Genomic DNA, 72,089 nt, shown 5'->3' on the forward strand with positions numbered 1-72,089 from the left:
TCGGAGTCGTTTTGCATTTTTTGCAGTTTCCTTATTAGTAGCATTTGATTCATGTTCCCATCAAACAAAGGAAGTTCTGAAAGTTTGTTCAAATACTTAATCATCAATCGCAAGAGTCATTCCTTATCAAATTATGTTGTTGTACTAATGATAAAGGAAAATTTCATTTAATGCGATCTATCTTGATAAATTCAAATTGCTGACTTGTAACCAACTCTAACGAAAAACATTACCTTTTGAAGAAAATGTCTGAATATCTAGTGAAAGCAGTCGAAACTAAATCAAATGGCTGAAATAGGCCATAGTTCAGAACCGTTCAACAAACAATCACCAAACATGTTCAACCTACAACCAACCACTAGATATTTGGAAGCATTTTAAAGGAAAACGCCGAATATTATTTTTGTGGACCCGTGACGGCACTCAATAGCATCGGCATCATCTCCAAACAAGATTCTGTAGGTAATGTTTTAAAAACATTTTGTGAACCTCCATTTGATGATGTGCTTATAAAGTCATTGGTCGATCCTCACGTCCTTAGGTGGTCAAATTAATAGTCATATAGAGAGAATGATAGTGGATAAAAGCAACATATGGTCTACCTCATGTTCGTAGCTGGCGATGGTCTCAATTAAACGTTACTCGATACTCCACAATCATGCTCGGACCCACGAGGTGGATAATGTCAATGGTAATGTTTCAGTTTCACATTCGCTGCTTTTGATGTTTATAAAACAACTTTATCAGGAAATCAGTTCTTTGATGGATGTACATGAGCATGAGCATGAGCATGAGCATTATGACCGCACAATTCGTAGTTGCTACTCCGTGATTGACTGAACTTGCGAAATTGTACAGAGAACACAATGAATGGGGCTTGGGATTAGCTACCCATTCTCAATGTACACGTTTCGGGAGCTCAAATATTTAAAGTCAATAACGGCGCCGGCCACGTCCTTACGGTCATATAGGAATGGAAGGATTGTTAGTCCGACTCTCGTTGCTACTAGAGACCGAGTATACCTCTGCATCTCCACGATTGTCTTGGGATAGGATATCGCCTTAGTTACAAAGGATAATTTATCTGGATTCACTTTGGTAAACGATGCGATCTATGGGATGGGAAATGACACTAATACGAGTTGAAAGTTAAAAAACATGCACGCCCGGTGACATATGAAAGTAAGGAAATTCGCGTTTTGGACGACCACACGGAAGCGCAGCACTCTGTACTCACTTGTTCGATGGCTACAGCAAACTATTGAAGAACTTGCTTTTTTCGACCGCGCGCGACATGCGTATGAGCCACCGAACACAAGATAGATACTTTATTTCTTTCCCGACGACTAAAACACGCATTGCACTTACTTGTTCGATAGCTACTCTTATTACCGGCCGCGCAATGCAGAACAAATATTTCGGCCGATCGCGTCATCGTTCTGCAGTCCGAAACAAGAGAAATCACGCACTGAACTGATTTTTATTACCGGCCGCGCAATGCAGAACAAATATTTCGGCCGATCGCGTCATCGTTCTGCAGTCCGAAACAAGAGAAATCACGCACTGAACTCTATCAGGAAATCAGTTCTTTGATGGATGTACAGTAGATTTTTTTAAAAACTCCGCATCAAAAACTTGGTAGATTGTATCGTGTTTACTCAAATTTAAATTGAATGTCTTCGTGAAGGGATTCATATAAAAAATATACCAAGGAATCTTAAAACATTTTTCCAAGAGTTCTTCAAAAAACTATTAGATGTTCCTTATTAAGTTTAATTGCTTGTTGCAGTTGTCTGACTTTCTATAAATAAAACAATACTGAAACTCCAAGACCATTTTTGAAAAACAACTAAAATCGATAAAATAAATGGAGTAGGTGTAGCTCCTCTTAGCATTTGAGACTAGTTATGTCACTTCTTCATAAACGCGACCTAATATGGGACCATTACTTCACGACCTACGATTCAGATCAAAATATTTAAAGTATTTCAGTGGTAAGAATGTTTTGTTGGGCTTACTGTTGGTACTATTGGTCCGTAACTATTTTTGGAAGTCCATAAACTCCACTTGAGAGCCAATGGAGGTTTCTCGATGCCCTCGAAAATACCTAATTCGTAAGATTTTTTAACGGCATTAGAAGGATTTCTAGAAGCTTCCACGACTTTTTGGAAAGTTTTCAGAAGTCGTGTCAAAAGATTTCACACAAATTTACAGAAAGATAATAAAAACTTCAACGATTTGAAGCAGGCCGTCAATAGTCTTGGAGGTCTATTGCGACTCCAGGGAGTCCGTGAGAATTCCCAATGGTGGATGAAGGCACCAGAAAACTTCTAGGAATTAAAAAAAAACATTCCTCATACCTTGATTTTTTAGAGGAATGGTATGGAAAGTCAGGGAATTTTATTCTTTATATTTGAGTCGACACCCTGTAAAACATTACCTGTATGAGATAAAATTAATATTATTCTGGTTAAAATGCTTATAATTAAATTTTCTACAACTTTCTAAAACAGTACAACCCCTTAATTTGAAAGATTTATAAAACACATTTTACAAAATTTGTCACAAAAGGGCCATCCTAATGACAGCTTTCACCAAAAATAGATCTTTTATTGTAGATAATTTCGTCTGAAGACGAAAAAACTCTAGCACTGATGGTTTTCAAGCTATCGAAATATGTCGTGAAATTTAACGAATCCGACCATTGTACGCTGTCGTCACCGACGATTTCCGGACCGACACACACTTCTACTGCCGTTCAAAGCATAATTGCCCCATGTACATAGGAAATCTTATTAAACATGGGACAAATATGCGTAGTCTAGGACAATTGTGATTTAAATATTTGCTCAGAACCACAGGATACCACTTGGTGCAAGAACGCTGCCTACTAGAACAATAGCGTGCATGCGACAATGGGTAGAACCGGTTTCACGGATTTTACGGAAACGGCCATATCTCAGGTTTTTGTTGTCCGATCTGTGACATCAATATACTGCCGCGATTCGCATAAGAGTCCCATGTCGATTTTTGACGATTTTGATTTTCTTTCAGAAATAAGCTTATAATGAACTCTTCTTTAAGAAAAACTGATAAAGAAATAGGCTTTGTTCTATAAATTTGAAAATCAAAACCCACTTGTGTGGTCCCATCTTGCTATTTATTCGCATAACAGTTACATTCCACATTTTGTTTTGCGCAAAACATCAATGTAATTCTGGTCCATTTAATAGTTCCATAGCAATGTATACAGATGAAGATTATTATGCCAAATTTTCAGAAAGATCGCTGGTTTTATCGATTTATTAGATTCTTTTAAGTTTCTCCATGTAAAACGATTTGAAAAATTCAACGGCATATTTCTCAAGTTGAAGAAAACTGACATGGGACGCTTATGCAAATAGGGGCAGTATAGGTATCAATCAACTCAGGTAGAGCTCTAGTTTATGTAAAAAAATATAAAAAGACTCAACATTTCACCAAAGCAAAAAATACAAGCACTCAAAAAATAGCATTTTTGACATGCCCTCAAATAATCCGGATTATTTTCGATGTCCAGCGGTCTGATCATGGATTTGAAACAGTTTCCCATAACTTGATTAATTTAGCAGTCGAACACTGTGAGAATCAAAAATCGGTTGATTTTTTACAGAGTTATGGTCATTTGAATTTCGATAAAATTTTGCCTGTCCCGATCATTCTGTCCAACCCCTGTATGTGCACGCACTTTGAAGAGCAATTATGGACCACTGCTTGCAGTCTTCGTCCTGGAAGTGCATCAGGGTGCTGAGTTTTGCCCCCTGTTAAACCTAGTAATAGCCAGGTTGCATACCTGCAAAACCCGCATGGACTAGATCTCTGGGCATGTTTATTATCAAGAACGGATGCTAGAGGATTGAGCTAATGAACGGATGCCAGTGCGCTCTTCCTGGCCATTTTATTAAATCATGCCGAAATTTTTCAAAATGTGTTCACAATTTCCAAGGAAAATTCTTCGGAATTTCCACTTCATAGCTTTTCAGAATTTCGGCTTGATGAGTTTCAGTGTAATGGTTTATATGGCCAAATGACATATTCGGCTTAACAACTTTCGGTCTTATGGCCTTCTGCCATATCAATGGTTTTTAGCCAAACGGTCCTTCCTAACGTTTGGCCGAAAGTTGGTCAAATAACATTGTCGGTCAAATGGCCGTTTCTGCCAAACGACCATTTCTTCCAAACAACATTTTTCGCCATTTTTGACCTATTCGGCCGAACGACATTTTTGGCCGTTTATTCATTTCGGTCAAATGACATTCAGTATAATGGTGTGTTCGGCCAACCGCACTTCCCCGTTCAAAAATTTGATTTCTACGAGAAATTATTTGGATTTCAACGGGAAATCCATTAAAATTTCAACGGAATTTTTTTTCGGAATTTCTTTTAAAAAAATCTTTAGATTTGTGCACATAAACTCTTGAGAATTTCCACGAAAACTTCCTTTAAAATTTTTAGGCAAACTTACTCGAGATTTCAACTAGAATGTTGTTGGAGCTTTGAAGAAAATTCTTTGCATTTCAGCGGAAAATTCTTTGGTACTTCAACTGGAAGTACTTGGTTTTTACGGGAAACTTTTTAAAACTTTTTAAAGGAATTCATTGGTATTTTTACGAACAATTCTGTTGAGATTCAACGACATGCTTCGGAGATATCAATCGGTAAATTCTACGGAAATTTCACTAGTTTTTCGGAATTTCTATGGAAATATTTCGGACGTCAAATCTGGAACGGCGACAACTATAAATCATCAGCGGCGTAACAGATTTTAAACGGCGGCGCGCCAATGCGAAAATGTCGTGATGCCGAAAACTGTCGGCGGTAGCGGCGTAGCGCAAGGGCGCACACCTTTAGCGGCAGATAATGTCTGAACATGGTTTTCCGGCGGAACTGATTAGGTTGATACGCGCAACGGTTGATGGCTTGAAATCAAGTATTTGGATTGCGGGCAAAGTGTCAACCTCGCTTGTGACCTTAGATGAATTGAAGAAATATGACAAGCTTTCAAATTAGTTGTTCGAAATTGCACTCGAGAGGGCGATTAGGGCGATCAGGCTTGCAGAGGAACGGCACTATCATCTCATGGCCGCTTATGCTCCTGGGCTTCGCGGATGACATCGATCTCGTTAGAATCGATCGCAGGGCAGTAGTGGAAGCTCTTTACCCACTGATGAGGGAAAGACATGTCTGCGGGTAGACACGACACGGTGGTGTTGGTGCTGAGGTTCTTCCAATGTTTGTTGTGACTCCAAATTACAATACAACACATAGATTTTCCATTTTTTCGTTAAAGAGTACGATGAACAGCCTTCCTTAACACTAATATTAAAATTTAGACGTATAATTGCTACTTTGACAGATTATGGCTCAAGAATAATTGGATTGCCCTCAACGATGGAGCAGAGATCAAATAAATAAAAATAATAATTTAAAATGATCAGTTCGGAGCAAATACAAGACATTGCTGAATATTGCACATAACAAATCTGTATATTATAATAATGCACTCCTGATGGGTAAACCAATTTGTGTCTTACAATCATGTGCTAAAATATATCGGCTTACTACATACTTTAGTCTTAATTGTGTTTAGATAATACTGACTTAAATGGAAATGTAACACTTCATTCACTTGTAACGTATTTAGGGACGCCAATTTAAAATTATACCAATGGTAAAATAGGCTTAAAAATAGAAGTTATTTAAAACATAATGACGTTACCTTAAATTCGTTACAAGCTAAGTGTTAAGAAGCAAACAAAGAACTGCACGCTATTCTATCAATTTTTCATTCGACAAAAATTTCAATAACGTTGAATGATCCGACGATCCACCAGCTAACGTGTTCTCTTTCGCCGTATGCTTCTCCACATTCGCTATGCTCAACGTCGAATCGTTCCCTTTTTTGTTGGTGACACTTTTCTGTTCGATCTTCTGACTCTTTTCAATCGCCTTTGGTAAATTTTCGTTCGGTTCCCCAAATGGAAACTTTCGGCTGGTGTCATAAAAAATCAAACCATCGGATCCTCGTCGATCGCGCAATCGGTCATTTTTCACCACCGAGAGCGGCGTTTTTGCTTTCACGTCTTCTGCGCTGCCCAATTCATGGAGCTTAGTAATATCCTCGAACAATTCGGCCGATTGCGAGTCGTGACGCTTTCTCCCAGAACCAAAGGGATACTGCCGGGTCGTATCGTACCCCAGTAGCCCGTCCGAACCTCTACGCTGTCTGCGAACCCCGATTATCTGATCGTCGTGGTGACTGGCCTGGTTATGATGTTGGAACCAATTGTCAACGTCTTCGATGCTCTCGCGGCGACCCATTCGAGGTGCACCGCCCTTCACTGTGACCATGGTGCCCAGCTTGTCCGACCCTTCGATTACAGATCCGGCATCGGAATTGTTCTCGAACCAGTTGTCCACGTCATCAACGCTCCCGTGGAAGTTGACTGCCTCTTCGACTTCGGTTTTCTCGATTTTTTCAAACTCTGGATCGAAGCAGTCGTCAATATCCGAAGATTTGTTCGAGTTCTCCGATTCTACTAGTTCGATGCTGATGTCTTCCAGTTTATCTCCTGGATTAGATTGTCTGCCTAAAACTTCCAGAAGCTTCACAGTATTGGGGTTCGTCGGGTTTGGATTATTCAGTTCTGAGTTGATTTGGTCCTCCAAGTACACCTGGAACTCCTCTAGAATGCTACCACCGTTGTTTTTGTCGTTGTAAACGCTATTGATTACTTGGGTAACGTCGTGGTGTGGAAGAACCTTGGAGGATACCAGGAAACCGCCCAGATCGTAGCCCAGCAGGTCTCGTGGAGGTGATCGTTTAATATCTCCGGATGGAGGCTTCATTCGTTTGGGCACAGGAGGTGGTGGTGGTTCGTCTTGAGGTTTGGACAAACACTCAATGCTGCCGATGGTGAACTTTGGTGTGGGAACTTCTAATGTGGAGGTTGCACTGCATGGGGAATTATCATTTGATTTTGTAGATATTTTTCTGGCGACTAGACGCGATTTCGGTTTTACGAGTTCCTCTGCCGCATGATGGCCAGATTCTTCAGGCGTGAAGGGAACAACTTTCTGATGCGCCTGTTGTAAATCCATATTAAGGAATGAACTGGAACTGTTGCTCTTTACAAAGCCGCTATGCTTCGGGCTTGGGCTCTTATTTTCCGATTGTACCACGTGGATGGTAGACGGAACCGATAAAATTCGTTTCAGTGTTCTTGGTGAGTGGGCTTTGTCTGGTTCTACCGGAGCATCGAGCTTCTTTGGAGTACTGGTAACTGTGTTCGACACGTTTTGTTGAAATTCTGTTTCTGATTCGATCCTCGGTATTTTGTGAACCACACGAGGCGATGGTGGGGAAGGCTGGGCTGGACGCATACGAATTGGTCCGGATGATGCAGAGTCATCGGTATCTTCGCCGTCGGCCATGGGTGCTACATACTTACTGAAGTCTCGATCTGGCTTACGTGGAGGAGTTTCGATTGATGCTTCGGTTGTTATAAGATTCTTGGATGACTTCGTTTCGTTGTCGTGCTTATGGTGCATGTTATGCATGTGTTCGTCATCGTCACAAATATGGCGTGATTTACGCTTTCTGGGTATGATGACGGGTTCTTCTACGGGAGCCATTCCTATGTACCGGTCTTCGGGATAGTCTTCCAACATAGCCATTAAAAATTCCGCTTTCTTTCCGAGACTTGTTTCCTTTACCATAGATTCATCAATGTATTTGATCAAATTTTTATCATCATTACTCTCGGATGCGGAAACATCTTTTGATGTCTCAATTTTTGAATCCTCCATTTTTTTCTCTTTTTCTGACTTGACCACGGGTACAGTCACTATAGTGTCTGGTACGTCTTTCGGGTCAGGTTTGGCGTTCATAGTCAGGACATTTTGCTCGATGAATTTATCGATTTTATCCAGATCAGCAATCCCTTTTTTGGCACTTTTTCTTCTTTCAGTAACTACTGGTTCATTGGACAGTGCATCGGACAGGTTTTCTCCGAAGAACCGATCGGATTTTCGGTTGCCCACGTGGGACACTTTAGTGGTTCCATTATTTAGTGCCGCTTCCATTTTGGAAGAAGGTTCCATTTCTGTCTTGGTAGGAATTTTGGAAAAGTCGCTGAATTCGTCATCCTTCAAATCGATTTCGAAGCTAGACTGTGCTTTCATTGGAAGGCCCTTATCAACCGTATCTATGGGTTTTGATTTGATGACGACGTCATAAGATTGACGACGGCTTTCTGCTCCAAAAACATCCTTAAACCCATTCCTTACTTTTAATTTGACTTCGGGCGGATTTCCACGTTCGAGAGTGGATCGTTTCTTCCGCGGAGGGGCCACCGGTGCTCTGTCGATGATTTTAGACGAATCTGGCGACGATAATTGTTCGTTATTCCAATTATTTACGGGGTCCGGTTTTGAACTGGTTTCTAACCTACAATTAAGCGATGAACATGATAAAGTCATATTTAGATAATTTGATCATTGATTAGATCTTACACATGGCGGCTCAGATAAGTCTTGTTGATTCCTTGTTTGCTTTTACCTAATCCGTTGGGACACATCTGTAATGAATAGAAAATGTTTAATTCTGGTGTAATACAAAATTCAATTTCCTATATTACGATGCTCCCGAAATTGTCCATTACTCTTCCAGGGCGCATAGGTCTACCGGCTCGCGGTTCCTTGCAAAGGGAGTTGCCCATCTGAAAAAAGTGAGAAAGGGGATTGATTGTTTTACATAATTATGTAATACGAAATTCTTTGTTGTAGTTGTGAACTTTACCCTTCCATAATGGATGATCTAGGTCGGCTGTGTTAAATCACAGAAAAGAGCTACGTCCTCACTTTCAAGCTTTACAGGAAAGCTATTGATCCCGTTTTACTATACCCTGAAGATTCAGATATCCGAAGCCTTTTGAATATTTTATGTCTGAGAGCATGCAAATGAATCTGATATGTTTATGTTATACGACCCCAATGCCCGGTGCCACTTCGGAGAAGAACACTACGTGTTCCACCAGAATGGTTCAAATATACACGGATAATACACGGATAATCTGGTTCAAGCCGACTTCTTGGACAAAACTTTGTGACTTCCCAGCTCTCCATATTCAAATCCTCTCGACTTTTTTTTGTTAAATCCAATATAAGGTCGAATACCAGATCAGCAACTTGTACCAGATCAAGATAGTAATTATCAAAATCTGATAAATGTTGTAAACGTTCCTTGTAAACAATGGTTTCAATAAAATGGACACAGGAATAGAAATAATTTAATCTCATGTTTTAAACATATTTTGAAAGTGTATCTGAACTTATTGAACACTTTGTATTTGTATATCCGATAATCATCATTCAGAGTTATAAGTATTTGTAAACTTTTCTTACTTCACTTTAACAAAATATTTTACGAATACATCATACGAATACATTTCGTTACATAAGAGAGTTTGAAAAAAGGTTTTGATCTCTTAGAATTAATGACCAAAACTCCAGGACTTTTTGGAGCACATAAAAGAACTGAAATAACTCGAAAAAGTAATAATTTAAATTCTGTACTACAGAAAGAAGAAGGTCAGCAGCTGTTGATAATTTTTTTGAATGAATCATATCAACTCAATAGTTATGCTGTGACACTTAACGATGCTCGAATACCAAACGCAAGACTTTCTTAATCGTGTAAATCAACCATTAGAAATTCCAGGACGTTTTGAAGATCCAAAGAGTGTGTACTTAGAAGCTTATACAATTCTCGGGTACTTATTCAAAAGGACGTATGTGATTTTGTAAACAAAGATTCAAACGTCGATTAGTCCGATCTGATAGCCCTCCCACGCAAACCATCACCATAGACAGATAGGGGGAGGCTTCGGCTACCTGTTGGTGGTGTTGGTTTGCGTGGGAGTGCCATCAAATCGGACTAATCGACGTTTGAATCTTTGTTTACAAAATCACATACGTCCTTTTGAATAAGTACCCGAGAATTGTACAAATAATAAGTACAATTATGCCAACTCAACGAATCAACTGAGACATTTAGCGATACATAATTCAAAACTTGGATGATTGGCTTGGATTTTGGAGGACGACTTGCGGACCCTCCGCAGACTGCGTGGTTGGCGAAGTGCAGCCATGAACCGAGCTGAATGGAGAAGTCTTTTATGTGCAGCACAGGCCACTCCGGCCTTAGTCTGATGATAAATAAAATAAATGATTGGCTAGACCAAAGGTATGATTTTTATTTTTTTTATGTTTGCCTTTCTCGTACAACAAAGTTGTACCGAAAGGCTATCATTTCACTCCGAAAACGAAATTTTTATAATCGACTCAGCTCGTCGAGCTGAACAAATGTCTGTCTGTCCGTGTTTTTTTTCTTCCTAAGCAATGGAGAAGGAATCTGCTCAACAGACATCCTGGGTTGTCCAGGAAGTGCGGGGTTAGGGATCACCTCCAACAGCAAACGAGGGAGGCAGGACTACATCCCCGACCCGCTAAACCGTTTCCATTGCCGCCAAGCCCATAGTCCCTTCGGTACAACCAGAAAGTAATGCTTCAAAGGGGGGCCAGTGCACAACGCACCCTCGAGGTTAGCTGCGTGTCCTTGCAGCATCGAACTTCGTGACTCGCTTTTTTAGAAGAACACCATGGTATCGTGCCAGCGCATTACCGGCTTTCCAGGTGGCCTTACCACGCCCTATGTCCTCGGAAGGTGGGAAGGGTCGACTGCGCGCCTGCTTCCCTCTGAACGACTGGTATCAAGAATGTTGATGCCGCGTGCACCCCAAATTGACCTTTCTGCGATAGGGCCTATTCGCCAGCATACAGAGGGACTTGCCGACGCGGTGACTACGCCTGCCCCAGCCTTGACGAGAATCCCTTTCCGTCCTCGGGCTCGGAACCCGCCCGGTTGACCGACGCCGCGAAAGCGACGATACCATGTTGTTCTTCGCGCGGCCACTTGTTCGATAAAAGGATCGAGTTCGACCACAGAGCATGACCACCGGTATGACCCATGAAGCCGACTCCGATCCCTTGGACCACCTCTTATTTGCGCCTGAACTAGCCATCCTTGAAGCCACGCGCCATCTTCTGTGTAGCTCCGAGACGATTTGAGCGATAACCAATAAAACGGCGTTCCAGCCAACTTCATTTTTACACATCCTCCGAACTAGGTTGTCCGGGGTAGTGTCCAGACCACATGTGGCAAGCATGTGGTCACGCATTGCGCGAAAACGTGAGCACACGAACAACACGTGTTCCGCCGTTTCCTCTAAACCTGCGCACACCAAACACTCGGACGAGGCCGAGCAAGCCAGCTGCGTTACCTGCACTGTGATTTTGCAGCACGCTTAAATGCCGGGCACATGGAACCCCCCATGGGGTGCTTGCTGTTCACAGCTTTGCTAGAACAAATCAAACAATTGGGAGGGTTCGTGCAGCATTGTGCCTTATGTCCCTCCAATCCACAGCGTCGGCAGAGATTGCTTTTGTCAGGGCCTTTGCAATCCCATTGCTTGTGCCCCGGTTTCAGGCACTTGAAGCAAACTTCGGGTTGCTCGTATATGCCTACAGGACATACCGACCATCCCACCTTGACGCTCCCTAACTTGACTACCTTGGAGTCGTCCGCTGCAGATAGCCGAACCAATGCTACCTGCGTCCCTGCCGGACCTTTCCGTACCCGAACGGCTGCGGTGGGCGTATCCACTTCACACTGTCGCCGCAGTGCCGTGACGAGCTCTTCGACTTCGGTGATCTCGTCCAGGTCTTTAACCCTTAGATTCACCTCCGTCGTGAGTGCCCTCACCTTGACCGTCTCGCCTAGCTTCTTGTAGGCCGCGCCCTTTTGCGAGACGCCCCGCTTCAGCTCGAGTATCATCTCGCCCATCCGGGTACGTCTTATTCGACGTACGTCGGCGCCGAGTTCACTGAGCTTGACGTCACTCCTCATCGCCTTCAAGACGTCCGAGTACTTAGCCTCGTCCGCCGTGATGACTAGGGCATCGCCCCTGGAGCGATTGGCGCCTACCCTAGACTTCTTGCTACCCTCATTCGCCTGGGACTTCTTTTCGGACCTTGACGTCTTCGGTTTCCTCTTGTTCTTGACCAGGGTCCACGAGGCGTCATCCCCCTCTATTTCCCTGGTCTGGTGCGGCTGAGAGCTCTCACCCTGCCGTAGCCCCTTACCACCGTCTTTCCTGGGTGGACGGACCTTTCCAGGTCCTTTCTCCCCCGGTTTTGGAGGTACCTGGCCGGGGTTCAGCTTCCCAGCCCCACTACCCTTGTTCGGGGTAGTAACCCTCCGCGTTTTGGAGCGGCCCCCAGGGAGCTCATCCCCTGGAGACTGTCTCCCCCGTTTTTGTGTCTGCTCCGTTGGAGCAGTCACCCCCGACGTACCCGCAAATACTTGAGCCTCAGTCTGGGTAGATTTTGGCACCACCGTCTTCGCTGGCACGCCTTCGGTCGATTCGACCTTGCCCGAGTCCGCGAATCCTTGAGCCTCAGTCTGGGTAGACCTCGACTCCACCGATTTCACGGGTTTACACTTGGCCGCCCGACCGCCCTCTCCAGCTTGGCGTCCTGCATCGACTTTCGAAGTTTCTGCAAGCTCCTCTTGAGGTCCTTGTTGATATTATGCTTCGATGACGCAAAGTCGTTGATGGCGTCCAGCTGTTCCGTCGCCACCTCGAAGGCCGAAAGCCCATCGTGTTTGCGGTTCATCGCCTCCACAAGCCATGGGCCGTCAATAACCCCTACCGGCGTTTTTTTAGCCGAGATGAAGGTTAAGTGACCCACGCTGGCGCTGCGCACTGAGCTGCCGACTATTGCCTCTGGCCTCCTAGGCGGAGACCTGAACAACCCACCTCTTGCGAAGGGGTTGTCGCCTACACTACTACCACTAATTGATAATTAATTGAAACTGTCTGTCCGTGTGTATGTGTGTGTGTGTGCGTCTGTGCACACGAAAACCGAAAAACATTGGCCAACTTTTCGTATAGTAATTTTTAACCGTTTTCCTCGCAACAAGTTGCATTCGACGGGCGACAAACTATAGTTGATCACTATTGAATTTCATAACGATCGACCGTTGCGCTTAAAAGTTATAAAGGAAATGGTACATCGACCCATATTAGCACCATATAAGGTTGGTGTCTTGGCTAAATGCGAGAAATGCAGTATCACTACTCGGTGAATTAAGTTGAGTTTTTTTAAACTTTATTTAATCACTCTAATAAAGTTTTAAAAAAAATAGACCGAATGTTCTGAGCTCCAGCATGTTTTGGAGAACAAAACAGGTCTGCAGTGCAGTTGAACTGTTGGAAAACTGTTCGAAGAGACCATTAAAAGTAAAAAAAGTTATGAGTGAAATCATATCTTCTGTGTGGATTTGCTGGCAGGCTTGTAAAATGTCATCTTCATGTCATTTGACTAATTTGTTCATAACTTTCTTTAGAAGCCAAATTTTTTCCATAATTTTAGATGTACTCATAACGCTTGAGTAGGGCTATAGTTTTGTCCAAGAGTACATTGCTCTTAATATAACATCTGAGGCTGGAGAGTGAAAACTCTCCAAAATGTCACGTGTCATTTGACATAATGTCATTTGAATGACATTTTGCCTCCCACGCCCCAGATCACATATTTACAGCAATGTCTTGTTAGACAAAGTTGTAGCCACATTTAAGCTCTATAAGTTCGCCATACATCATGAATTGATAGCTACCTTCAGGAAAAAGTTCTAGGAAAATTATACAAACGAATGCAAATGACATTTTACAACACTGTTTGCTGGTATACTTTGCGATGCACGAATAGGGTGATCGGGGCAATATGGACCAGGAAATCGTTCCGAAAAGCGCTAAAAAGCTAAAAAAATCATCATTCAAAATTCAAATGTTACTTATACTAGGGAGTATTACCTTTTATAGTATGGCCCACAAAAAAATGCGAAAATGTTTTTTAACTTATGTTTTTGAATTTATAATTTTGACTAAGTCCAACGTTTTGTATGGATCATAGAAATCAAGATTCAAATGTTCTCCTGTGACTCAGAATAAATTATCTCTATAGTTTGTTTTACCCAAGCCTTATACCCTGGGAATCTTGTAAGCAAATTTTGCTTCCATGTATTTCCTGCTGCATAGTTGCTTGGATTTCAACACGGAACGTCCAAAATACATTCCATTTAAATGCAATGCGGACCAAAATCTTGCGGAAAATCTACCCCAGTTAGAAGACGATCTTTACTGTGTTGATATTGTGAAAACTCAAATTCTTAAATCTCATCCAAATTTTAAATCAAGCGCGAGTCAAACATCATGGCACAGAGAATCGCTCATGATTCGACTCGCGGTTTGCATCATTGTTTAATTTCTACGTGTTATTCTCCGTTGAATTAATTGAATTTACTTTTTTTGCTTAAATCAATGGAAAATAAATCCATAAGTAACATAAAATACGTTTTGTGCTTTTTGAAGCGATATCCTTTTTGGCGAATAAGCGGAACGATGCGATTCTGCATGCAAAACTCAAGCACGATGCTCTCCCTGCAGAATCGCAAGCGATCTGAAATGGGACGTAATTTTTGATTTTCTGAGCAGATATCTATTCAGTCTCACTTGTTGGAACAAAAACCGTGGACCATATTCCTATTTTTCGAGGTTCGAAATCATTGCTTCTATTGCTACATCTATATTCTAACAAAATTGTATACACTAGACGATCAACAGCTGAAAGGCATTTAACTGCAACGCTTTTTAACTGTAATTCGATAGTTGCAATAGTTTTGCAGATATCGGACAGGGAACCACTAAACTTCAAAATTATACGAAGCTCCATGGCAGCTACATTGAGCTGCCCATTCAACGTTTGAAGAAAGCTTTGACTTCTAAAATGAGTTGCCGTTTATCGAACAGTTAGCAAGCTAAGCCTTGTATCTTTAGCCTTGTATCTATCGGCAAAATGACCCTACCTGTCGTTTGGCACAAAAGTCAAGAATAACAGGTTAGGCCAAAATTCATCTAGTCACATTCCATTAGGGTGAATAAAACGTTTGTTCCAAACGGTATTAGGTCGAAAATGATTTGACGGAATATAACATTCGACAGAGAGCGACACACAGCCGAAAGGCTCATTCGGCCGAATTGGTAATTTGACCGAAAAAGTTGTTTGCCCTAACAGTTTATTTGCCTAAAATTGTCATTTGGCCGAAATGGTCGTTTGGCCAAAAAAGTCATTTGACCGAATAGATCATTTGACCGAAAATGCCGTTTGGTAGAAATGGTCGTTTGGCAAAAAGAGTCATTTGGCTCTGCAAAACAAACATTGCAGCCAAACGGCTTTTTCTGCCAAAAAAACCTATTCAGCTAAACGGCTTTTTTGGCAAAGTGACCAATTCAGCCGAGCGACACTTGCCAAATGACCAAATTACCATATGGCGGGGTGGGGGTCTTAGCCAACCCTAGAAAAAAATTAGCCCCCCTAGGATTTGAAAAGTTAGTTAGCAGTGATATAAACTTTCCACATATAGCATAATGAATTATTGAAAAAGTTTGAAGACATATTCAGCCTATCAAGACAAAATTTTCAAAACGACTTATCTGCTTTTGTAAACAAAGATTCAAACGACGATTTGACGAATATGATAGCTCTCCCACGCAAACCAAAACCATCAATAGGTAGATAAAGGTTTTCGGTACCTGTTGATGGTGTTGGTTTGCGTGGGAGAGCTATAAGATTCGTCAAATCGTCGTTTGAATCTTTGTTTACAAAAGCAGATAAGTCGTTTTGAAAATTTTGTCTTGCTATCATAATGAAATTAGTGGAAGACAAATAAGCTTTTTTTTCATTTCTGAGAAAGATTCCTGTGTGGCAGTGAAATTGCACTTGTTGATAGGGGAACTGTACCGGTTTTGGCCATGGCCATTTGGCCAATTTTGCGAATAACTCCAAAAATAAAGCAATTCGCAAGAGTTTTATTAGTTCCAACAAGAGATATATCCCTCACACTTCAACGTGCTTTCAACTGCTCGATTATTTTCGAAAAATATGTATTTTTCAGGGTTGGCCAAATTAGGCACTAAGTTGGCCAAAACCGGTGCACTTCCCCTAATTATGAAAAGGCAATATCGATTTGCGGGAGAATTCTTTACGGAATCTGTGAAGGATTGATTCGGAATCCCTCCACGATTTGCATCGGGATTTCTCGACAGATTGCTTCGGAATCCTTTGACGATTTGCTTCTACATCCCTGGAAAATATCCTCCGAAATCCCTGAACATTCCCGTCGGAATTTCTGGAATCTCTAGAAGATTCTCATTGGAATCCTTGAAACATGTCCGTCGGATTCACTGGAACATTCCCGTTCAAATTCCTGGAATATTCCTGGAAGTCGAAATTCCTAGATGGCGGAGGATACAGTGACCTGCATAATAAAAAGCCCACTTTACGTTTTTCATACAAAATGGTCAGCTTTGGAGATCTAGATCTCAATTGCGTGTGAACCAATTTTGCTGAAAATTTGACCAGAGCTGTACATATTCATGAGATTTTCATTGTAATCCTTGGAACATTCCTGTCGGAATCCCTTGTGGATTGCCTGTAGAATCCCTGGAGGTTCCTTTCGGTCATCGAAATTCTTGGAAGATTCCCGTCGGAGTCCCTGGAGGAGACATATGCAAAAAAAAATCCTCTGCCAACTGGTGGGAACCCGACAGTGACCCGTCATACGCTATCAATTTGAGTCGTTGTGGCAATCATCGGCTGGTAAACAAACGTACTTCGATACTATGCCCTACAGCAGAAACCACATGCTTAAAAAAAAGAATATGGATGAGTGTGACTGATCCGCAATTGTCTTAGGTGGTTGGACCGTATTTATTACATTACACTAAGATAGCTTATTGAGGTGGTAAAATATTCGACAATTTTTGAAAAGAAGCTCAAACTAGAGAAAATAGATGAAGGTGCTATAGCCCCTCCTAGCCATCGGGGCTAGTTACGCCAATGCGGAAAAATCTACGGAAATTTCAATAAATCGTCTAAATTTCCACGAAAAATTCTGCGGACTTGAATCGGTGTGAAAAATTATAGACCACTGACGTGGCAAATTTTAAACGGCAGCGTGCCGATGCAAAAATCTCGGCGGTGCGGTGCGTGGCGTGGCGAGGCGGCGCACACCTCTATAGATTACCTGTTAGAGCTGGTGTTCCCCAAGGCAGCATACTGGGGCCCATATTGTATAACATTTTTACTTATGACTTACCTGATTTACCACCAGGGTGTCAAAAACCTTTGCAGATGACACGGCCTTTTCAGCCAAAGTGCGAAGCCTTCGTGTCATTTGTAGTAGATTGCAAAAAAGATTGGATATTTTCTCTATTTACTTGCAAAAATGGAAAATTTCCCCGAATGCTTCCAAAACTCAGCTTATATTTTTTCCACATAAGCCGAGAGCTTCTTATTTGAAACCTTCTAGCAGACATATTGTCATTATGAATGGGGTTCCAATCAATTGGTCTAGCAAAGCTAAATATTTAGGACTTCTGCTAGATCAAAAATTAACTTTTAAAAATCACATTGAAGGCCTTCAAGCCAAATGTAACAAATATATTAAGTGTCTATATCCACTTATAAACAGAAAATCAAAACTTTGTCTTAAGAACAAACTTTTGATTTACAAACAAATTTTTAGACCAGCCATGTTGTATGCTGTGCCGATATGGACTAGCTGCTGCAATACCAGAAAGAAGGAACTTCAGAGGATTCAAAAAAAAATTTGAAAATGATTCTGAGGTTGCCTCCGTGGTATAGTACCAACGAACTTCATAGAATTTCTAATATTGAGACATTGCAACAAATGTCCAACAAAATAATTTCCGATTTTAGACAAAAATCGTTACAATCTTTTATTGCAACGATTAACTCCTTGTACCCTTAAGTATAAAATAGGTTAAGTTTAGAGATTAACTAATTAACTAATGCATAAGTACCATCAGTACCAGCTATATGCCACAGGTAATTAAACTCGATTCTGTTCTGTTTGCGCTGCGCACGAGCCTAAACTAGAAAGCTCACGAACATGCTGTTCGCACAGACGGCACAAGACTTTCATGCAGCAGTAAGAAACAGTTTGTCTAAGAAGAAAAAAAGGTGAAAAAATGTCGTGTTCTTTTTTTTTGGCAAAATGTTTTGGTTTGTTCGATGCATGAAATTTGACTGGATAAAATGTAAACAATCGCATAATCAAAGTGTTTTACTGTACATTTTCCAACACTGGTCATAAAGCTCGTAACTTACATCATTCGGATATCCGTGTTGGGAATGCATGAACGGGATTGGTTGGTTCTTATATTTTTACTGGGTAGGACAAGAATTGAAATTATTAATAGTTTATCGTAAATCATCAAAAGTTTCAATGAAATTGACAAATTGCTGGAGAGTTTCCGAGTCGATGGATATATAAATCTCAAAAATCCATCGATAGTTAAAGGCTCTATTAACGTTCAAAATCTTACATGCTTTCGTGACTGTCCCCAATTTTAGTCCCCAGTACCTTCGGGTAAGACGTTGTCCAACGTCAAAACTAAACATATGTAAATAATATTTCTTTTCATTTGAATCATTATTCTACTAGATTTTTTTTAAGAAATGTTCTGGAATGCCAGGAAATTTTATTATCAGATTTGAGTCGAATTCCCCAGAAAAAAGTTTCACCGACATCTCGTTTCCCAGCCCAAACTTGTTCCAGTAAAAGATGTTAAAATCACCCAAAATGGAAGAGCAGAATTACAAAAATAGTATACACTCATTATAATGATGTAAGCTTTTTCAACTAATGTAGGTTGATTGTTGACATGGGTCAATTCTGCGTAGATCGGAAGTTAAGTGCACGAATGACAGAATGACTCAAAATATTTGAAATGAATTCAACCGATTCACCGAACACCATCTAAGGAAACTTGCTCTGGTTTGATGCGTATAATTGTGACTCTACTGGTCGCATCCAACGCATATTCCGTAGTCTTTCATTTGAGCTGAGTAAATCTCACGTTTCAGTATACTATACCGTAAGCGCTTCGCAGTGGCCGAAAACTGATCACCACATTTGAGTTTATTCCACAAGTAAATTTAATTCTACTATTTTCTCTATTGAAATGTGCAATCAATGTGAAGCAATAGGCTTTTATTACCTACTTATTTCTAGGCTATTTATTTCCCAATTTTACCTTCTACTAAATTAAATTAAGAAGACTATAAAGCATACATTTACACAGTTGGAAATAAAAAAGTAAACAAATCCGTTTCAAGTGAACTATTCAATACAAATTGTAGTTTCTGGACAACATTGTTGAGCATTCATATACATGAATAATGCATTATTTTCATATTAAAATTACTTATGCGCAGTCTATCTAACTGAAAGCTTCGGATTTAGTTAGTGGTATCACAAAAATAGTAAAAATAAATAATATCTATAGGATATGGTGGTGCGGTAATCCAGAATTAAAAATTTAAAGGCAAAAGAGCATAAGTCTAGAGTGATTTGAGAATATGTCGTATGAGCTTCTCTTTGTTTCCTTTCTCTTTCGACTATTACAAAGCTATACCAAAGTTTACTTCGGATTTCTTGGTAAATATCTAAAGGCAATAGCTTTGTCTAGCGTGTAGAAGTGGAAATGTAGCAAAAAAAAATGCAAAACTAGCCTTTTTTATTAGCGAAAGAGAGCGTGAACAAAGAGAGCCTCTCTTTTGTACATACGACCTATTCTCAAAGCAATCTAGAAGTATTCAAGCAGATTCTGTATGCGTCGTTTGGCTGATGCTAATAAGCCCAATTGGATAATAAAAGAAGTGTTTGATCTGAATGTAAACAGTAGAACTGTAAGCAATTACCTTTGTGAATTTGGCCTTCAGATCTTCTTCAAGTATCAGAAGCCTTTTACTAAGAAGGCAAATATCGTTAAAATTCTAAAATTTGCAAAAAGGTATGTTTCCAAGCCAAGGGACTGAAAAATCACGGTGGCCATTCGAAGTATTGAGAATTTTTCGAAGAATTTACTACAATTTTGAAATTCTCTTTTGTTCACTCTGTATTTTCATGCCCTATATGGCCCATGATCGCATATTTGTAACAAACGACACAAATAGCCATGGGAGAAATTGAACGATAAAGTTTGTGATATTCATTAGTATAGAAATCTAATTCCTTTTCAAAAAAATCCGAAAATCTCGCAGACACTTTTTGCAGTTGAAATCATCGGCAGCAATATCTGCATCGCTTGGTATTAGAGTGCAAATCAATTGAGTTGATTTTTGTCCAAGGTATATGGCAAACCGGTGGAATAATTTGCCAGTGTTACTATTATGCGATCACTATGCTCATTGTTACAAAACAACTTGGTAGTTTGTTCGAGATTTTTAGATCAAACTTGCAGATTTCACCAACTAGCAACTTGCAACAACTAGCAATTTGGAGACAATTCATGCGCCTAACTCAAAATCGCAAAAAATGCAAATGTTATTTAATATGCGATCATGGGCAGCACAATCACAAAAAAATGTTAAAAACAAAATCAAAAAAGATTGAACATTAGTATTTGTGATGGATGAAAATAATAACACATTGTTTGATGCCATGCAGTCCTTCCCTGTCTGTATAACCTTTGATCGAAAATGGCGAATTTGTCTGAGGACTTGTCACTGTGAGCCATGGCAGTCATCACCTTCCGTTAGATCGGCATAGCTACGATGCTGGCACGGAATGAGGGAGCTATTGTGGATTGCTCATAACAAATCAAACGATGCGTGTAGGTGTCACTTTAATACTTCACAAGACGTTGACGCTTTTGATTCGATCGCTGAATCCATATTTTCGTTTCCAATGTGCTTTGTTGTCCCATCCGAAGTCAAATCGAGCAATTAGATACTGGACGTGTAAGTGGAACAAGCGTTCTCCATCGATACATGAGAGGTGGGAAGACTTCGCCACTGGCGATGCTATGCTGTTTAACGTATTGGTTAACACCCAGCATCTCCGGAGATTGGCATCGAACTGGGCCTCTCGGCATGTGCTAATTGGTTTTCGAAATGATGTTCGGATTTATCTGTCGATAAAATTTTGCGCTTTTATTATCAACGTCAAACTATAGTTATAGGAAAAACTGCACAACAATCAAAATTATAGCTGTTTGTTTGCGCTTGTTCTATTTGTCAGAATAATTTGCATTGAAATCAATATGAAGATATGTAAATTCCCTAAACATCTTTAAATTTGTCTTTTGTTTTGTCATCGGAGTTATTACAAGAGGGCCGTCTCTTCGGATTGGCTGAATGGAAACGTTATATTGAATCAATGCCATATTAAGAGGGAATGACTTTTTGACGTGTTTGGTGTTTTCGTACCTTAGCAACATTCACGATGACTGTATTCAAATTCCCTTGGTCAGTCACAGCTTCTTTTAAGATGTTTTCTCGACTTCAAGGCAGGTATGTTCCACTAGCTGAAGAAAAGGCACCTCCCCGAGTCAAAATGGTTTTTTGATACTTACTTCATATATGTAATATATGTAAATAATTTAATTGGAAAAAAAGGAAACCCAATTTTAGTACTTTCAATTTACTTCCACTACGCTTCGTAGTGGAAACGTAGGAAACGTAGTGGAATTAAATGGAAAGTACTAAAATCGTCTTAGACAGTTAAAGACATTCCACTAAAAAAGCTTAGATAATTTTTCTAATTGAAAAGACAAAAAAGAATTTGTGGAATACTTCCCACATTTTATTGTTCATCTAGACATAACGATATTGTGAAATATAACGCCTTAGCGTCACTCACTTATGATGTATCCCGCGTCTCCACCTTCACACACTGGAATTCATGTGAATTCACGATGATGTGGCTTTGAGGACATTCATGAAAGAGTTCAAAAATGACTGCCGTAATAGCCGTTTTAACCCACCCTCACGTTTTTGAAGGCACAAACGTCATTTAATAGGACACCAGAAAATTTTGGAAGCGTGATGTTTTTAAATTGGATTCTAAAGTGGTTTCTCTTAAAAGCAAGGATGTTGCCGATCAGATTCAATTAGAATTTGGTTCATTTGACAATAATTTATTCCAGAGGCCAAACTTGAAAAGGTGATGAATGTTGGGCTCCTTACTTAGTTGAACTCAAAGAGAAAACTATGGAACAAAGCTACATTAGAAAAATACAGCGCCGCAAATCCACCAACCCATTTCCAAATTCGTCTTCTCTAATGAGCTACAATTATGGTTGGACCAAAAATAAAAGATTAGAACATAACATGTTCTAATAAATACATTTAAAATAAATCGTCAACATTTTCCTATTCATATTCGAGTCGCATGTAGATGCCAGAGAAATGTGCTAACAGTGATGGAATAAAGCTAGATAACTCACCTTCCCGTATTTCCGATGGGGAGCTTATCGTAAAATCCGTTGCAATGACTGCTGATGTTGCTGTTGTGTGGGAACGATGATGATGGAGACAGCATTGAAGACGTCCCAGCAATTACCGGGCGTCTCCACAACAACTGATTACTAAGCCGATGCAATAAACGTCCGGCTTACGTAAGCAGTTTTTGTTGGTGGAAATCTGTTTCTGATATATGTCGGGTTGTTGTGTGTGTCGTTTCGGTTCTCCAACAGATGCTGTCAGCACAGGATGACCCAACACTGGAAAAATAAAATGCATAAAAGATTAATTTTCTTATCGACTTTCTCGTACAACAATTTATGCAGATATTGAATCCGGAGATAATTGAAAAATCTCTCATCATTTCTGTAGATACACACTCATTATATGTACCATATCATGAGAGAAGTTTTTCGTAAGCTATAACAGTAATCAACTGATTCGGGGAGATATCTTCTTCAATTGCTCTACATTTCAACTAGAACTTGGCCTGCATTTCAACTTACTGTTCAATTAGCATTTATTCAGCTGTTAGTTTAAAAAAAATCTATGCATTTCCGTCACGATATCATGTAAGATTTCGAACGTTTATAGCGCCTTTATCTTTCAATGGTTTTTGCCTTTCTCGTATACTAAGTATACATAAAGGCTATTGGATCACTCCAAAACCGAACTTTTGATAGAAGGCTCGGAGACCCATAGTGTTATATTTGACGCAGAAAAATATTATTTTCTATTGAAAATTAACCAGATCGGACTATGGGCTCGGAAATTATAGCCAAAATACTATTTTTCATAGAACAATTGCGTAAAAATGTTTCTCATTTTCAGGCACTCATCCTTATCCGATTTACTAGCAACAAGTTGCATTCGACGCAGAATCCTGTCTCATTGTTTCCTATTGAAAATTGGCCATATCAGACTATGGACCCGGAAATTATGGACACTCGTTTTTCAGGCACTTATCATTAAGGTGAATCGTTTCAGGGGCACATAACTCGAATAATAAACGACAGACAAAAGCGAAAAGTAGTTTTTAGTTTTTGCTCACCTGCAGCATACACCAAAAAAATGTTTCCAGATATGCTAATCGCCTGAAAATTTACATTTGTGCGAGCAAAAACGCGAGATGAGGGCTAGCACGGCCAATGCGGCTGCCATTTTTGGACTCTGTCGTAATTGACCTTAACCGATTTACTCGCATTGCATTCGACGCAGAATCTTGTCTCATTGTCTATTGAAAATTGGGCATATCGGACTATGGACTCAAAAGTAATGGCTAAAATATTTTTTTATAATGCACGAGAAAGGCACCATCACCGCTAGGTGGATTGCTCTTTATCTATTTTTTGTGGAGAAAAAAATTAATATTGTGGAAAATATTGCAATTGTTGATTGCTAATATTGATTTATTTATGGAAATTATATTTTTTTCTCAATGGAAAATTCTTCTCATATTAATGCAATTTTTGCTTTTAAAAGTGCTAATTTATTTTAGTTTTTTGGAAAATTCTTAATTGTTTATGGAAAGTTTGCATTTATTTAGGGAAATCTTATATTCATTTATTGATTACATACCTTGATTTCCAGGGTTGTTACGACTACGCGGATTTCGCGATTTTCGCGGATTTCGCGGTTTTCGCGGATTTGGCGCGGATTTACTTAACGATTTTAGGGCTTCGCGCGGATTTGGCGCGGATTTAGTTTTTGGTGAAAATTCAACAAATAAATCTAGATCTAAGGACGTTTATTTGAAAATTAGTGGTCTAAATAGATGGGCTTTATTACCGTTAGCATGTTCTATAACATGCAAAGTTTGAAGTCATTTACTCACATTATTTCTCGGATATTCACAAGCCCTTATTGAATACCATGATCACAGTTTTGAGCATTCATTAAACAAATGTTTTTAGGAGAGGGGCGCTACTTGTTGTAATTTTTAAGCTATTCTGAAACATGACGCGTCTTATTTCGTCGTAGTTTCGAGATACTTGTCAGTTTCTGGTTGATGTTTTACGATGAATCTCATAGCATGATATATCATATTATGCAGATGCTTTATTTTAATAAGTTTTCCGCAGAAATTCGTTGAATTATTAAAATCCAATTTTAAATAGTATTTCTGAATAAAAATTGCAGTAATTTCAGGAGCAATTTTTTGCGACATTTTTGGATAACTCCTTTGGTATTTTTGCAGGAATAATAAAAAAAATCGAAACCTCTCGAGGAATTTTCAGAAATATTCTATGAGGAATTCAATAAATAAATTTCGACAGCCTAAAGAGGATTTCTGCAGAATTTAAAATCCGAAAAATTATAAAGAAATATTTTGGAGGAAATTCCATTGGAATTTTTGGAGCGCTGACCACAGGAATTACTGTCAAAAAATCCACAGGAATGTTCCCGGACGTTTATCCACAAGAATTCATCACAGAATGTCTGCAGAGATTTCCAAAACGATTTCCACAGGAATTGAAGGAGGAAATTTTCTACTGTTTTTCCGCAAGAGTTTTTGCAGAGATTTCCAAAAAAAAATACTGTGAGAATTTATGTTGCGATTTTCTCCAAAATTCCTGTTATATGATGATCACAAGGGTTTCTGTAAAAAATCCTTAAAAATTGCACCTTGAACTAAACGAAAGATATTCCGGGAGTTTTTCGGCAGGATGTCACCAATCAATTTCTGCAAGAATTTCCAAAACGATTTTTGCAGGAATTAATTAAGGGACATCCACATGTAGTCTCTTTAGTATATTTTACTTGAATTTATGACAAAATTTTCGAATAAATTTCCGTATAAATTCTCAGGGGAAATTTTACATAAATATCCGGAGGAATTTCCACAGACGTTCTAGGGAAAATTATGGCGACAAGCAGTTGGATTTTTGCAAACATATAAAGGATAATTTCTGAATTACTGAGATGAACAATTTTGATATCAATTCTATTAAAAATCAACACAGGAGTTCCTGCCGGAATAATTCGGATGAATTGGCGCTAAAAATGTCAATTTTTGGAATTTCCTGCATGAGACACTTGTAACACACTTGTGACACTTGACACTTCTAGACACACTTGTAACAAAAATTGAAGAATGACTTTCGGCACAAATTCCGAACTATTTTTTGCGGGAGTCTACGCAAATTATTCCATAAAATTTACGAAGATATTTCTGCTGAAATTTTTCGAAGTATAAATTCTTCAAACTCAGGATTCTGACTTGCAAATCAAAAGAGCTTGAGCAACTATGCCAGATTTTGTATTATTTGTTTCTTGTTATTCAAATAATTGTTATATAGAAGTTTTGTTTAAAAAATAAAATTGTATGGTCTAATTCCATAATCTCTACGCCTTGTGATCAATAATTACAACAAAGTTTTTTTAATTCTGAAGAAATTGCGGTTTCTGAAGATTTTTTATTATTTGCCAAGATTTTCTATAATCGTTCAAATCTGGCCTAAACATTCCTTTTATATCAATGCAACTGATAAAGTTCGATCAAGGAAAATTCCACTGACAATAACGGAACAAAACATGCCAAAACCATAATCTCATTCAATCAGCGGTACTTATAAAAATATTGGCTGTTTAGTTCTTGATCACTAAGCCTCGGTTTTTAATGGTGAAAAGGACCATCTAGAACGGTTGTTGTATTAACGGCAATTTACTTGGTTTTATTTCAAATTTGGTACACACATGTTTGAAGATGAAGTTTAAAATCAATTAAAAATTAGTAATTTTATAAAAACGAACGAATTTTATAAAATACGTTCAGTAAATTGTTATTACTAAAATTGATATTTCACGTGTATTTGCTAAGAATTTAGTTTAGGGTCGCGGATTTGGCGCGGAATAAGTTTCATGTCGCGCGGAAATGGCGCGGATTTGATTTTAGTCGGCGCGGATTTGGCGCGGAAAATATTTCAGGATCTCCGTAACAACCCTGGATTTCTTTATTGGCAATTTCCCAATTTTTGGTGGAAAATTTCTAATTTTTGGGGAAAGTTTTAATTTTAGTCTTATTTATTGATTAGTCTGTTCTTTGTTAAGAGATCATTTTTACTGGAACGTTCAACAAATTTCCGGTGAAACCGTCGGAAGAATTTCTGGAAAAACATCCGGAGGAATTAATGGAGCAACTTCTAAAGGAAATCATGGAGGAACTTCCGGAGAAATTCTTGGAGGAATCCCTGGAGGAACTTTTGGAGGAATTCCTGAAGAAGCTTCCAGGAGAATTTTTGAAGGAACTTTTATAGGAATTCCTGGAGAAACTTCCCGATGAATCCCTGAAGGAGCTACTCGAAGAATTCCTGGAGGAACTTCCCAGCTAACTCCTGGTGGAACTTCCAGTGGAATCCCTGGAGGAACTTCCGGTGGAAGGAATTCCTGGAGGAACTTCGGGTAAAATTCCGAATAAAATTCTGGAGAAATTTTCGGAGGAATACCTTCCGGAGGAACTCCTAAAGGAATGTCCAGAGGAATTTATTGATGAGCTTCCCAACGAACTCATTGAAGAATTTCTGAAGAAGTTCACGCCGACCCATGCCTACCCACGCCGCCGTCGCCGATTACCAACGGCATGACGCCGCCGGTTAATTTTCAATCAGCGCACAGGTCTATATGGAATCTGTAATTTTCTTCACTGACAAAAGGAAGGTAGTTCGATCTGCTCAAATATGTACTATCGCCTGTGGAAAGGGTGGATAACTTTTTGCCGTTGCCTGATTCTTCTTTTTCTTCAATGGGTCAATGGTATGGTACGAACATTTTTGAGTGATAATCAGCTTTTAGCGACCTCTAGGAACGCCACAACAGAAAAGTGACACATTGTGCAGTAGCGGGCAAGAATGACCTCGACTTGATATCGCTCTCAAAAGTTCATTTTCGAACTGATTTTCAATCTTTTGGAACCAAATTGAAGGTATGGATTCCGCGGATGTCATTACGGACAGATTTTGGCCATTCTGGTTCTTAGGAATCGGTTTTGAAGGAACATGGATTCTTAGGCCAATTTTTTGGCGTGATTTCTTGCCTTTCGAAGGGTAATTTTGGAAATGCTCACAAATTTGCGTAGCAATAACCCCAATAGAATGTACCCAGTGTCTATTTCCATGTATCAAAACAATTCCTTGTTATTCTACGGTCCGGTGTCCGTAAAAGTCATGAAACTCATTACAAACGTGTGCGTTTTTTTCTCCAATGTTTCTCCAGAAGATCCGGAACGTTCGGTAAAGTGGCCAATTAATGAAACTCATCATAGGAGAGCGCGGTTTTTACTAAAGCTTTTCATTATTTCTTTTCTGAGTAACAAATAATTATGGTGACCCATTTTTAAGGATCCCGAGGTCTTCTGGAAGATCCGGAACGTCCGTAAAGGTGGTCAACTCATGAAACTCATCATAGAAGAGTGCGGTTTTCACAAAGATTTTTATTGTCGTACTCTAAGGCTGTGAACCATTCCACCGATTCGTTTAACTTTTAGTTAAAATTTGACAGTTCGATGGTTATTTCGCCGTGGTTAAAAATAACCCTGCTCCGGAGCATGGTTAGATTTGACAGTTCGATAGTTAAACTTTGTTCGCGAGAAAATTGGCGCCAAGTACATTTCGTTCAGAATAACTATTTATCTGTTAAAACTCAGAGGGGTCGGCTTCGGAGTCAAATTTTAACCACGGTGGGAAAATAACCATCGAAGTGTCAAATTTTAACTAAAAGTTAAACGAATCTGTGGAATGGTTCACAGCCTAAGTAACAAATGAATGTCGTGACCCAAGGCCCCGGAAGCAGGTTTGACAAAACTCCTCAAACTCGCTAGAGTTAAATAAAACCATCATCAGCAAAACACTGCAATCGCATCCTCACGAATGATTGGAAGCGTAAATAAAACCGAGGCCCAAACAAACAGAGTGAGGAAGAGCTAAGCAAAAAGGCAAAAACACATGCGAGTGTGGCTTCGGGTGGAAGAGCACTCATTAAGCCTCCGGAGCAACGCTGTGTGTCTGATGAAAATCGTAGAGGCTGTTTTGAGTGTGATTGTGAGTGAGTGACGCATCACAAGAAAAAAATGAACGACAAACTCGCTCTTGTTTTGCGAAGCACAAGTTTGGGTTTCATGATGCTCATTGATGTGAGTTTTGATGCAAATATTTGCTCCTCAAAAAAACTCTGACTCTTCCTCATTTTCCATTCGGCGAGGAGTTTATGGCAAGCCTGCCCGGAGGTCTTTTCTAAGATGCGGAACATCAGCAGAAATGTTCAATTCATGAAACTCGCTAAGAAGAACGCGGCTTTTCGAAAGCTTTTCATTAACGTACTCTGGGTAATAGAAAATTATCGCTACCCACTCTTATGAACCTGAGTGGCCACAAGAGGTCCTTCATGAATATCCGTGAAATGTCCGAAAATTCCTAAAAGTTGCCAACTAACAAAACTCGACCCAGAAGAGGTTTTACAAAAATAAACTTACGCACTCTGAGCAAGACAATATAGTCGTGACCCTCAATTTTGGACTTGAAGGACTCCGTTCGTGTCTTCCTCAGAGTTCGATAATAGAAAGATATGAAAACTTTTGTGGTTATTCCGGATCTTCTGGAGGACCCCAGTGTTCGTTCAGAAATTGACCAGTTTAACAGATATTTTATTATTCAGAGTACGATAATGAAGAGCTAGGAAGAACCTGCGCGCTTTCATGATAAGTTTCATGGATTGACCACTTTTACGGACATGGAACTCCGGTGGCCACTCAGGTCCACCAAAATGGGTCACCACAATCACTTTTTTTACTCAGAGTTCGATAATGAAAAGCTTTGAAAATACCGCATTCTTCTATGACAGTGGTGCACAACATTTTGGGCGTGTTTTCCCTGAGCACCACTGTAAGTAAGCAACCAAGGCGATAATAATGAGCAGCATCCGCCCACGAACATTTTCTGGAACGTGCCTCAAAAACAGCTGAAGATACTAGTAGTCAAGAACTGGGCAGAAAAGCTCCACGAGTTCGTCTACAAGAAGCATAATGTGCATAAGGACATCAAGGAGCTGGTGTTAAAGATCCGGAGGGCTCTTGGGTCGGCCATGACGGAGTGGCACAACCTAACGCAGAGAGCAGAAAAAGCTGAGAGAGAATTGACTGATGCAAAACACGCCCTTGCATCAGCGGCACTGCAAAAGGACACACCTGGACTGATTCCGGAAGAGCCCAACAAGAGCAGAAAAGAGAAGCTAGTTCAACCGGAAAACACACCGGCTTCCGTGCCTAAGAGGCATATGTCCTCGCCCGGAGACCAGGAAAGACCAGGAGGATCCAAAAAACAAAGAGACGGTCTACTCAAACGCATGGCTGTCGCACAGCCAGAAGAGACCGACGATGGCAACAGAAGGACACCCTGGCAGGTGGTCCAAAAGAAGACGAAAAAGAATCGAATCAATGCGAGCGAAAGACAAAATGTCATCAAAAGACGCGTGAAAAAGAAAGGCGAGGCGCTTCTAGTGAAGACTAGTGAGGAAGGATATCTGGAGGTCCTCCGGACAATTAGGACAGCTCCAGAACTGAAGGACTTCGGTGCCGAATTGAAAAAAGGATCGTAGAACAAGAGCTCATCATATAAGGAGCTAACAGAGAGGGTAGTGGGAGATAAAGCGCAAGTGAGAGCTATGGCGCTTGAAGTGAACCTCCAATGCGTGGATCTGGATGAGATTACAACGACAGACGAAGTAATTACAGCAATGAAGGAGCAATCTAATCTAGGAGACGTCGAAATGACAATCAGGCTAAGAAGGGAACCATCCGGTACACAGGACGCAGGAATAAAGCTTCCGGTAGATGCTGCCGACAAAGCATTGAAAATCGGCAAAGTTAAAGTCGGTTGGTCGGTGTGCTCACTGAGCCTCTCTCAGCAACCAGAGGTGTGCTTCAGGTGCCAAGACTTTGGCCATCTGGCACGAAATTGTAAATTGGAGAGGATGGCCACAAAGCGCAAAGCTGCTGGCAAGAAGTCACCGAAATGCCTAATCTGTAGGAATGATGGATGTAGAGACCACGTTACTGGCGGTCAGAAATCTCCAGCGTATAAACAGGCGATGTCTGGTAAACCACAGTGGATTTCCAAGGCATCGTGTACCGTGCAGCTGAAGGCTTCGTGATCGCCAAAGTTAACGGTGTCTATATATGTAGCTGCTACGCACCCCCACGTTGGACAACTGATCAGTTTAATCAGATGCTGGATACGTTAGTAGCGGAGCTTACCGACAGGAGCCAGCTCCCAAGTAACATTTTAAGTTTTATTCCGCTCTAAGAATGTTTTTCAAGATCAATTTATAAGATCTAACAATAAAACCGAGTAATACACGGCAACCTTCTGATGACCACTATAAGAGAAAGATATTGCCAAGTGGCCCTCTCCAGATAACCACTATAAACCTATTATAAGAGCATTTAGAAACCCTTTTTAAACCACCCGCAAAAAAGGGAATTTAGCTGCGGCAGCTGTCAAAATGTGGCATTAAAAAAGAGAAACAAATCTTTGCAGAAAAATAATATCAAAATGGATTGTTGATGAAAATTATGATGATGACAAAAAAATAATATTTTATTTAATGTTGTTGTTTCGATTCAGTACCATTGAAAAGAAATGCACTTCCGATTTTATGGTCAAATGTTGTGAAAAAAATAAGGTTGAACACCACGCGCCGGCCATATAACGTAGTTCAGGGAAATAAATCGAAAATATTGATTACCACAACATCTAGGATGTCCACTAAATCGATTAGTATTTTTTCCCAAACTATTAATTAATAAAATTATTTATCGGAAAAAGTATGACAAGCGGTGAAAATTTCGTTAAATCATGCATTTCAGTGATATATTTCACTGACTGCGAAATGCTTTTCCGTTTTCAATATGGCCATCATGGAAAATTTGATCAGAAAATTTTTGCTTATGGGGGTAATTCCTATGACCACATTATGACCAAAAATTGTAGCTTTATTCGAGCGTAGAAAATTGGATTTATTACGCTCTTCATCACTACCATAGATCTGTTCATATGGTCAATAGGCATTTGACTTTTGAAGCATTTTTCAACAGATTTATGGGAGGTTTATTGATAGCAATAAGAGCGCCAATAAAACTGAGCAATAAGCTTCGTAATTGCTGTCATAAGTCCGCAATAAGAATTAGATAAATCCAAGAAGCATGGAAATTGTTACTTGGGAGTCGTCATCGCTGGTGACTTTAATGCCTGGGCGTTAGAGTGGAGCAGCCGTCTCACTAACCAAAGAGGTTGGAGTCTGCTGGAAGCACTTGCTAGGCTAAACGTAGATCTGGTTAACGAAGGATCGAGGAGAGAGAAGGCAGAGACCTACCGGAGAGAAGGCAGAGAGTCCATAATTGATGTTATCTTTTGCAGTCATGCATTAACGAGGAACATAAATTGGAGAGTCTTCGAAGGCTATACATTTAGCGATCATCAGGCGGTCCGATACTGCGTCGGAGAGAAAGTAGCGATGCAAGCACGTGAGTGTGATACCAAAGAGCTTAGGTGGAAGACAGAAACCTTTAACAAGGAGGTGCTAGCAGAGGCAATTAGATTTGAGCGCAATCTGGTAAACCTGACTGGTTGCAGCATTGACTCGAGCTGGTTGCAGCATTGACTCGAGCCTGCGATGCAACCATGTCGAGAAAAGTACAGCCACGACATGTCCGCCGTCCAGTCTTCTGGTGGAATGGAACAATCGCCGAACTCAGTCGTAACTGTCTTCGAGCAAGAAGGAGAATGCAGAGAGCCCGCAACAATGTCGAAAGAGAAGAGCGTAGACCTGTGTTCAGCGCAGCAAAAGCTGCTTTCAAAAAGGAAATTAGGCTCAGCAAGGCAGCCTGCATGCAAGAGCTCTGTCGTAACGCAGATGCTAACCCATGGGGTTGGGAGGATGCATACAGGGTCGCTATGGCGAAGATTAGAGTTCCATCGATACCGCCAGAAAAGCTTAGCACAATTATCGAAGGTCTGTTACCACACCACGAGCCAACGGTCTGGCCACCCACAGCGTATGCCGAGAATAACACCAGTACGGATGAAGCCCTGTTTACGAATCAGGAGCTCATCACTGCTGCGAAAAGCCTAAAAGCAAACAAAGCTCCTGGACTAGATGGTATCCCTAACCTGGTGTTGAGAGCAGCGATCCAGGTGAACCCAGATATGTTCCGTAGCACGATGAAGGAAACTTTCCCGATTGCTGGAAGCGGCAAAAACTAGTAATGCTGCCGAAACCTACCCGTCCACCCACCCGGGGGCCTTTCGTCCTTCATACCTATTTGTCTGCTAGATACGGTCGGAAAACTCCCGGAGAAGGTCATCCTCAACAGATTAGCTATCTATTATCGAGCAGGCAGTTTGGGTTCAGAAAGAGCAAATCCACAGTTGACGCTAGTCGGGAAGTCGTTGAAGCAGCTGAAGCAGTCAAGACGCAAAAGAGGAGAGGTAATCGCTACTGCGCTGTGGTTACCTTAGACGTGAAAAATGCGTTCAACAATGCGAGTTGGGAAGCAGTAGCTAACTCTCTACACATGATGAGGGTTCCGGGATACCTTTGCAGAATTCTAAAGAGCTATTTCGAGAATCGGACATTACGAAACACATGAGGGACTAAAGAAAGTACGAATTACAGCTAGCGTTCCACAAGGTTCTATCCTGGGACCGACGTTGTGGAATGCGTTGCACGACGGGTTATTGCAGCTTAGACTACCAAGAGGCGTAAAGATAGTTGTATTTGCGGACGACGTGGTAATCGGAGAAACAGTAGAAGAGGTGGAAGTACGTACTATGGAGGTCATGCGTCTATGCGGAAAAAATCTGGCATTAGCCCACCAGAAAACCGAAGTGATAATAATCAGCAACTGGAAAGCAGTTTTTTATGTCTTTATTAACGAGACTTTCAGCCCAAAGCGGGTAGCAGTTCAGCAGACTACAATCACGGTAGGGGAGGTCACCATCGAGTCGAAGCGAGAAGTAAAGCGTCTGGTTGTGATGATCGATGGCAGCTCAACTTCAACAGCCACGTCGATTACGTCTGCGATAAGGCAGCACAAGCCACCACAGCATTGACCAGAGTAATGACGAATAGCAGAAAGAGAAGACTCCTAGCCAGCGTTTCTACTTCTGTACTCAGATACGGTGTCCCCGTCTGGGCGGCAGGAGCAATCACGAAGACTCAAGCAGCACAAATTGTTTCACTAGTGAACATTGCACTGTGTTGCAACTATTCGGAAAGAAACAATTTTTGCGTATCACTATGGGGGATCCCCATACAAGCGAGCGGTCAAAAATAAAATTGGACTTTTAAAGTGATTTTCCACTTAGTTTTAGCTGTGTATGGTCGAAATAGCATGAATATACAATTTCCAACCCCCCCCCCTTTGGGGATCGTCTATGAATTACGTAATTATTTTTTTCATAGGTTCGATTAACGTGACAAAGCAAACCTATTTGGGAAGTTGAAATTTCGTGCGTTTTCTTAAGGAGAAGGAAGGGGCTGTACAAAAACTAAGTTCAGCAATTTATGGACATTATGGCGGCGATCATGTTAAATGACATTAATTTCATGACATTCCGTGATATTTTTTGTTCTCACTCTCATGCCTCACAATTTGTATTTAGAACAATTTGTTTGACAAAGTACTAGGATCTGAAGGATCATAAAGCATTAAATGTTAATCAAATAATCAGAATTGAAAATAACTTTTGAAAAAGGGTATTAGCAAATTAGAAATCGCAATCCATGACATTTTTACGTGTACAAGTTATTCAAAAATGAGATTAATATATTCTCAAAAAATGTGGACATTCATTGTGGAATGTAAGAATGCTCCATTCTTCCGAAAAGCAAAATTCTTTTAATTTAAATAACAACACTATTTGAATTACTTTTGATTTGTTTTCATGATTTCTACAAGTTATATACAGCATCATTCTTTTTCTGTGTCAAGGTTTAAGTCTTCAATGATATTTTCTTCAATTCCATCAACGATGGAAGATGAGATAAATTCATCTAAAGTATTAGAAGATAAAGAACTTTTGAAAATCTTCAAATATTACAAAATTACGCATGGCATAAGAATAACTAAGTGAAAATTTTTTCCAACGTCTCCTCGTTATCCAAATCGAGCTTAAAATGGATCTGATTCATGTAAGGCACGAAGGAAAATGTCAACATTTGCCTCTCTTGATCATTTTCTTGCATTATGAGTTCTAAATTTCTTCAACTGTTTATATTGACTTTCCGCTGGTTGTTCAGCCAGTGAACCTCAAAGTGTAGATGAGTGAATAAATATTTCCCTACCATTAGCCAGACATTCATGAACACTAGCAGGAATTTCATACGCTCCGTTCTAACTAAGATATTGTTCGTCTTTACTTTTGCAATAAACATGTCGGGAATTATTGATTCCAGGAGATTTATAAATATTTACATATTATGAAATCTCATATTTAGTTCTCCATCAGTAGCTAATGAATAGCTCAGAAAATTAGGTTTAGAGAATGACTCAAACCACTCAAGCCCCAAACGCATTTCAGCGGAATGGCGACGGAAACAGTAAAATTTGACAGGAAATATATGAGCGAACTGTTAAATCCTTCCGTTACCGTTGTGCTGCATTGCATTGGGGTTTTATTCATTTACTCCTTTGAAAAGTTAATTAAATGAGCTCAAATGGTTATAAATAAAGTCGAAGTTATTACCAATAAATGTATTTTGACCATACCCTTTGAGCGCATAGTTCAGTCTGACCCATTTTCAATAGGAAACGATGGGACTAGATTTCCCGTCGAATGAAACTTGTTGCGAGAAAATCGGACACAAATAAGTGTCTAAATGGCGATTGCGTTCTTTTGCGCACATACATACAGACGCGCATGCACACACATACAGACATCACCTCAATTCTTCGCGCTGAGTTAGTTGATATATACCACTAGGGGTCTCCGGGCCTTCTATCAAACATTCGTTTTTGGAATGAGCATTAACCTTGGAGTACGAGAGAGGCAAAACACGGTAAAAAACAAATGAAAAAAATCAGAGTGACTTAACTCTGTTAATTGCAAATACTGGCAAGAAATTCTTTCGGGACATTTTAGTCGAAGCTTTGTCCTTGATGTGTATCATAAAAGAACCTGGGGATTCCTGAGGAAAAAAGTTCTTCACTATCAAAGTTGAAAATAGCGTCGTTTTGGAAAAAATATTGCTTCCGCATTTTTTTCAATTTTTTTCACAGTGTAACCATTAGTTTTGCACACCATTTAAAAGCTTATACAATAACCTTTGTAATGATGTATTAACATTGAAGAAAAAACATTTAAAAATATTTCAATAAATAGTTGAAAATAAAATATTTTTCAGAAAATTTGCTAACTTTTTACCCATTTCTGACTTTGCCACCTTATATCTTTGGAACTAGTGCACCTAGAGACTTCAAATTCAGAATTTCTCTTAATTAGAGTATTGACAATGGAGAGAAAATATTTTAAAATAATTCGGAAGACATGACATTTTCGATTAATGACCGCCCGAAATCCTATAGTGCGTATGTGCCATCAAATATAACTCTCTTTCAATCTAAAAAGCGCAAGAGGTGGAGCCTTCGATTGCAGTAAAATTGCAATAATGTTGCAAAACACTACAGCGGAAAAAAAAATAAAATAAAAATATAAAACTTGATTTGATTTATGGATCTTGTGATTGATAGTCCTTCACTCTACCACAGCACCATTCATCATTTCGAAGGGACTGCATGCTGTGCTGACTCACCATAAAACCATACGATTATGAAGTTTTGTACTCGGGTTTTCTGTTACTTGATTGCACCATCACAGGAAAAAAATGTGAGTTGTCAAAACATTGAACGATGCTGAATTAAACATGAAGTCACATTCTACTTATCTGCAACTTAATTTAAACAAACAATTAAATTTTGAAAGACGCATTGAAGTTACATGGTAAAAAATATGCAACTTAATAATTTTGTTTCGTGTTTGAAACATGAAGTGCAGTATTCTTTGTTTGTTTGTTTCCAAATGTCAAACACGTACTGCATTGCAATTTTAATTAAACATTGATCACAATTCGAACGTTTTTGACATCTTAATGCAACATTTTCGTGCTTTGATGTTTTTCCAATGACTCTAATGAAACTGAATAGAAAAAAGATGCTTTTAGGAAGATGTTGCGTGAGCTACTTTGGGAGGAACCTGACACGGCTCAACAGCACATACAGGCTGTGCGGGTGGCAAGTGCGTACCGGACCATATCGATGGGTGCGGTCTGCGTCATAGTAGGCATGACCCCCATCAAAATTTTATTGGAGGAAGATTGTGCCTGCTATGGACTACGTGGAACGACGGGTGCACGCAAGATTGCAGGATTGGGACAGTAGTTCGAAAAGAAGGTGGTTCTATCGGCTTATTCCGAACCTGCACAGAAAACACTGAGAAGTCAACTTTCTTCCTGACGCAGTTCCTGTCAGGCCATGGATGCTTCAGGAAGTATTTGCATAGATTCGGACACGCAAAGTCTCCACTTTGTATGGCCTGTCCGAACTGTGAAGAAACACCGGAGCACGTGATATTCGACTGCCCACCATTCAGGGCAGAACGGAGTTTGATCTCAACGGACAGCACTCGTAGCATAAATCCCGACAACATCGTTCAGAAAATGTGCAAAGATGGGAATACTTGGAACGTGGTGAACAGAGCAGTAACACAGATCATGGTGTCGTTGCAGCGAAATGGCGTGAAGACCAGAGGGCACTGGACAGTGAGCGAAGGTGATGAGTAGTAACCGATAGTGGGAAAATCAGTGAACCGGAAGCCAGCCTTCAACCGGAATCACTGGACCGACCTCGGCACTCAATCGGTACGCCTAATGATCGATGTAACTGTATCGGAAGAGCCGTACCGTAATTAAGAAGTGAAAGCAATTGTACGACCGCCAAATGCAAAACGTGTCATAGTGGAGATACGCAGTCATACTGTCATCAGTAATGATGAGGAAAATGCAGCGAACTAGCAATGCTTGCTAGAGGCTGGACAAGTGAAGTGTATCAGCACAGCCCCTCTCCGAAGTATTGACATCCTGTAAGTCCCGGAGGGACCAGGGCAATAGAAGGCTTAAAAAAAAAGGAACACACACACACACACAGACTAGGAAGGTTGAACACGGAGGTCAATTTGTTACATCGACTTGAATGGAAATTTATAGGTTTTGTTCGAACTGTGCATTAATTACGCAAAAAATTGAAATTTTTAATCCACCCCGCCCCCTATATCACAATTTTTGTATGAAGCATCTGAAAATTTTGTATGGGTCGAAGGGTTTGAATCCAAAGGTGAATGAGAAAATCTCTCACTTATCATGTCTGTATACACTCTCGATAGGTAGCATACCGTGAGAGACGTTTTTCGGTACCTGTTACAATAATGAACGGATTCGGGGGGCTACAATCCATGATAAATTTCTTTTAATAAGCCCCAATTGCGGGGGGCACCAGTTCTGATGATGCACTACAACTTGGTTTATACAGCTGTGCGAAAAAATGTATAGTCCCCAACATAAAATGAGCGAGAACAAAGCGTTTTATCAAACCCCCTCGGTGGGGGCCGCCCATCCGAATCAGTTTTTTTCAACTTGACAAGTGCGATAGTTTTGTTTTCATGGCTGGTTATGATTCGAAGAGGTTTTTGCCTCTCTTTTATCGTTATCTATTGAGAGCGATTTCTGCAAACCCTGATGGGTCGGCACACTTCGGGCGACCCCCTCCTCCTGAAATTCATTTTTTAGACCACAGGTCTCCGTAGTGAATTTATTTTAAATTAAGATACATCCAGCGATCATGTGTCTAAAATTTATTATATGGAGAAAAAGTGCAAAAAAATGCAGAATCTGCCGTATGTATGTTAAGTGGCAGCAAAAGTTTATTGATCGAGGAAATAGTTCTAACGTTTAAGCTGAATTGTATTATGAGTCATTTCACAACGAACAAATGCGACTTGACATCATCAATAAACCATCATTTGAATGACTCGAAGGTCAAATTTTATATACATATATGTACCTATGATACCACACTTATCATGACAACTTATGGGTTTTGTATGTTTTTCAATCATGAGATCCAAACTTAGTTTCTTTGTTGAAAACTCATTATCAACATCGCTTTTGAATGGCTAATTTTTACGTTCTTAGGGAATATCCATAAATTACGTAACGCTTTGAGGGGGGAGGGGGGGTTGACCGAAGTGTGACAATCCATACAAAATTTTTGAATGATTCATACAAAAAGTGTGACATAGGGGGGAGGGGGGGTTGAAAATGGCCAATTTTTGCGTTACGTAATTAATGGATCTTCCCAATATCAGCACACAATGTGTAAACCGTCATGGGTCAGGATCAGGAGTAAACAATCCCCCATCGAAGATCTCCGGAATAAAGCCGACGTAAGAAAATGAAAACAAACACTGCACCATGGAACGTGTTCTGTGCAGTTGTTAATCATATGAGCCGTATTTCTTGAACTTTTGCTTCGTAAAAACACGATCCGCGTTTTTGCGCATACCGCGCACACCTCATCGACTCATCACCTTTAACATCAGTATTTCCATTCCGAAATCGGAAATTCTACGCCGCAAATCCGAGTCTCTCGCGTTGGTGCCAACTCTTGCGCGAACCGGTCTCGATCATCAAGTCTCTATTCATTCCAAACGGTCGGACCGAAAAATAATATTCTCACAAACGCCTCCAAATGATGTCATCCGTGACTATCTCCACTCTCAGGTTGCAGCGCCCAGTTCCACCTTGCTGCCGCATGTTGACGTAGATGTTGTGCTGTTATTACCTTTCCAGGTGGTCACCCGCCGTCTGTTCGGAACTTAGAACTCAGAACGTGATTGCATTGCTGTTCGAAGCAATAAGCGCGCGCATTTGCAATCGCGATCATTCACTCTTCCCTCTACGCCTGCACTTCAACAAGGTTTCGACTGAGACGCGTGGAGTTAATTGATTAATTGACAGAAGTCTGGGTTCGTGGCGAACAACATGGTTTTGGGGGATCTAACCACCTGTCGATCACCATAGAGTCTAATGAACGGTGCAAACCTTGTTGGTCAGTCGTAATAAGCGAGTCAAAATTATTTGAAGTGACGTAATGAAATGCGTTTTGCTATTGCATATTTGTCGTCTTGTGTGTATGACAAATGAAGCACCCTAATCTGAGACTTTCTCAAGACACCGAATTTCGCGCACAGGTCCTATTGTCACATAAAACACAAAATGCACTCACACTGAATCGTTGAAGCAGTCAGGCGATAAAGAAACTGCGAAATTCAACCACCTCCGATAGCAAAAGCAATCTCGAGCCAGCTTAGAAAATCCAGGTATCATGTGCCTAACACCCTTGTGATAAACAGATTCGTTTATCTATCTTTTTCTTCTCGATTCTCGTTTGTGTATGTTATACTTATATTTTGCTGTTTTGTTCGATCGAGTGGGAGAGAAGCGCGATCTGATCGCGAACGAGGTTCGCGTATTACTGATTGGGGCTCGGGTGGCGCTTTAAACTTGCGGCGCTGAGAAGTGTTCTGATCATTTGAGTACGTGATGTAGACTCAGGTGAAACCGAGTGGCTGACAATATCAACACGTGATCATATATTCGAAAATACATCATCCTTACTTGATCCATTAGGATTGCGACTCATTTTTCGAATTCATTTTAAACTGAAGTTGAAAGAGTAGGTAAAGACGATAAAATGGGGCGCATTGTGGCCAGAACGCCCCCCCTTTGGTTTCTAGCAAACTATAACTAACTAAGGTTGAAAATCAGTACATAATGGAGATAGTAGCAAAATTCAAAAAGTTAGAGATATGATATAACTTTCCATGTTTGGTTGCTCAACATTATAGAGCGACGCTGCTATACTGTCCGCAAAACTTGCACTGGTGGAGCAATAAAATAACTTTTCTCAGTGGTTAATACGATACAGGTATGCATCGACTAGTTGCGGTCAAATCGCTTGAAGATCCCACTAGAACGGTTAAGGGATCGCTGCCGAGCATCCACTCTGAGTATAATTTGACTGTTCAAGCAAAAAAGTTGATCTAGCACGTTACGTCTCATTATAGCTGAAGGTCAGTAAGCGGAATCTTTTCATGAACAATGATGCTGTTAACTTTCAATATTACTCAGACCTACTAGTTTTTGTTTTATGTTTTCAAAATCAACATAAATCCATAACAATGTTACATTTCAATACTCGGGTCACTTGCAGATATCTCTCTCTATTTGTCTTATTAATTTTTATCATGATACGATACTCTCAAATCTCTGTTCACTGTAACGTGTGACAGACAGCGTGACATTGGGGACAGGTTAATTCATCGATGAGTGGACTACATCACCAACTGACTATATAGACATATGCATGTTGTTCAACATCAACAACATTCAAAAGATATCCCATTTATAGTACATTAATGCATTAGCTCCGCTACCATAAACGCTTGAATAAACAAAACATCCGCTTTGTTGTGGGATATATGACGTCATTTTGATCACCAAATTGATAATACTTATTGAAGATATGTACATATCATGCCAGTGTGAGCTTTTGGAGCTTTCGGTAGCTCATTCGTACACTCACATACATTGATAGTTTTCCACAGTATCGTATTTTTAGTGATCTACGCGGCGATATAAGAACGGAGATTTATGGAGAGGGAGAGAACTACTGCACCATAATGAAACGGTAGCCACGTGAGCTTTCTTGATGTCGGTCGGGGTTGCTGTTGGCAAAAATGAGATCTTGATGATAAGAATTAGCTGGTTGAGATTTATTATTATGACCCTATTGATGCACTAGCTTTCAAAGAAGAATGCAGTAAAGCGTGAGCGAATTTGAGCTTTTTTAGAGCTTCGAAAATGTCCTTATTTGGGAAAGTTAATGTAGGTAATACAGGTGATCCAGGATGCGAATTTATAACACATATAAAAACTTTCTGCTATTAACAATCAAACAGATGTGTTGATTCCAAAATAAATCAGACAAGAATCACAAACTGCCACATAGATACGTTAACATACCACGTGGACAATTTAGTGCGAGAGAGGGTATACATCCAGGTTTTTTACGCGGTTAGACACGGCTTTTTAAATACCACCTGAGTTTTCTTCGATTTTTGTGATTTTTTTGTAAGGTTAACTAATGGATATTTTTGGATATGTAATAAAATATTTGTTTTCAGTTTATTTATTATTTTGATCTCTGCGTGGAATCTCATTTTTACATCAATGTGGCATCAAATGTAACCATAAGATCGACGCTCATGGACACTTACTTACTTACGGGTCCTGTACACTTTCAGTGCCAGTGGTGCAAAGGGCCGACTTGAAAGATCTTCATATTAAGCGATGTCCAGCTATCGCTTTAACCTGTTGCCAGGTTAGATTTCAGTTGACTTCTTTCATTTCCTTAATGAGGCTGCGCCGCCGTGAGCCTCTCGGTCTGCCTCTGCTGCGATATCCCGCTGCTGGAGCCCAATGGAACCTAATGCATGTTTACAGATTTTGTTTCCGCCGTTCTTTCCGTTTCCTTACATAAGATGTAACCGACCCAGCCCCAGTTCCGATCCCGAATTTCAGTTGGTATCTGCCTCTGGTAACAACAACAGCTCCGTCGTTGTTTAAAATCCAGTTTTGAGGCCACCATGCACGAATTATGTTCCCCAGGCATCTGTTGAATGTTCTCCACTGGTAAACACCATGTTTCGCTAGCGTATAGTATAGCATTTGTGATTGTACATATCGTGGGTGGCTATACAATGCTCAATTGAGCAATCTACTGTATATTGTCGTAAATTGATACTTGGGATTAGTACCTTTTCCTATACAGTAGCAGTTGTATACATGGCCACGTCCTTACAATCACGGAAGGAAGGGAAGGAATGTTAGTTCAAAAACTACTAGTGAAGATTATAGACACTATAGGTTCCATAGACGAGCGCAGGAACGGTTGGGTCATTTCGATTAAGTGTGTTTTTCCACTTTTTCACAGTGTACCACGTGAATTTGACGTCACACGCTCCGTTGCTTGGATTTCAATCGTGACGTCATGCTCGTTTGGCTATACTAACTGACAGTTCGTTTGGCTACATTTGCCTTCGCCTCAGCTCGTCTATGGAACCTATAGTGTCTATAGTGAAGATGCAGGGAACCCATACTACCTTCATAGATGTCTCGGGAAGGAAAATTATTGTTAGTGGGTAAGGTGAATAATAGGGAGCTCTATTCGACAATATAGAGCGTTTGTCAATAACAGTATATGCTGAAAAATTATTAAAATATATTCATCAATTTACTTACGAACCGTCCAAAGGAGGACAAAGTAACCTGGATCTTACCAATGTTTCGCATCATAAACAAAACACGTTCAACCGCACACTTATTCACCGCACATTAAAAACAGAACCAAAAACTCGGATTTTACGAATGTTCTAAATCCTACCTGGAACACCTCCGATCTTCATCAATTGTTTACTCACTCGGCCGCGCGAACTTTCTGCTTACTGAGCAGAAACACGACAAAACAGGCACTCACCATGTTTCGCTAGCGTATAACAGCATATATTTCAGGTTATAGTTGAAAAATCGGGTTTTGTTCCGTTCACTTATCTGCTTGATTTTCCAGATATATTTTAAACTAGCAAAGGCATCCCTCGATTTCTTGATCTTTATCATTGCTCCTATGTCGATCGTCTGACGACATTTGGCTACCAAGATATTGTGTTAATGGAAGGATCGCCGTGTTTACGCCCAAAGTTTTATTTTTTGTTGAAGTTGATGACTAAACCTGCCAAAGAGGAACGCTCGGCAAGGTCTTTGAGCTTACTCTGGATAACAGAGCGTCGTTGAGCTAATTCGAAGTCGTTAGGTGCTCCCGCAGTGCGAATATTGAATCCGACCACTACCTCGTTGCAGTATGTCTGCGCTCAAAACTCTCGACGGTGATCAACACGCGTCGGAGTCGTCCGCCGCGGCTTAACATTGGGCGGCTGCAAGACGGTAGACTAGCCCAAGACTACGCGCAGCAGCTGGAAGTGGCACTCCCAACGGAAGAGCAGCTAGGCGCAGCATCTCTTGAAGATGGCTGGAGAGATATTCGATCCGCCATTGGAAGCACCGCAACCGCTGCACTAGGCACGGTGGCTCCGGATCAGAGAAACGACTGGTATGACGGCGAATGTGAGCAGTTAGTTGAGGAGAAGAATGCAGCATGGGCGAGATTGCTGCAACACCGCACGAGGGCGAACAAGGCACGATACAAACGGGCGCGGAACAGACAAAACTCGATTTTCCGGAGGAAAAAACGCCAGCAGGAAGATCGAGACCGTGAAGAGACGAAGGAACTGTACCGCGCTAATAACGCACGAAAGTTCTATGAGAAGTTGAACCGTTCACGTAAGGGCCACGTGCCACAGCCCGATATGTGCAAGGACATAAACGGGAACCTTCTTACAAACAAGCGTGAGGTGATCCAAAGGTGGCGGCAGCACTACGAAGAGCACCTGAATAGCGATATGGCAGACCTAGGAGCACGCGCGCAGGACATGCGACTTCCGGCTCCGAATCTCCAGGAAATCCAGGAGGAGATCGGCCGGTTGAAAAACAACAAAGCCCCTGGAGTTGACCAACTACCAGGAGAGCTGTTTAAACACGGTGGTGAAGCACTGGCTAGAGCGCTGCATTGGGTAATACGGGTAACGCGCACTGGGAGTTTTCGAAAGGAAAGTGTTGCGTACCATCTATGGTGGGGTGCAGATGGCGGACGGTACGTGGAGGAGGCGAATGAACCACGAGTTGCATCAGCTGTTGGGAGAACCATCCACCGTTCACACCGCGAAAATCGGAAGACTGCGGTGGGCCGGGCACGTAGCCAGAATGTCGGACAGTAATCCGGTGAAAATGGTTCTCGACAATGATCCGACGGGAACAAGAAGGCGAGGTGCACAGCGGGCAAGGTGGATCGATCAGGTGGAGGACGATTTGCGGACCCTCCGCAGACTGCGTGGTTGGCGAAGTGCAGCCATGGACCGAGCTGAATGGAGAAGACTTTTATGTGCAGCACATGCCACTCCGACCTTAGTCTGATAATAAATAAATAATAGGTGCTCCCTGGTTGTAGACTGCCCGCGGTACACGGTCAATCGCACCTACCAGAATCTCGTCGATTACGATGAGGAGCAGTAGCGATGATAAAATATATCCATGCCTCACGCCAGCTACGACCCGAAAGGGGATCGGTCAAACCTCCTTTCTGCAGCGCCTAACACCAAGAAAAGAAAAATCCAAGACTCTTGGAATTAAACGGAGCGTGACTATATGGTCTACACAGCCTGCTGCCGCCGGAGAGTCTCATCGATCTACTCCTGAATCCGGACTATATAGAATAAATTTGCATATAACTTTTAGAAAGGTTCCTATACAGAAACATAATACCTCGCCAGTTATTGCATACAGCCAGGTCACCCTTTCTGGGTAGCTCCACTAAGACACCCTACATCCAGCCTACCAGGAAAGTAGCGGTGTCTACGATATCTGAAATAAACGGTGCTTAGCCGTGTGATAAGATGCGCGGCTACATAGCAAGACCATGCTGAGGGTGTCTGGGTTCGATTCGCTGTCCGGTCTAGGAAATTTTCGGGATGGAAATTTTCTCGACTTCCCTGGGCATAAAAGTATCATCGTGTTAGCCAGCTGGTCAATTGGGATGATCAATAGCTGACCATTCGCGTCTTTTACAGGCATCGTTGATTTCATTCGCGCCCCGTTTAAGCGTCGTGAGATATCGTAGAAACCAATTTCCTCGGTTGCTGCGGCTTTCTCTTCTTCGTCGGGAGTCTGCCCATGTTCGCTTTTCCCGTTGACATGAGCATTTCACTTCCTTCTCCAGAGCCGAGTATGTATCGTTGACGCGCTCCTTTGGTTATTGTTCGCTCTACCGAGGCTATTATTCTCGCTGGTGGCGATGAAAGCATTCTTTATGGCGGTCGGGTTTGGCTCATTTGATATTAAGTAATTTAGCATAATGCTATTTGGCATAAAGGACATTTGACATAACGGTCATTTGGCATAATTTTGAACTGCAACAAAAAATGGGTCATTTGGCATAACGGACATTTGGCATAATTTGGAACTGTGAAAAAGAAAGGGTTACTTAATGTATTTTTTCACACAAATAAAGTAGATCGAGGATATTTTCTGATAAATTTAATCTGATGGCAAACATTTCAAACTTCTACTTCCGAAAAAGGAATTACATTAACCTTTATCTTATTCCGGGCAAACGCTCACTTTTGAAGAAGGGATCACATCCACCAGTGCCTAATTCTGGGCAACGCCTACTTTTATTTATTTATTTATTTATTTAGTAGCTATTAGTAGCTACTTTTAAAGAATGTAGGCCCTAATCCGGGAAATGCCTACTTTTAAAGAAGGGATCGTATACACCATTGTCTTCAACAGGGCAAACGCCTACTTTTAAAGTTGAGATCACATTAACCATTGACTTCATCCTGGAAAATGTCGAAGGATCAAATCCACCAATACGGGTAAGCGTCTACTTTTAAAGAAGGGATCACATCAACTATGGCCTTAAACCGGGCGAATGTCTACTTTAAAAAAAAAAACAGATCAATCCACCTAGCGTTGGTGGTGCCTTTCTCGCGCATTAAAAAATATGAAAAACACATAAGAGAGGTCGAAATAGCACTTTAGCGGGATAGATTTTACTTTTTCCATCAATTCATATGCATTTGCGATCATTTGAATGCATTGCTGCAACAATTGAAAAAAAATAATCGTTTTTGAATTTTTTTCCAAGGGAGGGACCTTTGGCAGAAAAAACAATGTTTTTCAATAACTTTGGAACGCAATAACCGATCGGGCCAATTTTCAATAGGAAACAACTAGACCGCAATCCGCGTCGACTGAAACTTGTGGCGAACAAATCTCATAATGCTAAGTACCAAAAAGTGTGTCTCACATTTTTGTACACACACATACATACGCACATACAGACATCATCTCAATTCGTATAAGAGTATAAGAGTCGATTGGTATATAACACTATGGGTCTCCGAGCCTTCTATCAAAAGTTCGGTTTGGAGTGATCCTATAGCCTTTACGTATACTTTGTATACGAGAAAGGCAAAAAGATCACATCCACCATTGCCTTAATCCGGGCAAATGTCTACTTTGAAAGAAGGAATCACATCCAGCATCGCCTTAAAATGCCTTTTCCAAAGAAGAGATCACATTCACAATTGCCATAATCCGGAAAAAACGCCTACTTTTAAAAATAGACCACAACTGCTATTGCCATAATCCGAACAAACGCTTACTTCAAGAGAAGGAATCACATTGCCTTATTCCCGATACTGCCCATGATTTCATAGTTGACGTATCAACCATTGCACTTTCCGATGTATTTGGGATGATTTACGGACAAACATCACAAATTTAACACAATTCAACCCGTAGATACTTAAATGAGATTTGAATCATGCAACGTATCGATGTTACAGCGGTTGAATTACCTTTGTAAACGCGTAGTAGGTCATATTCGCTGAAATTGTGAATGGTTGATACGTCAACTATGATATCATGGGCAGGATAGATGCGGTTTTTTGAAAGAGGAAATACATTAATCATTGCTTTTCACTGGGACCACTCACTTTTCACCAATGGATGAATATAATCGGCTCATGCATGCTTTCTACACAGACAAACAGACGTAACAGTTAGAACAATTGCCTGAAAAGTCATCACCCAGTTACTTTATCACCATCTCGCGTGCATGTTGCACGAAATGGTGTTTAGTACGACAATGTCTACAGGCGGGGCTAGTGTGAATTGTCAAATCGGAAGGAAAACGATGCGCGCTCCTCTAGGTGTGAAACAAGTAATCAGTGTTATTTGAAACAATCGTTCAAAGTATGTGCGATGGGAATTTCATCAGTGTTACGTCTGTTTGTCTGTGCTTTCTACGAGGGAATTATGTCTGGTGAGTGTTATTATCGACGGTTTTGATGTAGGACTTACGTCTTTCTTTACTATACTGGGTGTCATTTAGATTTTTGGAAATCGAGAGCGTTACGCTGAAAGGGAAGATTTCGAACGTTGCTAGCGCCTTTATCTTTCGATGAATTTTGAAGATTTATATATCAATCGACTCGGACACTCTCCAGCAATTTGCCTATTTCATTGAAACTTAAGATTATTAACGATAAGCTATTAAAAAATTCAATTCTTGTCAAAGCCAGCAAAAATTTCATATATAACCAATCCCGTGAATTCCTAACACGGACATCATTATGCGGTATGTAAAAGGTGTATAAAAGAAGCAGTGCCTGCCGTGTGCGAGTCATAACAATTTGTGACAGCAGCGCGTACAGACGTGCTTTTTGCTCGCGCATTTTTCGTTTCATTCGTTCGTTCACCGTGTTACCTACACAGCATGCAGTCGCCAGTGATAGAACTGCCGGTGGGTCTGCGAATATGTATAAAAGAAGTGAGCGCATTTTTTTATCATTCTGTGCTTGATGATGGTCGGATGCAGTGGTGTCAATTGCGATGGATGCAATCGCTCATCACATCGCTCGAAGTTAGGGGGTCCCGTAGCGTAGTTGGCTACACGTTCGCCTCATAAGCGAATGGTCATGGGTTCGATTCCCAGCCCCTCCACCAAACCCTTGCCAGTCGCCAGAAGCGCAGTCCTTACGGTGGCGTTTTGGGGAACGCGCCTCACCGTACGGCTGCCTAATGACGACTGACAAATCTGTTCTTCTCGGAGGCATTCCTCCAACGTACTTCTATTAATGGCAACCGAACAAAGCAACGATCACTGGATTCACCACATGGACAAATGAACACAATGGACTCACGATGATAGGGACTGGCAACGACAACAATAACGAATTATGGACATCTAAAAATAGATTTTGCGTGGACTCTGTACAGCAGAGTACCACAGTAGATCACGGCACAGTAGCGGTTAAGAACACAGAGTGCCTTCCAAATAAATATACGAATAAAAAAAAATCGCTCGAAGTTCGCCGCTAGAGACCAATGATGGCTGAAGCAGCGAGGGCAGCGGTGGTGGATGAAGAAGAATAAAATTAGTGATTTGGTCTGCTCATCCACGAAAAGTGATTGCTTTCATCCACATGTTCCCGGGATGGGTACGAGTGATGGCATATTTAAGTTGTGCTTGGTACTAAACGACACGTATATTAAAACATGGTTATACAGTAATATCCCGATTTTATCACCCCCTGGTGAATTTTGGGGTGATAAAACAGGGCATGTGACAAAATTGGAAAAAAAAATATTTCCAATTTTTTAATTCATTTCACAAATGGTCGGGGTTCAGCCAAACCGCACCAAGCGGCTTTTCGACTGACTTATGATATTTTGATCGTACAAGGACAACGGAAATAGTTTCATATCAATTTAAGCGTACATTTGCAGTAGGATATGCTCAGTTATGGAGTTAAGGGATATCCGATACGATTTGCGAACAATTAAATCTGCTAAACAAAAGTTTTAGCAGTTTTAGCAATCGGTAATTTTTCGTTGGCGCTTGGTGCGATTTGGCTGAACCCCGACCAAATATGAATCATTTTATGCCTTGGAAAGGCCAAATGCGTGAACGGTACCCGTAATTTCTTGTCGAAATTGCTTACAGAATATTTCCCTGTTACTCAAAAGTCGTTCGTAATAAACTACAGGCGGTGAAAGTTATTTCATGAAAATCAATGTTGTTTGTGGTATTACTTACGAAAATAAAAAGAATGACGACAATTTTTTTTTGGGGTGACAAAATCGGGTCGAAAACGTAATAAAATCGGGTCGAAAACGTGATAAAATTGGGGGTAGACGAAATCGGGGAGTGACAAAATCGGGTCAACACTGTACTATAACAGTTCTGATTCCCCAGCAAAAAAAAATCGACTACACTGAAGTAAAAAAAATTGATTAAAATAATTAGTTTCATTTATTCTCAGGAGGCATTAGCAATTAAAGATGCACAAACAGCAATAGTGTTAATATCCATTTTAGATTAGGAAATTTCGCTGTATTACATGTAAATGTTTTAAAAAAAAGTCCGCAGAAAATAATTTCCAGAAGAATATTTAAATATACATTATCTTATTATTTGTTTCTCATTTTCTGAGAAATTATATTATTAAACTAGACGTAGACTCGGAGTTTGGAATCAAAACATTAAATATTTTTTCCTTGACGTATTAGCAGTACCTAATTTATTTTAGTAGGGTTACTGCTCCTGGCCTTGTTTCTTATTGTTGTTATTTTTTCAGCAGTAAGCACGCATGTTAGCAAAAAGAAGCAACGCTATTGGTGCCCAAGTCTCAAAATTTTATTGATAGAATTTTTAAACTTCAAATACTATCATCAATAAGAAATCTATAAATGTCCTACATTTGCTGATAGTTAGAAACAAAGCAATTCTATGATATGGAAATGCTAATACCATCTTTCAAACTTAGACGTACATGTTCATGATAGAATTAGAGGCGAAAGTATAGAATTGATAGTTCCGTTAGGATACGGCAGGCATGAAGAATGTTTTTATAGAAGTCGATTTGAATGCGAGCGGAGGGCAATATTTGTGATGGCACATTTCGCACGACTTTCCTTCTGCCAAGCTCCCGTATGAAGGGGGAGGGAAGAATATCAGTGTGGAAGCTGATATATCTCCACTGGCCAGCTTCCACACCAGTATTGTATGTATTTGATACACCGTGAACATGTGTTATGATATAAAATAAACATTTCGTCAAGTCTGGCAGCATTATTCATCAGCTGGTATTTTTTTAACCCTTATGCGGCCGACGGGGTACCCGTGTTCCTTTTTCAAATTAAAGTGGTGATATTTCAATGAATTTTTATAGCTGAAAGCTGAAACTCGGTGACATCTAAGAACTCCATAAAATGTAGCATCTGTGAGAAAATCACGTTGATACAGTGAGGAGGGACGTGGGGAGGGTCATCTGAGTTTTTTTTACCACGTGGATGGCCGACAGGGTACCCGTGTTCCCATAAATTTATATTTTCATAACTTTAACAATTTTCAACCGATTTGGATAATTTTGACAGTTTTGGAAACAGAAACTCATATACTTTTTGCCTATTGTCAAGGTTCACAGCTTTTGTCCATGGTTATACAATAAATCTTTGAAGTAAGACTTAAGAGTCTACACACGTAACCGAAGGACTATCAATTAGTTTCAAATGTATCACATGCTCATTGCGCTTCTTTGAATAGTCGGTGTTCACAGTATATATTCTGGGTCTCCAAAAACCCTGGAGTAAGGCCTAAGTCATCCAAAAAATCCCTGGAATAAGATCTTGTGGTCTACTAACGTAACCAAAGGTCTATCGTGTAAATTCAAAAACGGTACATGCTGTTTATGGTACTTAGCATATAATACTTTCACAGTATATGTTCCGAGTCATCCAATGACCTTTTTTTAAAACATGTTTGCATTCCAAGTAGTTCTTGTTGCTGTCATTGATTCCAGGTAGTCTACGAACTCCATACAGTCAAGGTCTTCAGATCAATCTCCGTAATGGAGGCAGTTAACGAAGAATAAACAAGTTGCGTGACCTCTTCTTGGTATATGTTTGTATTCTAAGTTGTTCTTGTTGTTGTCGTGGGCTCCAGGTAGTCTACGAACTCCATAGAGTCAAAATCTGTGGATCAACCTCAGTAACGGAGGCAGTTATTGAAGAATAAACAAGTTGTGTGACCCCTTCTTGGTATTTGTTTGTATTCCAAGTAATTCTTGTTGATGTCATTGGTTCCAGGTAGTCTACAAACTCCATAAATTCAAGGTCTGTGGATCAATCTTCGTAATGGAGGCAGTTAATGAAGAATAAACAAGTTGTGTGACCCCTTCTTGATATATATCTGTTTTTCATGTAGTTCTTGTTGTTGTCGTGAGTTCAAGGTAGTCTACGAACTCCATACAGTCAAGGTCTTCGGATCAATCTCCGTGATGGAGGCAGTTATCGGAGAAAAAACAAGTTGCATGACCCCTTCCTGGTATATGTTTGTATTCTAAGTAGTTCCTGTTGTTGTCGTGAGTTCCAGGTAGTCTACGAACTCCACACAGTCAAGGTCTTCGAATCAATCTCCGTAATGGAGGCAGTTATCGAAGAATAAACAAGTTGTGTGACCCGTTCCTGGCATATGTTTGTATTCCAAGTAGTTCTGGTTGTTGTCGTGGGTTCTAGGTAGTCTACGAACTTCATAGATTCAAGGTCGGTGGATCAACCTCCCAAAGGCATGTACCAAATTTAAAACAGGCTGATATATCTCTGGTGTAGATCCTAATGCCTTAATCAGGGTTTTCTTGGATGACCATGAACATTTGAAATGGGTGCATTCTATTCTACGTACCATAAAAGGCATGTATAACTATTCAAATAGGCCGAAAGAACTCTGGTTACGCGTGAAGTTCTTGAGGATTGTTCAAGTGTTTTCTTGGATACCCATGAACATATGCAATGAAAGCGGTATATTATATGTACCACAAAGGGAATATGCCACTATTGAAACAATCCGAAAGGTATCTGGTTACGTGTGAAGATCCTGAGGCCTATTCTAGCATTTTCTTGGAAGACCATAAACGTATGCAATGGACGTATTCTATTCTATGTACCACAAAGTGCGTGTACCACTTTTGAAACAAGCCAAAAGATTTCTGGGTACCCATGCAGATTTAAAGGCCAATTCCAGGGTTTTCTTGGATGACCATGAACCTATGCAATGGACGCAATCTATTCTATGTACTACAAAGGGCATGTAACACTTTTGAAAAAATCCGAGAGATCTTTGGTTACGCGTGTAGATCTTAAGGCCTTTTCCAGGGTTTTCTTGGATGACCATGAACATATGCAATAAAGGCGTTCTATTCTATGTACCACAAAGGGCATGTACCAGTTTTAAAACAATCTAAAAGATCTCTGGTTACGCGTGTAGATCTTAAGACCTTTTCCAGGATTTTCTTGGATGACCATCAACATATGCAATGAAAGCGCTCTTTTCTATGTACCACAAAGGGCATGCATCACTTTTGAAACAATCTAAAAGATCTCTGGCTACGCGTGAAGACCTGAAGGCCTTTTCCAGGGTTTTCTTGGATGACCATGAACATATGCAATGAAGGCGCCAGAGGACTTATCCGAGAGATTTCTTCGTTAGCACAGAACATATGTAGTGATCACATTTGATTTCAAGATACGCAAAGAGCATGTACCACTTTTGAGACAAGTCCATAGACCCATGGTTACGAGTGTAGACCTTAAGGCCTTACTCCAGAGATTTCTTGGATGACTCGGAACATATACTGTGAACGCATTCTATGCTATGCACCACAAAGAGCATGTACCGTATTTGAATTTGCAAAATAGGTCTTTGGTTACGCGAGTAGATCTTCAGGCTTTACTCCAGAGATTTCTCGGATGACTAAAACCTCATTTCAGGGATTTTTGCATTACCCGAAGCATATACTGTGAACACCTTCAATTCTAAGAAGCGCAAAGAGCTTGTAGCATATTTGAAACTGGTTGAATGGCCTTTGGTTACGCGTGTAGACTCTTAAGCCTTACTTCAGAGATTTCTTGTATAACCATGGGCATAAGCTGTAAACCTTGACAATGGGCAAAAAGTATATGAGTTTCTGTTTCCAAAACTGTCAAAATTATCCAAATCGGTTGAAAATTGTTGAAGTTATGAGAATATCAATTTATGGGAACACGGGTACCCTGTCGGCCATCCACGTGTGTTTTTTTTGTTGGCCGCATAAGGGTTAACACCCCATTTCCACCCACCCCAGTTGTAAACAAAATTTATTTATAGCTGCTGCACTTTCCCGTAACAATTGCATCACTGTTACAACCAAGCGATACAGTCATTAATTTTTAAAACATTGTGATGGAGTCTTGAGCCTTAATACAACCCCCTACTTTTTCCGTTATAGAAAATGCTGGTCACAAAGGACAAAAAATTTGATTTTTAGCGAAGATGATGTCTTTCTCGAAACAATCGATGCACATCGCCTCAGTGTACGGGATTCCAACTATTATTGCCTGCCTTAAGGCGTTTACAGACGCTAGCTTCATAGATAACACGGTGTCTTTGTCCGAAGAGGCTAATTTTAAAAAAAATCAGTGTCTCTTAAACACCCACTACTCGAATGTATAGGCTTTCCTTTTACACGCAGGTGCATTTTTAAAATGTTCTATCGGGAGTCATATTTCTATAGATTTCTATGGAGTTGGCACCAAAAATAGTGAACAAAATAAAAATTGTTCTAGATCCTCCAATAGAACATTTTAGTTTACCCACGATATGAAAGAGGAGATCATATACTTTCGCGTGGATTGCATCGAAAGTCATCCTAACCAGCCGAAGACATAAAGCAAGTGTTAAGACCTGAACATTTCCAGCAAAAATAAATATGGCAAAGTAGAATGATTGTTCGCTCATTAGAGCACTCCTGTCCTGTCATGTCCTGAATCAAGATTATTGAGTCAACGGTATTAGGCACAATACGCGAGAAATTAGCATAATCAGAAGCATAACTACTCAGGAATCATATCTATTAATGTGCAGGTGGTATACTAGATTATTCATTGATTTATTTAATAAATGCTTGAAACACAACAATTTAATAAACTTATCAAATTATTCAACTAATCAAATTATGGCCGATATCGATAACAGGAAATTCTTTTTTGATCCTCTTTTCTACGTGTTCCTGATTTGAAAGATTTTGCTCGACGTCCCTCCACGGTGGTGTGCCACCCGGTGAAGTGGCTGTTACGATTGAGTTCATAAAACTTGGTAAATCGGGGGTTCGAGGAGTGTGGATTTTCGCGCGCACGACGGGAGAGACAAACTAGAACAGGTGCTTCGCCCAGCTAAAAGGAAGTTGAAAAGGGGAAACAGGAAAGGGAAACCCTGATTAAGGCCAACAGTTGCACTACTCGGAGAGTGAGGCAGTATTGAGCATCGGAATTGGGTGGGTGACTCGGTGGATGTTGTGTCTGGTCGTATAGGTATAATAGTTGGTTCGCATTATCAGCGCGGAAAACATGCATTGGAAAACAGACGAAAGAACGACGGCCGCGCGCCGGTAGCGTTTGGCAACAAATATCAGCCGATCCGTTCGCCCGCGTAGTCAGTTTGTGGGGAACCGTGGAAGCGATCGGAGCGATTTATTTTTCCATCTCGTCGGCGTGAGTTGGCGCGATTGGCGAACAAAATTGGCGCTGTGATGAGTGAGGAAGAAATTATGTGCAAACTGCGAAGGACTCTGTGGATTAGTTGAAGGCAGGAATTTCACCTTCAGGTGTTTTATGTGTTTTGTTTGAAATCGAATGCTAGAAGGGAAGTTGTGCGATATGGGAGCATATGTGTTGAAGGTGTAGTTAGCATAAGTGTAAAAGAGTGAAAGGCGAAATCACTGGAAGGCTTATCAAAGTTTTTTTTTTTAAGAAATTGCTGTCGAATGTACAAGCACACACAGAATTGTAACCTGTGTGAATTTCCGTTACTAAAAGGATGATTGTACCAAACCAGTCTTATAAATGTGATAGTGACACAAGTTCAATGATAATTGGTGCAATTAAGGACATTTCCATCGTATAGATCAGAATAAGTAAGTATCAATATGTTTCATCAATTCAAACTTATTGAGATTTCTGAACGCAATTGGAGCGCACTGTTTTTGATATGTGATCCATTTTATCACCATTGCCTTTGCGCTACGAAATTATTCATAGTTTTTCATATTCGTTGATGATTCTGGTCAGGATTTTTTTCAGAGAAGCTTCTTCTTCTTATTGGCATTATATCTCCCACTCGGACGTTGCCGCCTCGCAGCTTAGTGTTCATTCAGCACCTCCGCAGTTATTAACTACGAGATTTCTTAGCCAAGCTGCCATTTTTGCATTCGTATATCATGAGGCTAATATGGTGATACTTTTATGGGAAGTTGAGAAAATTTCCAACCCGAAAATATCCTAGATCGGACCAAACCTCTAAAAAACCTCGGTACCCGGTCCTAGGCTAAACTGACTGACTGACTGCTGTAAAAATCGAGTTTGGGATTTAAATGCGAACTGGTGAACAATGGTAGTGAGAGGAACACACGGAAGTTCTTATTACTGAACAAAATCTCTAGCTTGAAATGGTCTTATAGACAGAGCTAAATCCCGGGTTTGAAGCTTTACTAGTGATATTCTAGAAGCAAGACAAGGATGTGGCTGGCTCCGATGCATGGCCAAATAACAAAATTACTGTTCAGTTTACTCAAGAAAGGATTTTTTTTTTTTTTTAACTAATTTTATTTGCTAATTATCTAATACATGCATTCATCTCGTAGACTAGGTGTTCCGTGTTTTCTTAACACTATCATCCTTATTTGCTATGTTACATTTTTAGTTATTATTAATACATTTCAATTGCCTCTGGCAGTTAGAATATTTCCTCTGGTTGAATTGAACCATGTAGGAATTACAATGTCAAGGATTGATTTCCAATTGATAAGGGTCGTGCCTTCAATGAGATTGCTCTCTGGGAAGGGTCCAAACAGCGGGACCTTCTCATGATGCTCTGAAGAATACAAAACAAGAACTGTATTGAATCCGATACTGCATTAGTGCTGTCCAATGAGAGCTTGAAGTAGCTCGAAGTTTCTCCCTGTCCTGCTCATGCCCATTTGTTGACAAAAAAGAACGAGCAGGACGGGAACAACTTCGAGCTACTTCGAGCGGCTCATTGGACAGCACTATTGCTTCTGAATAGTAATGGAGTGATTAATTATTTTGATTAATTATTTTAGAGCGTCTTAAGGGAAAAGCTACAAGGTTAAAAGACTATTATTCTTCCATTTACTTCCACTATTCACTTTTTATGTAACAACATAAAAATATGATACATAAAAAGTGAATAGTGGAAGTAAATGGAAGAATAATAGTCTTTTAACCTAGTAATGGAGTAATTCGATAGGGTGGGTGTACCAACTGTCGCCATACATTAGAACAACTATTTTAAAAAAATAAGTAAAAAGCATGTGGGTGGACTTTATATATCAAGCGAAAGGTTTTACTTTCTGCTCCTTAGAGCAGCTGTGAAAACCTCAATAAAATTTGTCATTATCATCAAAATTGATTAATCCATAATAGGAACGCATGCACCAGTTGTGGCAATATTCTTAATTTTGGTTCCTTATTTGAGAAATCCCATTGTTTCCTTATGGGACTAGCCAAATTGGGACTACTAGTGCGACAACTGGTGCAAAGGACGTCAAAAATTAGGCAAAATCAAATCTTACAATTATGCTTTGCTTGTTATGGAGGAAATAAAAGGTGTTATTGCATCAAATGAATATATCGATATGAACTTGGTTTGCGGTGATTTGATTGGCTATTTGGCATATAAAGCACTAGTGCGACAACTGGTGCTATAGCCACAACTGGAACATCTAGCCTATGCACTTATACACTAATGAAACGGGTAACGCTGCAATAGATCTAAACAACTGGTCGCAGTGGCAGGAGCAGTGGTCAAACCTAATGCAGTATCGAATGCTGGTGAATAAATAGGAACAGCAGTTGGAGAGGAAACAAAATGATATTTCACAACGCCATTCCACGAAAGGCTAACAAAAGAAATTTATATCGTGTATACAGGCTACCACGAAACCTACAGCCTTTTCCGGATCACAGCCGAATGTTACCTTCGCTTAATGTTCTTCCAACATACTATTATCGTATCCAGCCTACCGTAGTGTGCCGTGTTGAATATCTGGTAAAACTCGTGATTCAATCATCGCCGCCAGATGCCATTCTCCTGTTCCCAACCGAGTATGACCCGCAGCATCCTTCGATCAAATATTCTGGAAGCTCTTCTGTCAGGATCCGACCATGTACACTGGGGTCCTTTTTTATGCGAATTTTGGGATTTACGCGTTTTGCCTTTGTTGTATACTAAGTACACGGATACAAATTTCATCCATTTGCTCCAAAAATATACATGTTTATTTCCAAAATGGTAATATGTTTGAATCAAACATATTTATTCTTAAAACAAATTAAATCTCTGTTTGTTTTATTCATACACTAGTGGGCAGCCCCTTGCTCGCTCTTGCAAAAGTAAATAAAAACTCGAGTTCGGGTCGGATCCGATCGGAAGTCAGCAGAGGAGTAGAAGCATATGTTTTCTTGCTTCCAAATTGATGATAAGGATGTTTTTCAGGTACAGAAAGGTAAGTACAGTAATACCTCGATAAAACGTAACCTCGATATAACGTAATTTTTGCCTCGATATAACGTAACTTTTTTTTTTGCTCCCATTTTTAACAGTTTACATTATAAACGTGATTCATTGAGTATAAAAATATGTTTTCAATTCTAGGCCACTATAGGACCATCCTCAACAGACATAGGGTGGAGGGAAGAATCTAAGATTTTGAGACGTGACGTTACATTCCAAATGTTCACGTTCCGACATATCCTCTCTATGAGGCTGTCTGGGTTCATTCATTTTCATTCATTTAGTTTACATCTTAACAGAAAACACTTAATCAGCAATTTGACGCTTCAATACACGGTTCGAGGCCGCATATCTCCAGCCTCGAATGCACCCCTCGCTCGCTAAGTCGTTCTGTACCTGGTCAGTAGGGTGGTTCAAAAAATCGATTTAGCTCCACAGTGCTCATCTGATTCTTTACCATGTTCTGAGTGTCCTCTGAAAACTTGAGCTCATTTGGATTAAAACTGATTTAGCACAAGCCGTTTCAAGTTTGCATGCAAATTAGTATGGGGAAATTTATTTTTTCATTATACTGTTAATGACGTTTCCCCATTAAGCGCAGGTTAAAAGAAAACCTACATAGCTAAAAAGAATACTCAACAGCTTTCACCCAACGAAAACCGCATGTTGATTAATCGCCCCAATGATTAATAATCGATTTTAGGACAGGTTGCGAATCTTTAGTCATGATCGTTAAACTTTTCTGAGGGCATCACTGAAATGTGCAGTGCAACATAGTAGCCTTAATTTGTGTGTGCTATCTTTAGCGCCACGAGCAGCAATGTTGCCTGTTGATGAGTTACGCAATTAGCTCCAGAAAACCACGGTATAGATTAAATTCGATTTCTAATTATTGGAACGATTAATTAAGATGCGGTTTTCACTGAGTGAAAGCTGTTGAGTTTTTCTTTTAGCTATGTAGGTTTTCTTTTAACCTGCGCTTGATGGGGAAGCGTCATTAACAGTATAATGAAAAAATAAATTTCCTCATACTAATTTGCATGCAAACTTGAAACGGCTTGTGCTAAATCAGTTTTAATCCAAATGAGCTCAACTTTTCAGAGGACACTCAGCACATGGTAAAGAATCAGATGAGCAGTGTGGAGCAAAATCGATTTTTTGAAACACCCTACTGGTCAGCCCACCTCGCTTGCTGTGCTCGCAACGACTGCTTGTACTTGCCGGATCTGGGGCGAACACCATCTTTGCAGGGTTGCTATCAGGCATTCTTGCAATATGTCCTGCCTATCGTACTCTTCCGGCTTTAGCTACCTTCTGAATACTAGATTCGTCGTAGAGCTGGGCATACTCATGGTTCATCCTTCCCCGCCATACACCGTCTTCTTGCACACCGCCAAAGATGGTCCTAAGCAGCTGTCTCTTGAATACTCCGAGTGCTTACAATTCTTCCTCGAGCATGGTCCAAGTTTCATGTCCGTAAAGGGCTACCGGTCTTATGAGCGTTTTGTACATGATACATTTGGTGCGGGTGTGAATTTTTTTTGACCGCAGTTTCTTCTAGAGTTTGTAGTAGGCCCTACATCCACAGACGATGCGCCTTTGTATTTCACTACCAACATTATTTTCAGCCGTTAGCAAGGATCCAAGGTAGACGAATTCATCGACCACCTCGAAAGTGTCCCCGTCTATCGTAACATTTCTTCCCAGGCGGACCCTGTCGCGGTCAGTTTCGCCCATTCACCACCAGAGCAACTATTGTTACTTCACGTTTCAGGGCGTGTACAGTTCTGCCACCTTTGCAATTTATCGGCCGATAGTGTCCATGTCATCCGCGAAACAAATAAATTAATTGGATCTTTTGAAAATCGTACCCCGGCTGTTACACCCGGCTCTCCGCATGTCACCTTCTAGTGTAATGTTGATCCACAGGCACGAAAGTCCATCACCTTGCCTGGAGTTTTCGCCCGAAATCTTCCCACAGCTTTGCCCCCCATTCACCATTGTTTTAATTGGTCTGGTAAGCTTCCCAGAGAAGATGTTCTCGTCCATAATATTTCATAGCTCTACGCAGGCTATACTGTCGTATGTTGCCTTATAATCGATATACAGATGGTGCGTTGGGACCTAGTATTCACGGCGTTTTTGGAAGATTTTCCATAAAGTAAAGATCTGATCCGTTGTCGTTTGGCCATCAACGGAGCCAGCTTGATCCATCCGGACCCATCTCGATGACCTCAGCTCCGATACCATCCTTACCAGCTGGTTTATTGGCTTTTAGGTGTTGGAGGGCATCCCTAACTTCCCTCAAGGCTGGCTGGCCTCCATCGTCCGTGGAGTCATCTCCTCCGCTGCCTTGACTTTCAGTGCCTGTACTCTCAGGACCATTCAATTGTTCCTCGTAGTACTGCTTCCATTTTTCGATCACCACACGTTCGTCCGTCAAGATGCTTCCATCCTTATCCCTGTATCCCTCGACTCGCGGCACGACGCCTTTGCGGGATGCGTTGAGCTTCTGATAGAGCCTGCGTGTTTCTTGAGGACGGCACAACTTTTTCATCTCCTCGCACTCGGCTTCTTCCAGGCTGCTTTAACCGTATTCCAGCAGGCCTCAAGAGGGGCCCCATAGAGGTCACCCTCTCCAGCAACTCTGCCTCGAGATACTGTACGTATGCAGTGGTGACATCAGGTTCCTTTAGTCGCTCTAGGTCGTATCGCGGCGGTCATCGGTACCAAATATTGTTGATGACGGATAGGTTTAGGGGCAGTTAAACCATCACCCGATAATGATCAGAGTCGATGTAGGCGCCACGATATGTCCTAACGTCGATAATGTCGGAGAAGTGCCATCCATCAATCAGTACGATTGATTTGTGATTCTGTCTGCTGTGGTGATATCCAGGTGTACCGATATGGAAGGCTGTGTTGACCGTTTTTGTTCGTCAGCTGGTGGGCACTGAACTTTCCAAAAGTCGGTCTAAACTTATCCTCTTGGTCAACCTGAGCGTTCAAATCTCCTATGATGATTTTGACGTCGTTGCTTGGGCAACTGTCGTACTCACGTTCCAGCTGCGTGTAGAATGCGTCCTTATCATCATCAGTTCCTCCGGGATCCTCAACCTGCGCATTCTCCCACGAATCAGCCATCACCCGATTACGCGCCTTTGCATATCGGTCATCACTACTCAAGCTGTTCAAAGCTCGTGTGTGTTGCCGCTTCTCTGATAGATGGTATGATTGCCTCTAAACGCACCATTGATCTCTTCCAACAAACCTCCTAAAGCGCTACGAATCCACGGTCCTTGAACACATCACCGAGTATGCGTGTGCTTCCGATGAAGTTGAGAAATTTTCAGTTCCACGAATTTCCCTAGGTGGGCACCACCGAATTTCAGTAAACATGATTTTTGCTGAGATCTCATTAAAAGTGCCGGTTGCTGAGATAATGTAAATTTTTTGCTGAGAATCAGTACTAAACGAAATTTCCTGCCGAAGTTCAGTTCTGAAATGACTTATGAGCATAGCAGACCACAGACCACAGACAGACCACAAGTGGTTGGTGTATGATCACGTAACATACCATTAATCCTACCTTCAACTTGGTCTTATCAAGCAACTTCTTGGCTGCCGCCAGACGTACCTGGCGGGCACACATATAGGCTCATCACCTGCGTGCCCGCATAGCTCTTTCGTAAACGAATAGGATCTCAACTCTCCACTGATCTTTCAATGTATCAACCAGCTCACCGGCTTTAGACATTTCATCCAAACCCTTACATTGGATGACTTCGACTGGGCTCCGACATGAATCCCATCTACAGTCAAGTTTTTGTACGCCGAGCTCTTCTGTGCAGGATTCCAAAAATCATCTCGCCCTTCTGCATCCTATGTATGCAGTTGACATCTTCTACTTGACCATAGAGTATTTGCTCTCCTCTCATGGCCTTTGGGACATCCGTGTAGCTCCGTCATAACATCATACTTCTACAAGCACCTCTTTTTTTGCCGCAGCTACCTCCTCTGCCGTTTGTTTTACGACTCACTTCGTTTTCATTTTCGGCTTTTTAGGGATGGCAATTTTCCACCACGGACGGTTGTCCTACCGATGAAATTCAGCCGGTGGGAGTACTACACTTAACGTTTTGGGGCGGCATCCTGCACAATCTTACTCACTTTAAGAGTCGCACCACCAACTTCTTCTAATCAGTAAGGAGGCGTTTCTCACGTTTCGCCTCCCTACTAGATATTATTTTCATTACCACGTCACCTTTTGGGTGCTCTACATGGTTGGTCAGCACGTTTTTAGAGATTGATCAGAGTGGCTTCGTCTATTTTCGAGTTCGTGGGACCTCCTCTAACCAATCTACCATAGACCATCATCATAGAAGATCTTTTGGTCTCCAAAGCGTGGGAGGTAGTTCCAGCAGACTCGATTCGCAAATCTTACAATATTCTTTACAATGCTCCATAAAGTCGAGAATAAGGATGATGTACCACTGTCAGTCTTAAGAGGCACACTGAGAAGCATTCATGAGAAGGTAGCATACCGACACTATGCCGGTGACAACACAAGGCAGTCAATGTCAACGCAAGAAGAAGCATGTCATGTCATAATCTGCGAGTTTTGGAAATGATAACGAATATGTAAACGAGTTGGAACAAGCAGCCCTCAATGGGTTCATTATGGTAATCAGATACTCGAAATAGAACAATTGGCCACTGACTAATCAGTTCTCGCTGCGTCAGATGCTTACTAATATCATGGATATTGTAATTAAAAAAAACACTAAAAAGGCTTCAGTGCAGAAATGTTGTTTTGCTATTTCGAACTGGTTTGAGAATTGTTATGAACTTGAGTTCTACTTTCATGAATAAAGAATGGTAATCTAGAATAATATTAAATTTATTTAGGTTTATTCTTATTTATAAATTATTAAACGAATGCTGATTGAAGTAATATTCTAAGATAAAAAGTAAAAATGAAAACAGAAATGATAAAAATAGATAAGCAAATAAGAAACAAAAAACAAAAAAAAAATATCAAAAAAAAAGTTAAATAAGAAAAGTTGGAACACCCTGGTGGATGAATAACATTGATTTTAGATTAAGGTGATTATACCATTATACAATCAAGCCATGTGGTGAATTTTAAATGAATTATTGGCAGTGGCTGATTTTCTACTCGCCGCAGTCACATCCAGGCGCTATAGTATATGCAAAAAATAGCCAGCAAGAGTTAACCGCCAGAAATTTGTATGGCGAAAGACATCTAACGCTGGTTTTCTCAAAATTAGGAACTTTTCATGAAAAACTATTTGGTACCGGTTATGAGGGATGGTGTCCGCTACTACGCATACCAAATATTTTTTCGATTAAAGTGCTTAATTTTGAGAAATCGAACCTTAGATGCCTTTCGCCATACTGACTTCAGAAAGTTAACTCCTAGTGTGCCGCTGTAAGCACGCTCAAAGCAAACGATTCATTCACCACACGGTTTTCTACTTCTATTATCAAAAGTTCATATCTAGCGTAATAATTTTCGTACAATGCTGAAATTAAAATCGATTGTTAGCATAAGTATTAGACCTCTTCATGTTTTTCAAAAAGTATCAAAAATTCAACTGGTCAGCCCAGAATCACAATTCTTATGCTAAAATAAGTCTCCTGTCAAATTTTCAGCTAATTCGGATAAAATTTTGAGGTGGCTTAAGTCGATTTAGTGTTTTTGGGCTATTTTCAATTTTGGAAAAAATCTAACAAGAGATATAAACGTCGAAAACTATCGCAACAACTTCTATACGGAAGCTTTTGGTGTGCTCTACAAGTCTTGTGAACATTGCGATTCGTTCCGTTCACGTTTTGTCCATGTTAAAGTGATTTTTCAAGCTTTTAAGTGCATAAAAATACTGTTTCCCCCACAAGTCGTTGTTCTACAAAATTCTTGAGTTTATGACAAATAATTGTTAATTTATTATATTATTATTCCTCTTTTTCCCTGAAAATTTGAGTAATATAATTGCCCAAATTCTAATCCAAATCTTATCTAAATCAATTCGAGTTTCAAATAATTTCCAATCAATTCAAAGTAATATAATGATGGGATATGAAACAATTCATAAGCTTCGTGAATGTTGGAATCTCATCCAACGGGTAATCCCGCTACGACTACTAAGCCAGTAAACTCCAAAATAAACTTCGAGATAATATATTAAGCCTTCCAAAAAACTTTGTAGCATACGAACGATAGATCTCCAAATCTCTCCGAATTCGTTAGAACTAGCTAAACTGGTAGTCTCATGTACACTAAAGTCACCAAGTTGTACATTTCAAACAAAATTAATGCTTCCATGACCCACCTTTGAATTTTCTAGATTTTCAACCCTTTTCTCGGCAGTCTCCTAGACGCGCCTTGTAGTATTGCAAACCACAAACCATTTTCCAGCGATCTCCCGCGCTTTGTGATTTTCTATCACAATCCATTTTACAGCGGTCTGCCAGACGCGCTTTGTGATATTCTAAACCACAATCCATTTTCCAGCGGTCTTCCAGACACGCTCTGTGATTTTCTAAACCACAATCCATTTTCCAGCGGTCTTCCAGACGCGCTTTGTGATTTTCCAAACCACAATCCATTTTCCAGCGGTTTTCCAGACACACTTTGTGATTTTCTAAACCACAATCCATTTTCCAGCGGTCTTCTAGACGCGCTTTGTTATTTTCCAGACCACAATCCATTTTCCAGCGGTCTTCCAGACACGCTTTGTGATTTTCCAAACCACAATCCATTTTCCAGCGGTCTTCCAGACGCGCTTTGTGATTTTCCAAACCACAATCCATTTTCCAGCGGTCGTCCAGACACGCTTTGTGATTGTACAAATCACAATCCATTTTGCAGCGCTCTTCCAGACGCGCTTTGTAGCAATACAAACCCATTGTATTGTGTTTTTTTTTTTAAATCATCAAATATTTCAACACATTATCACATAAACAAATTGAATTCAACTCACCTTTTGAAATAAGCGTCAGGGTCCAACAAATAACCTGGCAGGATCGCCAAAATGTGTGGCCCCAAATGGCCGGAGCGAACTGTTATGACAGCAGCTCTCCGTGGGTGCGTGTGCACGCCACGCAGGTCTGACCAGAAGAGGGCGAGTCATGGCTTGCTGCGCACTGATCGACACGCTGAGGTGTTAATGTATAATCGCACGCTGATGGTGACTTACTCAAACCCCACACTTGTGACAAAACTTTTTAAGGCAATTTCATTTCATACGTTTTATTGAATAAATGAACAATTGTGCAAGCATTTGCATGGAACTTGTATTATGGTAAACCTGAACCTAATTCCATATTAAGAAGTGCATGGTCATGGTTAACATGTCGAATACTGCAGTCAAGAAATCTTTAGAATCATGATTTCAAACAGCAGGTTCTCTAGAGACAAGCTTGGTTGTAACCATTTTGCTGTTTGAAACTTCGTCAATTTAAACAGTAGATGCTGAATAAAATGATAAAATGTCGATTATAATAGTTATTGGAAAACACTTGGGTTTTTTTTCGCATGGTGTGGTCACAGAGAAACAGACGTCTCACTTAGAACAAAATGCAATCAAAATCATCGTCACGAAAACAGTACCGCCCAATTCTAAATGCACTGTAGGTGGACAAGCGGCAACTAGGTGGCGGTAGTGAGCAAACGTCAAACACAAGTAAAACCGATGGAAGCGCCATCGGTGGCCGATCGACCACCTACAAAAAAAATGAATCCACCGTTAAAAAGATGAACGATGGAACATGTGTAGAGTGAGACGTCTGTTTCTCTGTGGTGTGGTTTTAGTCCATTAGGACCTATAGCGTTAATGAAAAAAATAGTTCTAGACTAACATTTGAAAAGAGCGTATCAGCCAAAAATTATTCCTTCTGATTCTTCGTTTACATATATAGCTATATATGTAGGCGAGGAATCAAAAGGAATGAATTTGGCTGTTACGCCCTTTTCAAATGTTGGTCTAGAGTTAACTCCACGAATAAATTCACAAACAATCAAAGAAAATTCAGGTGTTATTTAATAAGCAGTGAAAGTTCAGGGTCACCGAGAAATTAATGAATTCCAACAGCTTTTTTTTTTTTAATTCTTTATTAAAGTGTTTTTTTGATTTTAAAATTAAGTTCAACACTAAATTCCAACAGCGTAAAAATCCTGAGTTGAACGGAGATAAACCTTTTGTCGTCAAAAAAACAACAAAATATTAGGGGTGTGATGTCATATCTCGCTCATCTAAAGATTCAACTATCTATAATATCGATCTTATTGAGCATAGTAGCATGGCATCAAACTAATGTCAAGAAAGGCAGAAGTAAATCATAGCTTAATTGACCAGCAATCATGGGTATGCGTATTTTGCCATTTAAATAGGAAGTGAGTTTTGAAATTGAAATACCACCAATAAAAAACAAATCGCCACCCAGCAAACGTTTAGTTTCAGATCGGCTTGACCATTATTCTACTAGTAAATTCAGCGGTAAGGAATTCTAGGGCTTCTGGAGGTTCGTATAGAACTATTTACAGTGATAGTCTAGTGAATCGATCTGCTTTAATTTGAAAGTTTAATCAAAAAATAGCTACACGGATTTTGATCCTTTGATTCGAAATTTGTCCACGGTGGATGAATATCGATTCAAAAGGTGTTGATCATCCTTTCCGTAGTTTTTGATTGCGTAAAAGTGAAACACATAAAAATCCGGTGATCGAGTGGTAGCTATGTTGGCTTCTCATCTTAGTAGGCCTGGGGTCGTTCCCATCCGACAAAGCTGGCATTTTTTTAAAGAAAAATGTCTGAACACGTCTGCCTTCGGCTGAAAGCTGTAGGTCCTGATCAGTAGTATTTATGCGTACGATATTTATGATCAAATAAACCGACGAAAAAGTAAGTAGAAAAAGACACGTTGGTAAACAAAACAAAATGATTGCAAAAGAACGCGGAACTTTGAGAAAACACACAAAAAACTTTGATATCTCTAGAAACCGTATACAAATTTTTGAAACCAAATCAAGTTGATAAGTTGATTAATGTTCTTGTGTTTTTCCAATGAATGGAAAATCTGTATACATAAAAATGAATTTATGTCTGCCTGACCCTTATAGATTCGGAAACAACTAAAGCGATCCGCGAGAAAACTTGCATGCAGCGATTTGTGGGGCCGGGAATCTTAAGATGGTTTGAGACCCCTCTCCTCTTTGAGAAGGGGGCTTCCATACAAATGAAACACCAATTTCTTCATAACTCGAGAATTGATCAAGCAAATGGAGCAAAATCTGGCATGTGGAGGTTTTGGAAGGGAAGATATGTTTCTGTGGTGGCTCGAACCCCCTTCTCCTTCTGGAAAGGGGGGCTCACATACAAATGAAGCATAAGCTTCTGCATAAAGCGGAAACTAATCAGAGAATAAATCAATTTTAGGCGGGTCTGCTAGTAGTATACGATAAAGTTAACCTTTCAGTACCCAATTCGGTCATGCTATATTCGAATGTGAAAATTTTGCTCTTTAATAATAGCGAAGAGCACTTATTTAGCGGTTTCATTTACTCTAATGAAATTTACGTAGTATTTTTACGCTGTTTTGGTCATTTACTATTTTCTTGTGAAATCACATACGAATGTATGTTCGTGTTGAAGCCCTTAATTATTCAGTTTTCAGTATTTTTTATCAATACTACAGAAAATAATGATTTTTTTTTCTGTTTTTAGCTCTACACAACTACCATTATTAGTAGGGGCAGCAGGGACTATGTCCAAGGGCTTGACGACCCCTCCCCATGGGCACTGCGAGTTAGGGGGCCTGCCTAGGATGTGGTGGGGTTTGACAGTGGGCTCTGTTAAACCTCTACAAAAAGCTGCATGTGTCCATAAGCAGGCCCTATCAAACCCAGTCAACACATGAACGTATATGGTGTCGAGTAGGATGCTGAAGTGCAGGCGATAGAGGTACTTTTCCACACAACATGTATGTATATCGTCTCCAATTTAGCATCTTGTATTGCACCATGTGCGATTTTATGTAGACTGGGAAGCGACCGTGTGCCGCTCAAAGCGCACAAGCCCAACAAGAGTGCCAACCGGCACATCAGGATTAATACCAGTAAGATCCTGATTACGGTATACTGGTCATGGCAAGTGACACACACACGCGCGCGAAAGTAATGCAAAATAAACGACATGTAAAATGAACGTAAATTTACATTCGATTCTTACTTAACGTCAAATAGAGATAAAATAAGGGTTGCTGAATAACATTAGCTTTCCGATTACTATCAATTATTTTCAATTTAAATCCCGTTTCTTTTTTACTTTTCTTACGTTAATGAAATGATAACGCGGGCGCCTAATCCGAAATTCAAATGAACAATCGCTCACTTTGAGCGATTGATTGTTTATTCTCGCGAAGAATGAACAATTGAACAAATTAAGAAAATGCTAATACTGCTGTGTAGAAGTTTCATAGGTCACATCACTTTCCATGGTGAATCCCGATCTATGTTACTGATAACCCCACCCAACTAACACTACTTCCTTCCCGTGGTAAATGTGGAGATGCAGAGGTATTCTCGGTCTCTAGTAGCAACAATTACCACACACTCACATTCCTCTCCTTTCCCAACTGACTGTAAGGACTTGGCCGGCGCCGTTATTGATCAACATTTGCGAGCTGCTGAAACGTGCACTTCGAGAATATTTGGTAAATCCCAACCACTATTCACTTGGATCGTAGTGCAATTTGCACCAGTTCTGATCAATCACGGAGTAGCAACCATTGATATGTACAGTCAGTCTAAGCTAAGCTAAGCTAAGAAAATTTGAGTAATATAATTGCCCATGTGCGATTTACCGTTAAATTCTTAAAAATCAGAAGCTGAACATTTGTCATAAATTTGCACGCTGAGATTTCTTCAAGCAAGTTAAGCTTCGATTTCACTTGTAACTACGATGCACTCAATGTTAAAAGCATGCAGACATATGATGGAATTAACAAAATTTGGAAGTCGTTTGTTGTAAGCATCAAATATCATATGATTTAATTTATGTTTTGTTCGAACAACTTGCTTGAAGAAATCCTAACGTGCAAATTTATGACAAATGTTCAGCTTCTGATTTTTAAGAATTAAACGGTAAATCCTACATGGGCAACTATATAACTTAAATTTCCAGAGAAAAAAGAGGAATAATAATATAATAAATTAGCAATAATTTGTCATAAATTCAAGAATTTTGTAAAACAACAACTTTTGGGTGAAACAGTATTTTTATGCACTTAAAAGCTTGAAAATCACTTTAACATGGACAAAACGTGAACGGAACGAATCGCAATGTTCACAAAACTTGTAGAGCACACCCAAAGCTTTCGTATAGAGGTTGTTGCGATAGTTTTCGACGTTTATATCTCTTGTTAGATTTTTTTCCAAAATTGAAAATAGCCCAAAAACACTAAATTGATTTGAGCCACCTCGAAATTTTATCCGAATCAGCTGAAAATTTGACAGGAGACTTATTTTAGCATAAGAATTGTGATTCTGGGCTGACCGGTTGAATTTTTGATACTTTTTGAAAACATGAAGAGGTCTAATAAGTATGCAAACGATCTACGGATGTTTCATACCCATGGACGTTGTGGTTCTCTTAATTCGTGATCTTGAAAAATCACTAGGAAAAGCACGTGGTTTCCAAGATGGCCGATTTGCGGCTTTGTTGTATAACAACCTTAAAATACTTTTATAAAAAAAGATTTTAAAAAAAAATTTGCTTCGATATAACGTAACATCGATATAACGTAACGAAAATAAAAATTGAGTAACGTTATATCGAGGTATGACTGTAAATGAAATATGAACGTTTGGAATTGTGAAATCTGGTAGTCAAATGCTACTAGAATATGAAAGTTGGTAGAATTGATAAGACAATATTATCAGTGGTCGAACCAAAACAGTAATATCCGTGTTTGTTTCAAACACTTAGCTGGTTGAAACAACGTGAAACGCACATTTGATTCAAAAAAAGTTTTCGTTCGCTTCAAATGCAACAATATGTTGGATTCAAACATATTTATTTTTGATGCCAGAACAAACTGAATTTATGTTTGGATTTACCTAGAATATGTTTGTTTTAAACGTAGTTTTTCTGCGTGCACATGCTGAGGTAAGAGTGTCTTACCGTAGTATCTGTAGGCCCAGGCAGTTACCGAGAGTCCCACATTCCGGTACACTGCTGTAGCTTGTCAACTACTATGCGTGCGCTGGGTCAGTGTATAATGCATTACTCCTTGAAAAAACAAAAAAAATAAATTAATTCAAAAAAATAATAAGCTAGATGTGAGATGTGTGAAGTAAGAAGTTTGACAAAAGAAGTATTAGAAGAGAAGAAATAAGAAGAGAAGTTATAAGTAGAAGTGAGAAATATAAGTCTTAAAGTGAGAAGTAAAAAATAAGAAATACGCAGTAAGAAGTGAGAAACGAGAATTATAAAATAAGAAGTGAGAAATAAGAAGTGGTAAATGAGCATGAAAGACGTGGACAGGGAGAAATGGGATAAGATTTAGGTGTGAGTAGTTAGCAGAGAGAAGTGAGGAATGAGGAGTGAGTAAAAAGAAATAAGAAATGGAAAGTCAGACCGCATTGTGCTTTCGTGCTGCCCGGTTCTATTTTCTCTTTGCTGAAGGAAGTTTTTAATGCTACCCGAAGCTATTTTAATTTCAACAATGCTTGTCAGCGCTATTTGTACCTACTGATCCCGTTACGATCTTTACTTGGACCCGTGCTTTCGTTTTACGTTGGACCCGTTTGCGAAAGTAAAATTCCGACAAGCGGTGGTTATCCTGCAGGGACACCGTTCTGGAAAAAAAAACCTCTTATAAGGTCACGTCTTCACGCTCAGCTATGAGCATTAATTAAAACAATAGGAATGGAGAGTCTCTGAATTCCCCACTTCCTTCTAAGAAACAAGGTTTCAAGACCGTCCTGTCAAAGCGCGGTAATTTGATTTTGGCTAACTTTGGCCTAAATGTCGATCACCCATAGTAAAACTTGTCTAAAATCCCGAACACTGTTTCAAATTCAAAAAGCACCAAAATCCAGAAAATTCAACGTTATCTCATTGTTAGGCAACTATAATGACATTAAATCTGTACGCCTGCCGAGAAAATTCGCTTATTCATGCAATAATAACGAAATGTTTCAGATTCATGTGACGGGTGTTCGGAATATTAGTCTGTTTGGGGTTTGAGTCAAAACGGTACTTTTTATAACATGTAAATAGACATATGGTATGGGGCCATCCTTAGCCGTGCGGTAAGACGCGCGGCTACAAAGCAAGACCATACTGAGGGTGGCTGGGTTCGATTCCCGGTGCCGGTTGATTTGAAATTGTCTCGACATCCCTGGGCATACAAGTATCATCGTGTTAGCCTCATGATATACGAATGCAAAAATGGGTAACTTGGCTTTGAAACCTCGCATTAATAACTGTGGTAGTGCTTTGAACACTAAGCTGCAAGGCGGCTCTGTCCCAGTGTATGGATGTAATGCCAATAAGAAGAAGAAGAAGAAGACATATGGTTTAAGGTCATTTGGCCGAATGCCGAATAGTTCAAATTGTTTCCTTATTAAGTGAAGAGAAAATGGGGATTTTCGAAGTGAGTTGTCGAGAACCATTTTAACCGGGTTACTGTCCGACATTCTGGCTACGTACCCGACCCACCGCAGTCGTCCGATTTTCACGGTGTGAACGATGGATGGTTCTCCCAGCAGCTCATGCAACTCGTGGTTCATTCGCCTCCTCCACGTACCATCCGCCATCTGCACCCCACCATAGATGGTACGCAGCACTTTCCTTTCGAGAACTCCAAGTGCGCGTTGGTCCTCCACGAGCATCGTCCAGGTCTCGTGTCCGTAGAGGACTATCGGTCTAATAAGCGTTTTGTAGATTGTCAGTTTGGTACGGCGGCAAACTCTATTCCATCAGAGCGTCTTGCAAAGTCGTATGATTTCCAGCCACTATTCGTCTCCGAATTTCTCTGCTGGTATCATTTCCGGCAGTTACCAGTGAGCCCAAGTACACAAATTCTTCTACCACCTCGATTTCGTCACCACCGATGCAAACTCGCGGTGGGTGGCTCACTTTGTCTTCTCTTGAACCTC

The 72,089-nt window shown here is 40.3% G+C and overlaps 2 protein-coding genes across 2 annotated transcripts in view; one reads left to right on the forward strand and one right to left on the reverse strand.

Annotated features, from left to right (window-relative positions):
• Positions 1-5,505: 5,505 nt before the first annotated feature.
• On the reverse strand, positions 5,506-40,061 carry LOC134209968 (uncharacterized). Its single transcript, XM_062685986.1, has 5 exons — positions 39,824-40,061; positions 22,479-22,754; positions 8,679-8,759; positions 8,554-8,618; positions 5,506-8,488 (listed from the first exon to the last, which is right to left on the reverse strand). Exons 3-5 carry the CDS (start codon positions 8,757-8,759, stop codon positions 5,809-5,811), a joined length of 2,826 nt encoding a protein of 941 aa, XP_062541970.1. The 5' UTR covers positions 22,479-22,754; positions 39,824-40,061; the 3' UTR covers positions 5,506-5,808.
• Positions 40,062-54,843: 14,782 nt separating this feature from the next.
• LOC134209981 (uncharacterized) overlaps positions 54,844-72,089 on the forward strand; it is a 209,805-nt gene continuing 192,559 nt past the window's right edge. The window contains exon 1 of the mRNA XM_062686000.1: positions 54,844-55,286. The gene's annotated coding sequence lies outside the window, so the exon portion shown is untranslated. The remainder of the gene's footprint in view (positions 55,287-72,089) is intronic.

The sequence above is a fragment of the Armigeres subalbatus genome, chromosome 2 (assembly GCF_024139115.2).
Source record: "Armigeres subalbatus isolate Guangzhou_Male chromosome 2, GZ_Asu_2, whole genome shotgun sequence".
Lineage (NCBI taxonomy): Eukaryota > Metazoa > Arthropoda > Insecta > Diptera > Culicidae > Armigeres > Armigeres subalbatus.

What these genes read in the sequence shown, in the direction of transcription:
- LOC134209968 (XM_062685986.1), bottom strand. Translation starts at nt 8,759, where the DNA reads ATGGGCAACTCCCTTTGCAAGGAACCGCGAGCCGGTAGACCTATGCGC. An exon ending in TGGACAATTTCGGGAGCATC is followed by an intron (nt 8,619 to 8,678) that starts GTAATATAGGAA and finishes TATTCATTACAG; the next exon opens with ATGTGTCCCAACGGATTAGG. An exon ending in ACTTATCTGAGCCGCCATGT is followed by an intron (nt 8,489 to 8,553) that starts GTAAGATCTAAT and finishes GCTTAATTGTAG; the next exon opens with GTTAGAAACCAGTTCAAAAC.